This window comes from Protomyctophum parallelum (genome assembly GCF_964188405.1).
Source record: "Protomyctophum parallelum genome assembly, chromosome: 9".
Taxonomy (NCBI): Eukaryota; Metazoa; Chordata; class Actinopteri; order Myctophiformes; family Myctophidae; genus Protomyctophum; species Protomyctophum parallelum.
In genome coordinates this window covers 43,025,820-43,097,667 of record NC_139706.1, presented here as the reverse complement: position 1 = coordinate 43,097,667, position 71,848 = coordinate 43,025,820, and the positions used below count along the sequence as shown (strand labels likewise).

At 44.2% G+C, this 71,848-nt stretch overlaps 3 protein-coding genes across 3 annotated transcripts in view; 1 reads left to right on the top strand and 2 right to left on the bottom strand.

Annotated features, from left to right (window-relative positions):
• LOC310864905 (myosin heavy chain, fast skeletal muscle-like) overlaps nt 1-5,704 on the top strand; it is a 17,709-nt gene extending 12,005 nt beyond the window's left edge. The window contains exons 28-42 of the mRNA XM_083773735.1: nt 11-400; nt 964-1,090; nt 1,249-1,367; nt 1,454-1,650; nt 1,739-1,922; nt 2,150-2,315; nt 2,553-2,677; nt 3,246-3,554; nt 3,734-3,937; nt 4,010-4,135; nt 4,628-4,798; nt 4,879-4,983; nt 5,073-5,168; nt 5,357-5,485; nt 5,595-5,704. Coding sequence (XP_083629861.1) covers nt 11-400; nt 964-1,090; nt 1,249-1,367; nt 1,454-1,650; nt 1,739-1,922; nt 2,150-2,315; nt 2,553-2,677; nt 3,246-3,554; nt 3,734-3,937; nt 4,010-4,135; nt 4,628-4,798; nt 4,879-4,983; nt 5,073-5,168; nt 5,357-5,485; nt 5,595-5,615 — 2,469 coding nt within the window. The 3' untranslated portion in view covers nt 5,616-5,704. The remainder of the gene's footprint in view (nt 1-10; nt 401-963; nt 1,091-1,248; nt 1,368-1,453; nt 1,651-1,738; nt 1,923-2,149; nt 2,316-2,552; nt 2,678-3,245; nt 3,555-3,733; nt 3,938-4,009; nt 4,136-4,627; nt 4,799-4,878; nt 4,984-5,072; nt 5,169-5,356; nt 5,486-5,594) is intronic.
• Nucleotides 5,705-43,136: 37,432 nt separating this feature from the next.
• On the bottom strand, nt 43,137-48,190 carry LOC310864583 (uncharacterized protein; the record flags this gene model as incomplete). The annotated part of the gene is made up of 10 exons (XM_083773271.1): nt 43,137-44,160; nt 44,276-44,342; nt 44,485-44,647; nt 44,744-44,843; nt 45,509-45,682; nt 46,126-46,227; nt 46,886-46,973; nt 47,088-47,170; nt 47,636-47,781; nt 48,172-48,190. The coding sequence occupies 10 exons, from the start codon at nt 48,188-48,190 to the stop codon at nt 44,071-44,073; spliced, it is 1,032 nt and encodes a 343-aa protein (XP_083629397.1). The 3' UTR covers nt 43,137-44,070.
• A 4,722-nt stretch (nt 48,191-52,912) lies between these two features.
• On the bottom strand, nt 52,913-70,395 carry LOC310864719 (myosin heavy chain, fast skeletal muscle-like). Its single transcript, XM_083773434.1, has 42 exons — nt 70,376-70,395; nt 69,487-69,533; nt 68,688-68,906; nt 68,452-68,595; nt 67,825-67,981; nt 67,703-67,730; nt 67,506-67,617; nt 67,278-67,370; nt 67,126-67,189; nt 66,898-66,996; nt 65,166-65,269; nt 64,778-64,916; nt 64,410-64,528; nt 63,260-63,409; nt 62,996-63,166; nt 62,552-62,739; nt 62,326-62,441; nt 62,023-62,087; nt 61,620-61,707; nt 61,066-61,183; nt 60,857-60,980; nt 60,624-60,760; nt 60,041-60,296; nt 58,853-59,095; nt 58,502-58,678; nt 57,865-58,010; nt 57,687-57,777; nt 57,210-57,599; nt 56,906-57,032; nt 56,578-56,696; nt 56,296-56,492; nt 56,024-56,207; nt 55,765-55,930; nt 55,428-55,552; nt 54,791-55,099; nt 54,330-54,533; nt 54,123-54,248; nt 53,805-53,975; nt 53,617-53,721; nt 53,421-53,516; nt 53,128-53,256; nt 52,913-53,023 (listed from the first exon to the last, which is right to left on the bottom strand). The coding sequence occupies exons 3-42, from the start codon at nt 68,892-68,894 to the stop codon at nt 53,003-53,005; spliced, it is 5,805 nt and encodes a 1,934-aa protein (XP_083629560.1). The 5' UTR covers nt 68,895-68,906; nt 69,487-69,533; nt 70,376-70,395; the 3' UTR covers nt 52,913-53,002.
• Nucleotides 70,396-71,848: the final 1,453 nt, after the last annotated feature.

Here is a 71,848-nt window from a genome sequence, read left to right as displayed (position 1 = left end):
CATTTGAAAGGCTCGTATTGAAGAACTGGAGGAGGAGATCGAGGCAGAGCGTGCCGCTCGTGCCAAAGTGGAGAAGCAGAGAGCCGATCTCTCCAGGGAACTTGAAGAGATCAGTGAGAGGCTGGAGGAGGCTGGAGGCGCCACCGCTTCTCAGGTCGAGATGAACAAGAAGCGCGAGGCTGAGTTCCAGAAGCTGCGTCGTGACCTTGAAGAGTCCACCCTGCAGCATGAGGCCACTGCTTCTGCTCTCCGTAAGAAACAGGCCGACAGCGTGGCTGAACTGGGTGAACAGATCGACAACCTCCAGAGAGTCAAGCAGAAACTGGAGAAGGAGAAAAGTGAATACAAGATGGAGATCGATGACCTGTCCAGCAACATGGAGGCTGTCGCTAAGGCAAAGGTATGATACACCTCGCGTAGCGATACTAATATCACTGCGTGGATATTAGTCTCGTCCCTCTCAGTGTTTTTTTTCTTCTTTTTTTTACCTCATATTTGAATACTGTGCCCTGTTTGGTTATAGCCTGGCTCCAGACTTAATCTGCCTGGGGCAATATGCATTGCAAAGGCAGATGAAGGCTAGCTACGCGAGGCTAAAGCTATAATGGAATGCCTGTGTACAATATCATTCTTGAGATACAGTAACACTGTTTAAAGTGACTGATAGTTCCACATGTGTGGGGCATTGTAGTGAAAGGCAGTCTTTATGCCCAGCTCAGATTTACCAGTGGGAATGTTTAAAACCAAGTAATCTTGTGAACGGAACGCGTATGGTGATTGCAAACTCTAAATGTTAATACGTTGTTAATATGTTTTTCCGATAATGATGACATTTTTTAGGTAAAGTTTAAGTAGGGGCTTTTGGGGGGTAAGGAAACCATACATAAATAAACCGGAGGGCTGAATTTTAGACTGCATCGAGTGGCTTTGCTTTAAATCAAGGCAATGTGAATGAATTTCCAGGGAAATCTTGAGAAGATGTGCCGCACCCTTGAGGACCAACTTAGTGAAATCAAGGCCAAGAGTGATGAGAACGTTCGCCAGATCAATGATATTGGAGCTCAGAGAGCAAGACTGTTGACAGAGAACGGTAAATGTTTCATAAAGTCTACTTTGTCTACATGATCCTGTTGATGGTACTTGAGCAAATTTACCATAATTATTAGAGATAACGCTATGATCAACAGTTAAAACAGGACTCATGATTTGTTTGAAATGTTTGAAACGAATATTCATATTTCTAACTAGGTGAGTTTGGTCGTCAACTGGAGGAGAAAGAAGCTCTGGTCTCTCAGCTCACCAGAGGCAAGCAGGCCTTCACCCAACAGATTGAGGAGTTGAAGAGACACGTTGAAGAGGAAGTTAAGGTGAAGAACAGATTATTTTCCCTTTTAGTTTTATATTTTTTGTAATTTCATTCAGCTGACATTATTTTGTCCATTTTCTTTGACAGGCAAAGAATGCCCTTGCTCATGCTGTGCAATCATCTCGCCATGACTGTGACCTTCTGAGGGAGCAGTTTGAGGAGGAGCAGGAGGCAAAGGCGGAGCTGCAGCGTGGAATGTCCAAGGCCAACGCTGAGGTGTGTCAGTGGAGGAGCAAGTATGAGACTGATGCTGTCCAACGCACTGAGGAGCTGGAGGAGGCCAAGTAAGTCAGCAGTGTTTCAACACTATCAGCTACCACTCACTATGCAAAATATTACTCACAATAATATCCATTCTAAACTAATCAACAGGAAGAAGCTCGCCCAGCGTCTTCAGGAGGCTGAGGAGCAAATCGAGGCAGTGAATTCCAAGTGCGGCTCTCTGGAGAAGACCAAACAGAGACTCCAGGGTGAAGTGGAAGACCTCATGGTTGATGTGGAGAGGGCCAATGGTTTGGCTTCCAACCTCGACAAGAAACAGAGGAACTTCGATAAGGTGATTTGATACACATCATTTTATAATCTTAAAGTGGAGGACACATTACTTTATTTGGACAGGACAGAGTATAATAATGAACATTACATGAAAATGTAGCGTAAATACACCGGATTTAGAAGAGATGCTAATTTCCATCCGTAGACCACATTTCATTACAAATGGTGTGCAGGTAGGCCTACTTAAAGTGGTGGTAAATGACACATTTCATTACGAATGGTCTGCAGGTCTTGGCAGAATGGAAGCAGAAATTTGAAGAGGGACAGGCAGAACTAGAGGGAGCTCTGAAAGAGGCTCGTTCTCTCAGCACTGAGTTGTTTAAGATGAAGAATTCCTTCGAGGAGTCTCTGGACCAACTGGAGACCATGAAGCGTGAGAACAAGAACCTGCAACGTGAGTCTTTCTCTAAATAATTATTTTGACAGTTTTTTTTTTTTTGCGTAAATATTTTTTGCATATTTCTTTGGAGACAAAAGCTGGTGCTGTTAAGTGTTAACGGGTCAAAATGTACATGTTTCTTTTTAAATCATTTAAATGTTCAAGCCAAATTGTGGATTATATGCTAAACCAACTTTGTTGAAATGCAAATACAAAATACTTGACTGATTCATTATTTTCAATGAACTACAGAGGAGATCTCAGACCTGACTGAACAGATCGGTGAGACTGGAAAGAGCATCCATGAGCTGGAGAAGTCCAAGAAGCAGACAGAGACAGAGAAGTCAGAGATTCAGACAGCCTTGGAGGAAGCCGAGGTAACGCTTTTAGCGAACAATGCTGCAATCGTCTATAGTTTAGTTTGGTCAGTAAAATATAGTGTAGCAACCCCACAGAAGTGGCCCGGTCGTAAATTGCTCTCTATAGCTCTTTGTGTTGCCTGTTGCCTGCCGGTGAGACCAGCTAGGGTTCGAACCAACTCAGTTACCGGCGTTACCCTGTATGATACAATATTTTAGATTTATCTCAATAAATTAATTAAATTTTCATAGTGCTTTTCCAAGCACTTTACAATGGTTCATTCAGTGGGAGGTGAAGCAGCGAACATTCAACAACAGCATCCTCACTTCCCAAGTTCCCACACATTCACACACCAATGGTGGCAAGCTAGCACAAACCAACTCATTGGAGGCAATGTACAGTAGGATGCAATGTGTTGCCCAAGGACACTTGTGGACAGAAGGAGCCGGGATTCGAACTGCCGATTCATTGAGCGACCTGCTCTGCTGAGCCACATCCGCCCATTTAACATTCACAGTGTAGCAGTATATTATTGGATGTTACTTAAAAACTCTTACAACCTTTTGATCCTGTGTTACATTTCAGGGTACTCTGGAGCATGAGGAGTCCAAGATTCTTCGTGTCCAGCTGGAGCTCAACCAGATCAAGGGTGAGGTGGACAGGAAGCTGGCAGAGAAGGATGAAGAAATGGAGCAGATCAAGAGGAACACCCAGAGGGTGGTTGACTCAATGCAGAGCACTCTGGACACTGAGGTCAGGAGCAGAAACGATGCCCTTAGAATCAAGAAGAAGATGGAGGGAGACCTGAACGAGATGGAGGTTCAGCTGAGCCATGCCAACCGCCAGGCTTCTGAGGCCCAGAAGCAGCTGAGGAATGTCCAGGGACAGCTTAAGGTTCAAAACATATTAGTTAGACACATGCTACTATGATATAAAACATATTGGTTAGACACATGTTACTATTATTATATAAAACATAGTAGTTAGACACAATCAAATAATGGAACATTCTGATGTTTATCTCATGTGACATGTTTATCTTATGCGACAACCTCAAATGCGATTTATTTCAGGATGCCCAAGTGCACCTCGACGATGCTTGCAGAGGCCAAGAAGATATGAAGGAGCAAGCTGCCATGGTGGAGCGTAGGAACGGCCTCATGGTCGCTGAGATCGAGGAGCTGAGAGTGGCTCTGGAACAGACAGAGAGAGGCCGCAAAGTGGCTGAGCAAGAACTGGTGGATGCCAGTGAGCGTGCTGGACTGTTGCACTCCCAGGTAAGTCAATGGAAAAATGTTTAACATACAAGTCATGTTTACTTGCATTGCTAAACTGAATCTTTATTTTAGAACACAAGCCTTTTGAACTCCAAGAAGAAACTTGAAGCTGACCTGATCCAGGTCCAAGGTGAAGTGGACGACAGTGTTCAAGAAGCAAGGAATGCTGAGGATAAGGCCAAGAAAGCCATCACTGATGTAAGTTAGGAGCTTTAGAATTAGACCCCCCTATGCCATGCTTAATATAAACATACAATACAATACGATCATGTTGGAAACCATTGCTCTATAGGCTACAACAAAGGATGTTTTTTAGAACTAAAATTGTCTTATTTAAACAGCCATGATGAAAAAGCAATGTATTGCAATCCAAGTCAAGTGAGATTTGTGTTTAGTTATTGGACATTTAATTGTATTATGGTTAAAACATTGAGAGCTTCTGCTTCTGCTCTGTGGTAGCTATGGGAAGCCTGATCCTGAGAGGGTTGGACCATGATCTGTATTTCCCCCATATCTCCATACGGTATGGAAATATGGGGGGAAATGTATGCAGATCATGATCTATTTCATGGGTTTGGGGGGCTGGCTCCTCCGTGAGGGCCTGGGGGCCTCAAATATTACTCTAGCCCAGGCGCCTCAACTCCTATAAATCCGGCACTGACAATGAAGTATATTTTATCCTCTTCCCAGGCCGCTATGATGGCAGAGGAGCTGAAGAAGGAGCAGGACACCAGCTCTCACCTGGAGAGGATGAAGAAGAACCTGGAGGTCACAGTCAAGGACCTGCAGCATCGTCTGGATGAGGCTGAGAACCTGGCTATGAAGGGAGGCAAAAAGCAGCTCCAGAAACTGGAGTCTAGGGTAAGATGAGGTTTACTTCAACACAGCTTATAGTCAATTAAATAAGAATACGTTTCATAGTGCATAATTCCATTGTGAAGGTGCGTGAACTGGAGGGAGAGGTCGACGCTGCACAGAGAGGTGGAGTTGAAGCCATTAAAGGTGTCCGCAAGTACGAGAGGAGAGTGAAGGAGCTGACATACCAGGTACAGTATGTTCACTTAATTAACCATCATGCCACTGATTAAATTAATAGATTGCATGAACTAATGTTATAAATTCACTCTCACTTTAGACTGAAGAGGACAAGAAGAATCTTGCCAGGCTTCAGGATCTGGTAGACAAACTGCAGATGAAGGTGAAGGGCTACAAGAGACAGGCTGAGGAAGCGGTAAGACAAATATACATCTTTTTTTGTGGTCGCCATGGGCAGAGTGTTGTGAACTAACAACACTAACATGAACATGATGCCATATCGGCTATTACATTAGCCACAACTGAAATGGTCTTGTTTGGACTATAATTGTACGGTAATCTTTTCAAATATTGAGGCTTTGAACCATCTCTATCATATTGTAGGAGGAAGCAGCCAACACTCACCTGTCCAAGTGCAGAAAGGTTCAGCATGAGCTAGAGGAGGCAGAGGAGCGTGCTGACATCGCTGAATCCCAGGTCAACAAGATGAGAGCTAAAAGTCGTGACTCCAAGGTACAGTAAATACATGCGTAATATGAAGGTTTCATATCTTGACTGTCTTTAACTAAGATTTAAATAAAGATTCATGTTGAAGATCTAATAGCTTATTCCTATTTTACAGGGAAAAGATGCTGCTGAATAGGTTTTCCAATTCATAAAATATGACCTACTGGATTCAAAAAGTCATAAAATATGACCCATTGTATTCAATAAAGGTGGCAACGAAATGCATTTTGTTGTTTCTTGTATTCATTACTTCAATCACTTTGTATAAGTGGGTCTGGATTAAGAGCGTCTGCTAAATGCCTAAATTGTAAATTGTATTGTCAGGTTTGACTCGAGTATTCTCGTTCCAACACTATATATATGCACTGTGTACTGGCCAGTGCTGGGGGAAGGGGGAGATTGGCAGACCGACCGACCCAGGGTAGTACTAGCACCCCACCCCAGTTCACAGCAATCCAAAGCAGAAATAGCAACACACAAGGGGGGGGGTTACCACAACCACTGGGTGGCAGTCATCACCTGGTCCCAATGTGGATCCCCAGCACCAGGCCTACAAGGAGCACAGTACAACATTAGTGAGGACTCATACAACACATTACAACTTAAAACACATTTCGCACGGTGGCACAGTTGGTAGTGCTGTCGCCTCACAGCTAGAAGGTCCTGGGTTCGATTCCCGCTAGGGACGCTGTGGGTGCTGGCGGCGTGTTTCCTCCTCCGCGTCATCAGTGACCATACCCGAAGGCGGGGTTGGCGAAAGGACCTTTCTGTGTGGAGTTTGCATGTTCTCCCCGTGCCCCCTAGGGTAGGTACCCTCACAAAAAACATGCAGTAATCCTGGTCACTAAACTGCCTCCCCCTGGCCAGCCGGGGCGCCTGATGGAGGGGAAAGGAACTGGTTGGAATAACGAGTTCCTTCCACTGGACATTCAGGCATGAAGGAAGCATGAGTCAAGTCCGTTGCTCTCCCCTTGTCCCCTATGGGGACTAGGTTGGTGGAGGGTGTGTAGAGCCCAGGATCACATTAGATGATTGACACAGGGGTGACAAATGGGTTACAAAAAAAAAACACATTTCACATTTTAACAGTGGCTTCACGCAACACAAATAATTATTAAAAGGGTGGTCGTTCAGTGGTGATACTGCATGGTGAAATCCAGGAAAAGCAGCAGGGTGTCACTGACCCTGAAATTGGCCAAGTAGCTTACCATTTAATGCAATACTAAAATACAAAGAGCCAAAAGCAGAGACAAAGGTTACATACCACTTTTGCCAGGGCAGCGCGCATAGTTTGCGGTGCCCTCAGTGGCAGGAACCAGGTAGTTAGGAAAGCGACCCAGAAACAAACACTCCAGAAGGATGTTTGGTGCTAAAAATGACAATAAACTGTCAATCTCATGACCACAATATATAATATACACACACTGTAGCCACTTTCTTTTTTCTAATAAGTTTTATCCCATGATTTTGTAACCCATTTTTCACCCCAGTGTCAATTATCTAATGTGATCCTTGGCTCTACACACCCTCCGCCAACCTGGGGAGAGCAACAGACTTGAACTCATGCTTCCTTCATGCATGTGTCCAAGTTGCTCCTTTGCACCTGACAGGGGGGAGTTTCCCTGGATGGACGTAGCGCGTGGAAGGAACACGTTATTCCAACCAGTTTCTTTCCCCGCCATCGGGCGCCCCGGCAGGCCAGGGGGAGGCAGTTTAGAGACCAGGATTACTGCATGTTTTTTTGTGAGGGTGCCTACCCTGGGGGACATGGGGAGAGTGTGCAGGCTCCACCCGGGGAAGCCGTTTTGCCACCCCTGCCTCGGGTATGGGCACTGATGACACAGGGGAGAGAGCACGCCGCTAGCACCCACAACGTCCCCAGCGGGAATCGAACCCAGGACCTTCTAGCTATGAGGCGACAGCACTACCAACTGTGCCACCGTGCCACCCTCCAGCCACTTTCTAAAGAACAGATCAAGAACGTACCTAGCATGATGCGTAACAACACAAACGAACTGAAGCCCAACAGGCCAACTTGGTCAAGGAAATAACTGGGAGCACACGCCGTGGGAAAGCAAGTGTGGCTTGCTGCAGCCCAACTTCTAGGAGAACATAATGCTAATGCGGCCATTGAGTGTGCTGCTTAAATAGTGCAGGCAATCAGCCCACTGATTAGTGGGAGGAGGGTGGGCTATGGGCAGAGTGGGAGCATGCTACACATACATAACGTGAGTGGCAAATCAAGTGGCACCGTGAGTGGCAAAGTGAGTATAATGTTGTTTAATGCAATCAGATCCGTTGATATATGGGCTGTCAAGGCCATGAAGTAGTTTTTTGACACTCAGTGGGCTTTCCGTGAATGATGATGATGATGATGCCACACGCATACCCTCATACTATTTGTAAACCATATTGCACAGATAAATAAATGCACATAAAGCAGCAATATGTAACTTTCCTCTTCTACCCGGTTTGAACCTGGTTTCCTGTGCAAGTGCTGACATCTTACCATTGATCTAATTCAGGGGTTCTCAACGTTTTTGGCTCGGGCCCCCCAGAAATGCTTTGGCCATGTATCGCGACGTATTTCTTTTTTTCCTGTAGAGTTCCCCATTTTCACACTTTCACTTCTACTCAATGACATCTCAGAGCCAATTATTACAATAATTTGACAACTTTAGTTACTATAGTTACTTTGCAGATTTGGATTATTATTACTTATTATTATTTATTATATTATACAATCAACACTTCATCCCGATCTACAAGTTTGCGACGCGTTGTGAACTTTTAGATCTGCACCAGTCAAATTACTTGACATTACAAAAGTATCTATCTAGCCATAAAACTATTTCAAATCTATGAATAAGCCGCATCAAGTGTAAATGATACTTCCAACATTCACCCCATACTTGGTATGGAGTGAATGAGGACATGGTATGGAGTGAATGAGGACTTGGTATGGAGTGAATGACATGAACTTGCTATGTGGCATCAGTGGCTTGCTATTAAATTTAAACACTGCTGACTGCATACACATAATCTCTGTATAACTGGGAGGGTGGCAGGTTGCTGTGTTTCTTAAAGTGGTGTCAGTATATCTAGTCAAATAAATGATTTGGAATAGGTTAATATTAAAGTGGATAGTACATTAAGTACATTCTGCTGCTAATAGCATGCCTGACATGTCATGGCTGGGACAAAATGTTGGCCTTGGCCCACTAATGTCGTCCCATAAAAATACCCAAAGACGTTTTACATGGGGGGCAAGAAGAAGCAACACAAATAAAACAACTTTATTAGGGAAAAAAACACTAAAAGCTGAGGAATAAAATCATTAAAAACAGTGAAAAGAATTAGTACGCAATATTGAAGTGGGGGGGTCTGTTTGGAAGGTTTGTAGGGTGGGGGCATCTCTGAGTGTTTTGGGGCGTGCATTCCACACGGTTGGGGCAGGACGGTAATTGGTTTTGGGGATGTTAAGGAAGTTTGCATCACCAGACCTGAGGGAGTGGGAGGGGACATGATGTTTGAGGAGATCGCAGAGGTATTGGGGAGCCAGGTTGTTTAGTGCTTTGTAGGTGCTTAGTAGTGTTTTGAAATGGATTCTTTGTTTGATCGGAGCCAGTGAAAGTCACGGAGGACTGGTGTATATGATCTCTGGAACGGGTACTGGTGAGCAGGCGGGCAGCTGAGTTCTGGACATATTGAAGTCTATAGAGGGTATGCATACTATGCAATGTGAATGGCAGATCGAGTGGCAAAACGAGTGGCAAAGTGAGTGACAAAGTGAATTTAATATTGTTTAGAGTCATTTAATGCAATCAAATAGGACTTTTCTGTTTGGATGTTTGGGCTGTCAAGGCCAGAAAGTATTTTTTTTGCCACTCAGTATAGGCGCTCCCGCATAACTTCCGGATATGATGATGATGTCACACACAGGACTTTGGAGGTGGTGCCATAGAGGATACTGTTGCAATAATCGAGGTGGGATGGGATGATCGCATGGATGAGTGTTTCAGCTGCCTTTGTAGGCACCCTGGGCAAGACCGCGACTGAAAAGACTATCAACGGAAGTGCGGGATTTTAGCGGAAGTATCGCCGAAGGAAATTACGTTGATGCTTTACAAATCACTTTACATTCTCCGCGAATGAAAAATGTGTTGTGATTGGTCTGGGAAATATCGTATCCGGGGGAAATACATCTGACGGATATTCCGGAGGATACAACCGCCTCTTCTCAGCCTTAGGTTGTGACCAGGCTTTTCTTTTCGCAGATAAGTAAGCCTGGGACCGAGGCTACTTTGTAGGTGTATAGGTGAAAATGTGACATGTAGACATGTATTGAGTTGACCAAAGCGCACCAATGGATAAAAGGCCTATATTACATAGGCTACCTTGTTGTCCAACAGAGCTGGAAATAAATGAACTGAACTGACATTTTAAATAGCTGACCATAACCTACAGGCTTTTAACAGCCCCAGGGGTATACGTGTTTGTTCATGTTTGTATTATGTTTGGTCTTATTTATTATTCTGTGAATGAATTGGTGCCGGAGAAAAATTTCAATATGTTTGTACATCCCTAGACCAAGAAAACGTATAGGCTATAAAACATAATATACGAATAGTTTTAAAATAATTTGATTAAATCCACAACTGTGTCCTAGTATAGCCTTATCTTGGTCACACCATCTGTTAAATGTTTAGACCACTAGATGGTGATATTACCCGCTGCTGTAATCTCAGCGCTATTGTTCCACAGCATGCACCTTTGGAATTATTGTCTCCACCAGCCGAAGGCATGGGGGAGAGTATGTTTTGCACTCCGTCCGCGTGTCCGTCCGTCCGTGTGTCCGTGTGTCCGTCCGTGAGCAGCTAATCTCGGCCACCGTTAACCTGGTCGATGCCAAATTTTGCACACACACTCCCTGGATGCCAACCATGAACCTCTGCCCCAAACTTTCCAGAACGGCCTGTTATAGCGCCACCAGGAGGCCGCTTTGTGCAAAACAAGTTTTTGCACAGTACACCTACAGATTTTGTCCAAACATCACGCAAATTGGTACACAGTCTCTCTAGAGCCATTCAACCAAACCGGTCTTTCAGATTTCTCAGACTCCATCCTGATTGGTTAAGATTGGCTTCCAAAATTCACAGGAGTGCTCAGTTTCAAACAAAATGCTGCAAATCATGAACACATCGCGTGATTTCCGTGAAATTGTGCACCCACATTCCCACTAGGCCGAGGACGAAATGCCACATGAAAAATTTCAACTCAGCCTCAAGGTGGCGCTATAACTGGCCGAAAAGTGTTTTTACCTCTAACTGCACGGATCTGTGGATAACTTTGTATGCCAACTCCCTAGAGGCAAAGGAAAAACCTTTGCCTGGAATTTTTCACATCTGCTCTTTATAGCGCCACCAGGAGGCCGACATATGTAAAACACATTTTCTATTATTACTCCTTCACATTTTATCCAAATTTCACACAAATCGGTACACATGATCTCCATAGTCATGTGATCAAGACAGGTTTGTTTGATTTCTCATATTCCATCCTGATTGGCCACGATTGCCTCCTACAGTTTTCAGGAGTACCCCGCTTTTTACAAATCGCCACAACTCCTCAACGCAGCGTCCGATTGCGATGAAACTGTGCACGCATATTCCCACTAGGCTGAGGAAGAATCCTGGTGGAGACCTGTGCCGATTGGCACTTTATCTTTGGTTTTCGTTTTGTTGTACAGGTCCATTCATGGAAATGTAAATTTTGCATTTCAACGGTAAAGTAATTTCACAATTTACATTGTAGGCCTACTCAAAAATGTATAACGGTATATAAAGAAGAAAAACACAGAAGCACAAAACTAACATTTTTTTATTATTGTCTCCACCAGGCCAAAGGTCATGGACTTTCGCTTTTCGCTTTTCGAATCCTCCGAAATCAGGAGAAAATGGTGCAACGTACCATGGACAGCCTATTCATCCAAACAGAACAGTCCCATCCAATTGTATTAAATAACGTCAAACTCACCAACATTGCCGCTGTACAGAAAGCTTGAATTATCCTCTATATCTACAATGTATTTGTTTAATAGAAATCCACTGTATAGACATGTTATGAGCTACTCTTTGACAAGAAACTCCTTGCAGATGATTTTTTTCCTAAGTGTTGGAGTTCGGAAGTGCTCGTTGACTAGGTAGCACCTTGCTGGCAAGACGGCAGCCGTGTGCATCTCATCAATTGGTTCTAGTTCTAGTGAACAGAAATAATAAATAAATAGACTTGGTATAACCTAACTGTAGGGAGTACAAACACAGTAAAGAACCTGGGGGTTATCATCTATGAAAAGGCAACACAATGAGCAGAAAATAAAAAAATTAACCATGTAAATACAACACATTGAGCAGAGCACTGCAGGGAGTTGAAACCCGTTCCGGTAAACCAGAAGTACCACAACCAGTGCCTTGGATTTTTTTTTTTTTTACGAGGTCTATTCGTTGAAATGTAAATTTTGCATTTCAACGGTAAAGCAATTTCACAATTTACATTGTAGGCAATAATTAATAACGGTATGGCATCAGGCCAAAGCCATGGGGAGAGAGTATGTTTTGCACTCTGAGTGTGTGTGTGTGTGTGTGTGTGTGTGTGTGTGTGTGTGTGTGTGTGTGTGTGTGTGTGTGTGTGTGTGTGTGTGTGTGTGTGTGTGTGTGTGTGTGTGTGTGTGTGTGTGTGTGTGTGTGTGTGTCCGTCAGTTTGTTAACAGCTAGTCTCCGGCACCATTAACCCGGTCAATGCAAAATTTTGCACACACACTCTCTGGATGCCAACGATGAACCTCTGCCCCAAATGTTCCAGGACGGCCTGTATAGCACCACACATTTTTGTATGCCCTCTGTGACTATGGATTATAGCCTTATGCTTTTCCGCGATTTCACCTTTATTCAAATCCTAAACAATGATGAGGAATCGCGCACTATAGCATGCCACTTAATGACCTTGACCAATATCAATGACCTTGAGCAGTATAAATGACCTTCAATAAGACTAGTAAATGACCTTGACCAGTATAAATGACCTTGACAAGTACAAATGACCTTGACCAGTATAAATGACCTTCACCAGTATAAATGGCCGTGACCAGTATATGACTGTGACCAGTATAAATTACCTTCATGAGACTAGTAAATGACCTTGACCAGTATAAATGACCTTCATAAGACTAGTAAATGATCTTTACCAGTATAAATGACCTTTATAAGACTAGTAAATGACCTTGACCAGTATAAATGACCTTTATAAGACTAGTAAATGATCTTTACCAGTATAAATGACCTTTATAAGACTAGTAAATGATCTTTACCAGTATAAATGACCTTTATAAGACTAGTAAATGACCGTGACCAGTATAAATGACCTTTATAAGACTAGTAAATGAACTTGACCAGTATAAATGACCTTCATAAGACTAGTAAATGATCTTTACCAGTATAAATGACCGTGACCAGTATGCGGTCCGTGACCATGGACTATAGCCTTTCGCTTTTCCTTGATTTTCACCTTTTTTTAAAATCCTCAACAATGATGAAGAATCGCGCACTATAGCGCGCCGCTCAATGACCTCTGAGACCATGGACCAATGAATGAAATACAACACATTGAGCAGGGCACTGCAGGGAGTTGAACCCTGTTCCGGTAAACCAGAAGTCCGACACCAGTGCCTTAGTTTTTGTGTTGTTGTTCATTTACAGGTCCAGGTGTGCATACACATGTGCGCCTGTGCGTGTGTAGGTGCATGTGTGCATGTGTGTGTACACGCTTCAATGACCACTGTTGGACCCCATGGGGATCAAGGACCTCTGGGAGCCACCCATAATTCACAACGGTCACAGCGAACTCTGTTGCATCACAACTGGTGGCCAACAGTCGTAACCAACACCGCCGCCGACCCACAGGAGAATACCATCGCACAGTGGTATCAGACCAACCACAATCAGCCAGCCCTCAAACCAAACCCTTCGAGCTAGAAGAACTCGAAACTGCAATGGGAAAGTTGAAACCCGGAAAAAGCAGCAGGGATTGATGACATACTGGCAGCAATTATACAGCAACTGGAACCTAACGCAAAGACCTGGCTCGTGGGGATGCTGAACACATGCATGGCACAGAAAACCATCCCTTCTGTCTGGAGAAAGGCCAAAGTGGTTGCAATCCCCAAACCTGGCAAAGACCCATCATCCCCAAAGAGCTACCGACCCATTTCCCTCCTCTGCATCACCTACAAGAGAGGCTGCTACTCCAACGCCTCATGCCACTCATAGACACCAAGCTGACTAAAGACCAAGCTGGTTTCCGTCCCGGCCGCTCCTGTGCTGGACAGAGCTCAACCTCACCCAACACATTGAGGATGGGTTTGAGGGAAAACATAACTGGAGCAGCAACTGGAGGGCGAAGCAAGCACGCAGGCAGCTTGTGCCTGCCTGCGTGCCTGCCTGCCTTCCTCATGTGGAAGCTGCGTAGTTGAGTTTGTGTGTCTTTCTTTTTCTGTCTTTCTTTCTTAGGACGAAGATCAAGGTAGACGCCGTTGGAAGGCTCAACACAAGCCGATGCCCCTAGAGATCCATCCCAAAGCTTCCCTCAGGGAGCCCAGCAAGCCAGCTAGCCAGCAAGCCTGCCCAGTCAGCCAACGCAGCCAGCCAGCTCAGCCAGTCAGCCAGTGTAGAAAGTCAGGCTGACAAGCCAGAGCATATCAGCCCTTGCAGTCAGCCATTGCAGCCATACCAGCCTTGCTCAGTCAGCTCAGCCAGGCCTCTCTCGAGGCCTGGCTCTCTGTCTGCCTGGCCCGGTCTGCCCTGCCCTGCAGCAACAGAACCAGCCTTGCTAGCAAGCCAGCCAGCTCAGAATACGAGCTCAGCAAGCCAGCGCAGCTGGCAAGCACGCAGTTAGTCTAAACCAGTTTCAGACAGGCAGGCCAAGGCAGACAGACAGGAAGACAGAGGCGCCTAGGCAGGCAGACAGGCCAGGAAGGCAACAAAGTGCAGGCAGGGGGACTATCCGGCCTAAGGCTGCGCTGCAAGGGTTGGAGCCTGGCTTGCTCCTGCTGGTCTGGGCTGAGTGGCTGTGGCTGCACAGTAAGGCTGCAGTAACCTAGTCTGGGCTTGTTGCTGCACTGGCTTGCTCAGCTCGCATTCTGAGCTGGCTGGCTTGCCAGAAAGGCTGGTTCTGTTGCTGCAAGGCAGGGCTGGGCAGACCGGGCCAGGCAGACAGAGAGCCAGGCAGACAGAGAGGCCTGGCTGAGCTGACTGAGCAAGGCTGGTATGGCTGCAGTGGCTGACTGCAAGGGCTGATATGCTCTGGCTTGGCAGCCTGACTTTCTACACTGGCTGACTGGTGGAGCCGACTGGCTGCGTTCGCTGACTGGGCAGGCTTGCTGGCTAGCTGGCTTGCTGGGCTCCCTGAGAGAAGCTTTGGGATGGATCTCTAGGGGCATCGGCTTGTGTTGAGCCTTCCAACGGCGTCTACCTTGATCTCCGTCCTAAGAAAGAAAGACAGAAAAAGAAAGACACACACAAACCCAACTATGCAGCTTCCACCTGAGGAACCGAGACGCGAAAAAATAACTGAGCGTCACTTGGGATGTTCACAAACTCTCCAACCATACCCACCCCATGTATCTTGGAGTTACACTGGACAGGACACTCTTCTTCAAAAAACACCTGGAGACACCCACAATAACATCCTGTGAAAACTAGTGAACTCCAAGTGGGTCGCAGACCCACAAACAATCCGTGCAACTGCCATGGCCCTGTCTTTCTCTACAGCAGAGTATGCCTGCTCAAGCTGGAGCCGATCACGTCACACCAAATTGGTCGACACAGCCCTAAATGACACCCGTCGCATCATCACGGGATGCGTCAAGACAACACCTGTCCCGTGCCTTTATGCGCTAGCCGGCACCTCACCCCGCACATGAGACGACTGTGTATCGCTCAAGATGAATGGAGAACACAGGAGATAGACCGTGAAGTTGGGGATGAACGAAGTAAAGTCTGGAATGAAATGATAGAGAAAACCTCACACACACATAGTTTCCTTTCGTGGCTGTTTACATTTGAGGGTTGCCGGTCCTCTCGAACGGAACAGTTTAACGTCATGCCCAGGATGAAAAGATATAGAGAACACCAACATGACAAATAACAGCAGGAAGGCATGGGCCACAATCCACCGTCTTGGCAAAGACCATACCACCCATAATTCACGGTCACGGCAAACTCTATTGCATCACAACTGGTGTAGGTATTGGATGGAGCCCGCACACCACCAAATCGTGAAAAACAACATGCCCTCCGTGACCATGGACTTTAGCCTTTCGCTTTTCTGCGATTTAACCTTTTTTCAAATCCTCAACAATGATGAAGAATCGCGCACTATAGCATGCCACTTAATGACCTTGACCAACATCAATGACCTTGAGCAGTATAAATGACCTTCAATGAGACTAGTAAATGACCTTGACCAGTATAAATGACCTTGACAAGTACAAATGACCTTGACCAGTATAAATGACCTTCACCAGTAGAAATGACCGTGACCAGTATATGACTGTGACCAGTATAAATTACCTTCATGAGACTAGTAAATGACCTTGACCAGTATAAATGACCTTCATAAGACTAGTAAATGATCTTGACCAGTATAAATGACCGTGACCAGTATGCGGTCCGTGACCATGGACTATAGCCTTTCGCTTTTCCTTGATGTTCACCTTTAAAAAATAAATCCTCAACAATGATGAAGAATCGCGCACTATAGCGCGCCGCTCAATGACCTGAGACCATGGACCAATGAATGAAATACAACACATTGAGCAGGGCACTGCAGGGAGTTGAACCCCGTTCCGGTAAACCAGAAGTCCGACACCAGTGCCTTAGTTTTTGTGTTGTTGTTCATTTACAGGTCCAGTTGTGCATACACATGTGCGCCTGTGCGTGTGTAGGTGCATGTGTGCATGTGTGTGTGCACGCTTCAATGACCACTGTTGGACCCCATGGGGATCAAGGACCTCTGGGAGCCACCCATAATTCACAACGGTCACAGAGAACTCTGTTGCATCACAACTGGTGGCCAACAGTCGTAACCAACACCGCCGCCGACCCACAGGAGAATACCATCGCACAGTGGTATCAGACCAACCACAATCAGCCAGCCCTCAAACCAAACCCTTCGAGCTAGAAGAACTCGAAACTGCAATGGGAAAGTTGAAACCCGGAAAAAGCAGCAGGGATTGATGACATACTGGCAGAAATTATACAGCACCTGGAACCTAACGCAAAGACCTGGCTCGTGGGGATGCTGAACACATGCATGGCACAGAAAACCATCCCTTCTGTCTGGAGAAAGGCCAAAGTGGTTGCAATCCCCAAACCTGGCAAAGACCCATCATCCCCAAAGAGCTACCGACCCATTTCCCTCCTCTGCATCACCTACAAGAGAGGCTGCTACTCCAACGCCTCATGCCACTCATAGACACCAAGCTGACTAAAGACCAAGCTGGTTTCCGTCCTGGCCTGACAGAGCTCAACCTCACCCAACACATTGAGGATGGGTTTGAGGGAAAACATAACTGGAGTTTGGAGGACGAAGCAAGCACGCAGGCAGCTTGTGCCTGCCTGCGTGCTTGCCTTCCTCATGTGGAAGCTGCGTAGTTGAGTTTGTGTGTGTCTTTCTTTTTCTGTCTTTCTTTCTTAGGACGAAGATCACGGTAGACGCCGTTGGAAGGCTCAACACAAGCCGATGCCCCTAGAGATCCATCCCAAAGCTTCCCTCAGGGAGCCCAGAAAGCCAGCTAGCCAGCAAGCCTGCCCAGTCAGCCAACGCAGCCAGCCACCTCTGCCAGTCAACCAGTGTAGAAAGTCAGGCTGACAAGCCAGAGCATATCAGCCCTTGCAGTCAGCCATTGCAGCCATACCAGCCTTGCTCAGTCAGCTCAGACAGGCCTCTCTCGAGGCCTGGCTCTCTGTCTGCCTGGCCCGGTCTGCCCTGCCTTGCAGCAACAGAACCAGCCTTGCTAGCAAGCCAGCCAGCTCAGAATACGAGCTCAGCAAGCCAGCGCAGCTGGCAAGCACGCAGTTAGTCTTAACCAGTTTCAGACAGGCAGGCCAAGGCAGACAGACAGGAAGACCGAGGCGCCTAGGCAGGCAGACAGGCCAGGAAGGCAACAAAGTGCAGGCAGGGGGACTATCCGGCCTAAGGCTGCGCTGCAAGGGTTGGAGCCTGGCCAGCTCCTGCTGATCTCCGCTGAGTGGCTGTGGCTGCACAGTAAGGCTGCAGTAACCTAGTCTGGGCTTGTTGCTGCACTGGCTTGCTCAGCTCGCATTCTGAGCTGGCTGGCTTGCCAGAAAGGCTGGTTCTGTTGCTGCAAGGCAGGGCGGGGCAGACCGGGCCAGGCAGACAGAGAGCCAGGCCTCGAGAGAGGCCTGGCTGAGCTGACTGAGCAAGGCTGGCATGGCTGCAGTGGCTGACTGCAAGGGCTGATATGCTCTGGCTTGGCAGCCTGACTTTCTACACTGGCTGACTGGCGGAGCTGACTGGCTGCGTTCGCTGACTGGGCAGGCTTGCTGGCTAGCTGGCTTGCTGGGCTCCCTGAGGGAAGCTTTGGGATGGATCTCTAGGGGCATCGGCTTGTGTTGAGCCTTCCAACGGCTTCTACCTTGATCTCCGTCCTAAGAAAGAAAGACAGAAAAAGAAAGACACACACAAACCCAACTATGCAGCTTCCACCTGAGGAACCGAGACGCGAAAAAAGAACTGAGCGTCACTTGGGATGGTCACAAACTCTCCAACCATACCCACCCCATGTATCTTGGAGTTACACTGGACAGGACACTCTTCTTCAAAAAACACCTGGAGAACACAAAAGCCACGGTCAACACCCACAATAACATCCTGTGAAAACTAGTGAACTCCAAGAGGGGCGCAGACCCACAAACAATCTGTGCAACTGCCATGGCCCTGTCTTTCTCTACAGCAGAGTATGCCTGCTCAAGCTGGAGCCGATCACGTCACACCAAATTGGTCGACACAGCCCTAAATGACACCTGTCGCATCAACACGGGATGCGTCAAGACAACACCTGTCCCGTGCCTTTATGCGCTAGCCGGCACCTCCCCCCGCACATCAGACGACTGTGTATCGCTCAAGATGAATGGAGAACACAGGAGATAGACAGTGAAGTTGGGAATGAACGAAGGAAAGTCTGGAATGAAATGATAGAGAACACCTCACACACACATAGTTTCCTTTTGTGGCTGTTTACATTCGAGGGTCGCCGGTCCTCTCGAACAGAACAGTTTAACGTCATGCCCAGGACGAAAAGATATAGAGAACACCAACATGACAAATAACAGCAGGAAGGCATGGGCCACAATCCACCGTCTTGGCAAAGACCACACCACCCATAATTCACAACGGTCACAGCAAACTCTATTGCATCACAACTGGTGTAGTTATTGGATGGAGGCCGCACACCACCAAAAAATGAAAAACAACATACTATAGTATGCCCTCCGTGACCATGGACTTTAGCCTTTCGCTTTTCTGCGATTTAACCTTTTTTCAAATCCTCAACAATGATGAAGAATCGCGCACTATAGCGTGCCACTTAATGACCTTGACCAATATCAATGACCTTGAGCAGTATAAATTACCTTCAATAAGGCTAGTAAATGACCTTGACCAGTATAAATGACCTTGACAAGTACAAATGACCTTGACCAGTATAAATGACCTTCACCAGTAGAAATGACCGTGACCAGTATATGACTGTGACCAGTATAAATTACCTTCATGAGACTAGTAAATGACCTTGACCAGTGTAAATGACCTTTATAAGACTAGTAAATGATCTTCCCCAGTATAAATGACCTTGACCAGTATGCGGTCCGTGACCATGGACTATAGCCTTTTGCTTTTCCTTGATTTTCACCTTTAAAAAATCCTCAACAATGATGAAGAATCGCGCACAATAGCGCGCCGCTCAATGACCTGAGACCATGGACCAATGAATGAAATACAACACATTTGAGCAGGGCACTGCAGGGAGTTGAACCCCGTTCCGGTAAACCAGAAGTCAGACACCAGTGCCTTAGTTTTTGTGTTGTTGTTCATTTAAAGGTCCAGGTGTGCATACGCATGTGCGCCTGTGCGTGTGTAGGTGCATGTGTGCATGTGTGTGTGCACGCTTCACCACTGTTGGACCCCATGGGGATCAAGGACCTCAGGGAGCCACCCATAATTCACAACGGTCACAGCGAACTCTGTTGCATCACAACTGGTGGCCAACAGTCGTAACCAACACCGCCGCCGACCCACAGGAGAATACCATCGCACAGTGGTATCAGACCAACCACAATCAGCCAGCTCTCAAACCAAACCCTTCGACCTAGAAGAACTCGAAACTGCAATGGGAAAGTTGAAACCCGGAAAAGCAGCAGGGATTGATGACATACTGGCAGAAATGATACAGCACCTGGAACCTAACGCAAAGACCTGGCTCGTGGGGATGCTGAACACATGCATGGCACAGAAAACCATCCCTTCTGTCTGGAGAAAGGCCAAAGTGGTTGCAATCCCCAAACCTGGCAAAGACCCATCATCCTCAAAGAGCTACCGACCCATTTCCCTCCTCTGCATCACCTACAAGAGAGGCTGCTACTCCAACGCCTCATACCACTCATAGACACCAAGCTGACTAAAGACCAAGGTGGTTTCCGTCCCGTCCTGTGCTGGACAGAGCTCAACCTCACCCAACACATTGAGGATGGGTTTGAGGGAAAACAAATAACTGGAGCAGCAACTGGAGGGCGAAGCAAGCACGCAGGCAGCTTGTGCCTGCGTGCCTGCCTTCCTGCCTGCCTTCCTCATGTGGAAGCTGCATAGTTGACTTTGTGTGTGTCTTTCTTTTTCTGTCTGTCTTTCTTAGGATGAAGATCAAGGTAGACGCCGTTGGAAGGCTCAACACAAGCCGATGCCCCTAGAGATCCATCCCAAAGCTTCCCTCAGGGAGTCCAGCAAGCCAGCTAGCCAGCAAGCCCGCCCAGTCAGCCAACGCAGCCAGCCAGCTCCGCCAGTCAGCCAGTGTAGAAAGTCAGGCTGACAAGCCAGAGCATATCAGCCCTTGCAGTCCGCCATTGCAGCCATACCAGCCTTGCTCAGTCAGCTCAGCCAGGCCTCTCTCGAGGCCTGGCTCTCTGTCTGCCTGGCCCGGTCTGCCCTGCCCTGCCTTGCAGCAACAGAACCAGCCTTGCTAGCAAGCCAGCCAGCTCAGAATACGAGCTCAGCAAGCCAGCGCAGCTGGCAAGCACGCAGTTAGTCTTAACCAGTTTCAGACAGGCAGGCCAAGGCAGACAGACAGGAAGACCGAGGCGCCTAGGCAGGCAGACAGGCCAGGAAGGCAACAAAGTGCAGGCAGGGGGACTATCCGGCCTAAGGCTGCGCTGCAAGGGTTGGAGCCTGGCCAGCTCCTGCTGATCTCCGCTGAGTGGCTGTGGCTGCACAGTAAGGCTGCAGTAACCTAGTCTGGGCTTGTTGCTGCACTGGCTTGCTCAGCTCGCATTCTGAGCTGGCTGGCTTGCCAGAAAGGCTGGTTCTGTTGCTGCAAGGCAGGGCGGGGCAGACCGGGCCAGGCAGACAGAGAGCCAGGCCTCGAGAGAGGCCTGGCTGAGCTGACTGAGCAAGGCTGGCATGGCTGCAGTGGCTGACTGCAAGGGCTGATATGCTCTGGCTTGGCAGCCTGACTTTCTACACTGGCTGACTGGCGGAGCTGACTGGCTGCGTTCGCTGACTGGGCAGGCTTGCTGGCTAGCTGGCTTGCTGGGCTCCCTGAGGGAAGCTTTGGGATGGATCTCTAGGGGCATCGGCTTGTGTTGAGCCTTCCAACGGCGTCTACCTTGATCTCCGTCCTAAGAAAGAAAGACAGAAAAAGAAAGACACACACAAACACAACTATGCAGCTTCCACCTGAGGAACCGAGACGCGAAAAAAGAACTGAGCGTCACTTGGGATGGTCACAAACTCTCCAACCATACCCACCCCATGTATCTTGGAGTTACACTGGACAGGACACTCTTCTTCAAAAAACACCTGGAGAACACAAAAGCCACGGTCAACACCCACAATAACATCCTGTGAAAACTAGTGAACTCCAAGAGGGGCGCAGACCCACAAACAATCTGTGCAACTGCCATGGCCCTGTCTTTCTCTACAGCAGAGTATGCCTGCTCAAGCTGGAGCCGATCACGTCACACCAAATTGGTCGACACAGCCCTAAATGACACCTGTCGCATCAACACGGGATGCGTCAAGACAACACCTGTCCCGTGCCTTTATGCGCTAGCCGGCACCTCCCCCCGCACATCAGACGACTGTGTATCGCTCAAGATGAATGGAGAACACAGGAGATAGACAGTGAAGTTGGGAATGAACGAAGGAAAGTCTGGAATGAAATGATAGAGAACACCTCACACACACATAGTTTCCTTTTGTGGCTGTTTACATTCGAGGGTCGCCGGTCCTCTCGAACGGAACAGTTTAACGTCATGCCCAGGACGAAAAGATATAGAGAACACCAACATGACAAATAACAGCAGGAAGGCATGGGCCACAATCCACCGTCTTGGCAAAGACCACACCACCCATAATTCACAACGGTCACAGCAAACTCTATTGCATCACAACTGGTGTAGTTATTGGATGGAGCCCGCACACCACCAAAAAATGAAAAACAACATACTATAGTATGCCCTCCGTGACCATGGACTTTAGCCTTTCGCTTTTCTGCGATTTAACCTTTTTTCAAATCCTCAACAATGATGAAAAATCGCGCACTATAGCGTGCCACTTAATGACCTTGACCAATATCAATGACCTTGAGCAGTATAAATTACCTTCAATAAGGCTAGTAAATGACCTTGACTAGTATAAATGACCTTGACAAGTACAAATGACCTTGACCAGTATAAATGACCTTCACCAGTAGAAATGACCGTGACCAGTATATGACTGTGACCAGTATAAATTACCTTCATGAGACTAGTAAATGACCTTGACCAGTATAAATGACCTTTATAAGACTAGTAAATTATCTTCCCCAGTATAAATGACCTTGACCAGTATGCGGTCCGTGACCATGGACTATAGCCTTTTGCTTTTCCTTGATTTTCACCTTTAAAAAATCCTCAACAATGATGAAGAATCGCGCACAATAGCGCGCCGCTCAATGACCTGAGACCATGGACCAATGAAAGAAATACAACACATTGAGCAGGGCACTGCAGGGAGTTGAACCCCGTTCCGGTAAACCAGAAGTTCGACACCAGTGCCTTAGTTTTTGTGTTGTTGTTCATTTACAGGTCCAGGTGTGCATACGCATGTGCGCCTGTGCGTGTGTAGGTGCATGTGTGCATGTGTGTGTGCACGCTTCACCACTGTTGGACCCCATGGGGATCAAGGACCTCAGGGAGCCACCCATAATTCACAACGGTCACAGTGAACTCTGTTGCATCACAACTGGTGGCCAACAGTCGTAACCAACACCGCCGCCGACCCAAAGGAGAATACAATCGCACAGTGGTATCAGACCAACCACAATCAGCCAGCTCTCAAACCAAACCCTTCGACCTAGAAGAACTCGAAACTGCAATGGGAAAGTTGAAACCCGGAAAAGCAGCAGGGATTGATGACATACTGGCAGAAATGATACAGCACCTGGAACCTAACGCAAAGACCTGGCTCGTGGGGATGCTGAACACATGCATGGCACAGAAAACCATCCCTTCTGTCTGGAGAAAGGCCAAAGTGGTTGCAATCCCCAAACCTGGCAAAGACCCATCATCCTCAAAGAGCTACCGACCCATTTCCCTCCTCTGCATCACCTACAAGAGAGGCTGCTACTCCAACGCCTCATACCACTCATAGACACCAAGCTGACTAAAGACCAAGGTGGTTTCCGTCCCGTCCTGTGCTGGACAGAGCTCAACCTCACCCAACACATTGAGGATGGGTTTGAGGGAAAACAAATAACTGGAGCAGCAACTGGAGGCCGAAGCAAGCACGCAGGCAGCTTGTGCCTGCCTGTGTGCCTGCCTGCCTTCCTGCCTGCCTTCCTCATGTGGAAGCTGCATAGTTGACTTTGTGTGTGTCTTTCTTTTTCTGTCTGTCTTTCTTAGGATGAAGATCAAGGTAGACGCCGTTGGAAGGCTCAACACAAGCCGATGCCCCTAGAGATCCATCCCAAAGCTTCCCTCAGGGAGTCCAGCAAGCCAGCTAGCCAGCAAGCCCGCCCAGTCAGCCAACGCAGCCAGCCAGCTCCGCCAGTCAGCCAGTGTAGAAAGTCAGGCTGACAAGCCAGAGCATATCAGCCCTTGCAGTCCGCCATTGCAGCCATACCAGCCTTGCTCAGTCAGCTCAGCCAGGCCTCTCTCGAGGCCTGGCTCTCTGTCTGCCTGGCCCGGTCTGCCCTGCCCTGCCTTGCAGCAACAGAACCAGCCTTGCTAGCAAGCCAGCCAGCTCAGAATACGAGCTCAGCAAGCCAGCGCAGCTGGCAAGCACGCAGTTAGTCTTAACCAGTTTCAGACAGGCAGGCCAAGGCAGACAGACAGGAAGACCGAGGCGCCTAGGCAGGCAGACAGGCCAGGAAGGCAACAAAGTGCAGGCAGGGGGACTATCCGGCCTAAGGCTGCGCTGCAAGGGTTGGAGCCTGGCCAGCTCCTGCTGATCTCCGCTGAGTGGCTGTGGCTGCACAGTAAGGCTGCAGTAACCTAGTCTGGGCTTGTTGCTGCACTGGCTTGCTCAGCTCGCATTCTGAGCTGGCTGGCTTGCCAGAAAGGCTGGTTCTGTTGCTGCAAGGCAGGGCGGGGCAGACCGGGCCAGGCAGACAGAGAGCCAGGCCTCGAGAGAGGCCTGGCTGAGCTGACTGAGCAAGGCTGGCATGGCTGCAGTGGCTGACTGCAAGGGCTGATATGCTCTGGCTTGGCAGCCTGACTTTCTACACTGGCTGACTGGCGGAGCTGACTGGCTGCGTTCGCTGACTGGGCAGGCTTGCTGGCTAGCTGGCTTGCTGGGCTCCCTGAGGGAAGCTTTGGGATGGATCTCTAGGGGCATCGGCTTGTGTTGAGCCTTCCAACGGCGTCTACCTTGATCTCCGTCCTAAGAAAGAAAGACAGAAAAAGAAAGACACACACAAACACAACTATGCAGCTTCCACCTGAGGAACCGAGACGCGAAAAAAGAACTGAGCGTCACTTGGGATGGTCACAAACTCTCCAACCATACCCACCCCATGTATCTTGGAGTTACACTGGACAGGACACTCTTCTTCAAAAAACACCTGGAGAACACAAAAGCCACGGTCAACACCCACAATAACATCCTGTGAAAACTAGTGAACTCCAAGAGGGGCGCAGACCCACAAACAATCTGTGCAACTGCCATGGCCCTGTCTTTCTCTACAGCAGAGTATGCCTGCTCAAGCTGGAGCCGATCACGTCACACCAAATTGGTCGACACAGCCCTAAATGACACCTGTCGCATCAACACGGGATGCGTCAAGACAACACCTGTCCCGTGCCTTTATGCGCTAGCCGGCACCTCCCCCCGCACATCAGACGACTGTGTATCGCTCAAGATGAATGGAGAACACAGGAGATAGACAGTGAAGTTGGGAATGAACGAAGGAAAGTCTGGAATGAAATGATAGAGAACACCTCACACACACATAGTTTCCTTTTGTGGCTGTTTACATTCGAGGGTCGCCGGTCCTCTCGAACGGAACAGTTTAACGTCATGCCCAGGACGAAAAGATATAGAGAACACCAACATGACAAATAACAGCAGGAAGGCATGGGCCACAATCCACCGTCTTGGCAAAGACCACACCACCCATAATTCACAACGGTCACAGCAAACTCTATTGCGTCACAACTGGTGTAGTTATTGGATGGAGATGAAGAATCGCGCACTATAGCGCGCCGCTCAATGACCTGAGACCATGGACCAATGAATGAAATACAACACATTGAGCAGGGCACTGCAGGGAGTTGAACCCCGTTCCGGTAAACCAGAAGTCCGACACCAGCGCCTTAGTTTTTGTGTTGTTGTTCATTTAAAGGTCCATGTGTGCATGTGTGTGTGCACGCTTCAATGGCCACTGTTGGACCCCATGGGGATCAAGGACCTCAGGGAGCCACCCATAATTCACAACGGTCACAGCGAACTCTGTTGCATCACAACTGGTGGCCAACAGTCGTAACCAACACCGCCGCCGACACACAGGAGATTACCATTGCACAGTGGCATCAGACCAACCACAATCAGCCAGCCCTCAAACCAAACCCTTCGACCTAGAAGAACTCGAAACCGCAAGGGGAAAGTTGAAACCCGGAAAAGCAGCAGGGATTGATGACATACTGGCAGAAATTATACAGCACCTGGAACCTAACGCAAACACCTGGCTCGTAGGGATGCTGAATACATGCATGGCACAGAAAACCATCCCTTCTGTCTGGAGAAAGGCCAAAGTGGTTGCAATCCCCAAACCTGGCAAAGACCCATCATCCCCAAAGAGCTACCGACCCATTTCCCTCCTCTGCATCACCTACAAGAGAGGCTGCTACTCCTGTTTACATTCGAGGGTCGCCGGTCCTCTCGAACGGAACAGTTTAACGTCATGCCCAGGACGAAAAGATATAGAGAACACCAACATGACAAATAACAGCAGGAAGGCATGAGCCACAATCCACCGTCTTGGCAAAGACCACACCACCCATAATTCACAACAGTCACAGCAAACTATGTTGCAACACAACTGGTGTAGGTATTGGATGGAGCCCGCACATCACAGGTATAAAAAAAACTTTCTGTATTGAAATACTGACAACGTTTCGATCTATTTGATCTTCATCAGGTCATGTGTACACAAAACATACACTTTTATACTAAGGGAGTGCCCCCATCAACCAATCAAAACACCACATTTTGGTGCCCCTCCCATCACTGCAGGTGTGACACGTCAACCCTGAGTGAGTAGGTGGGGACCCAGACATATTGATGTAAATATAGTCTGTTCAGAAATGTTAGTGCCTCTCATAGAGCTTGTAGGTGATGCAGGAGGGAAATGGGTCGGTAGCTCTTCGGGGTGATGGGTCTTTGCCAGGTTTAGGGATTGCAACCACTTCGGCCTTTTTCCAAACAGAAGGGATGGTTTTCTGTGCTATGCATGTGTTCAGCATCCCCACAAGCCAGGTCCTTGCGTTAGGTCCCAGGTGCTGTATCATTTCTGCCAGTATGCCATCAATCCCTGCTGCTTTTCCGGGTTTCAACTTTCCCATTGCAGTTTCACGTTCTTCTAAGTCGAAGGGTTTGGTTTGAGGGCTGGCTGATTGTGGTTGGTCTGATACCACTGTGCGATGGTATTCTATGTGAGTCGGTGGCGGTGTTGGTTACAACTGTTGGCCACCAGTTGTGACCAAGACCGCCACCGACCCACAGGAGAATACCATTGCACAGTGGTATCAGACCAAGCACAATCAGCCAGCCCTCAAACCAAACCCTTCGACCTAGAAGAACTTGAAACTGCAATGGGAAAGTTGAAACCCGGAAAAGCAGCAGAGATTGATGACCTACTGGCAGAAATGTTACAGCACCTGGGACCCAACACAAAGACCTGGCTTGTGGGGATGCTGAACACATGCATAGCACAGAAAACCATCCCTTCTGTCTGGGAAAAGGCCAAAGTGGTTGCAATCCTTAAACCTGGCAAAGACCCATTATCCACAAAGAGCTACCGACCCATTTCCCTCTGCATCACCTACAAGGCTATATGAGAAGCTGCTACTCCAACGCCTCGTTGCCACTCATAGATACCAAGCTGACTAAAGACCAAGCTGGTTTCCGTCCCAGCCGCTCCTGTGCTGGACAGAGCTCAACCTCACCCAACACATTGAGGATGGGTTTGAGGGGAAACAAATAACTGGAGCAGCATTCAGAGATCTCTCTGCTGCCTAAGACACTGTCCAACACCGCACAATGGTCAGGAAAAGCCTCCTCAACAACAGGCGCTTCTATGTCCAGTTAAATGACCAGAGGAGTAAATGGAAAGCCCAAAAGAACGGCCTCCCACAAGGTAGCGTGCTCGCCCCCCTCCTTTTCAATATCTACACAAACGACCAGCCACTACCCAATGCCTAATGCCAGCATTTCATCTACGCCGACAACCTCTGCATTACGACCCAACAAGCAGACTTCCAGAAGATTGAGTCTGTCCTTGAAAGTGCCCTCCAAGAAATGTCAAGCTACTACAATACAACCACCTGAAACCCAACCCATAGAGAACACCTCACACACACATAATTTCCTTTCGTGGCTGTTTACATTCGAGGGTCGCTGGTACTCTCGAACGGAACAGTTTAACGTCATGCCCAGGACGAAAAGATATAGAGAACACCAACATGACAAATAACAGCAGGAAGGCATGAGCCACAATCCACCGTCTTGGCAAAAACCACACCACCCATAATTCACAACGGTCACAGCAAACTCTGTTGCATCACAACTGGTGTAGGTATTGGATGGAGCCCGCACTTCACAGGTATAAAAAAAACGTTCTGTATTGAAATACTGACAACGTTTCGATCTATTTGATCTTCATCAGGTCATGTGTACACAAAACATACACTTTTATACTAAGGGAGTGCCCCCATCAACCAATCAAAACACCACATTTTGGTGCCCCTCCCATCACTGCAGGTGTGACACGTCAACCCTGAGTGAGTAGGTGGGGACCCAGACATATTGATGTAAATATAGTCTGTTCAGAAATGTTAGTGCCTCTCATAGAGCTTGTAGGTGATGCAGGAGGGAAATGGGTCGGTAGCTCTTCGGGGATAATGGGTCTTTGCCAGGTTTAGGGATTGCAACCACTTCGGCCTTTTTCCAAACAGAAGGGATGGTTTTCTGTGCTATGCATGTGTTCAGCATCCCCACAAGCCAGGTCCTTGCGTTAGGTCCCAGGTGCTGTATCATTTCTGCCAGTATGCCATCAATCCCTGCTGCTTTTCCGGGTTTCAACTTTCCCATTGCAGTTTCACGTTCTTCTAAGTCGAAGGGTTTGGTTTGAGGGCTGGCTGATTGTGGTTGGTCTGATACCACTGTGCGATGGTATTCTATGTGAGTCGGTGGCGGTGTTGGTTACAACTGTTGGCCACCAGTTGTGACCAAGACCGCCACCGACCCACAGGAGAATACCATTGCACAGTGGTATCAGACCAAGCACAATCAGCCAGCCCTCAAACCAAACCCTTCGACCTAGAAGAACTTGAAACTGCAATGGGAAAGTTGAAACCCGGAAAAGCAGCAGAGATTGATGACCTACTGGCAGAAATGTTACAGTACCTGGGACCCAACACAAAGACCTGGCTTGTGGGGATGCTGAACACATGCATAGCACAGAAAACCATCCCTTCTGTCTGGGAAAAGGCCAAAGTGGTTGCAATCCTTAAACCTGGCAAAGACCCATTATCCACAAAGAGCTACCGACCCATTTCCCTCTGCATCACCTACAAGGCTATATGAGAAGCTGCTACTCCAACGCCTCGTTGCCACTCATAGATACCAAGCTGACTAAAGACCAAGCTGGTTTCCGTCCCAGCCGCTCCTGTGCTGGACAGAGCTCAACCTCACCCAACACATTGAGGATGGGTTTGAGGGGAAACAAATAACTGGAGCAGCATTCAGAGATCTCTCTGCTGCCTACGACACTGTCCAACACCGCACAATGGTCAGGAAAAGCCTCCTCAACAACAGGCGCTTCTATGTCCAGTTAAATGACCAGAGGAGTAAATGGAAAGCCCAAAAGAACGGCCTCCCACAAGGTAGCGTGCTCGCCCCCCTCCTTTTCAATATCTACACAAACGACCAGCCACTACCCAATGCCAGCATTTCATCTACGCCGACAACCTCTGCATTACGACCCAACAAGCAGACTTCCAGAAGATTGAGTCTGTCCTTGAAAGTGCCCTCCAAGAAATGTCAAGCTACTACAATACAACCACCTGAAACCCAACCCATAGAGAACACCTCACACACACATAATTTCCTTTCGTGGCTGTTTACATTCGAGGGTCGCTGGTACTCTCGAACGGAACAGTTTAACGTCATGCCCAGGACGAAAAGATATAGAGAACACCAACATGACAAATAACAGCAGGAAGGCATGAGCCACAATCCACCGTCTTGGCAAAAACCACACCACCCATAATTCACAACGGTCACAGCAAACTCTGTTGCATCACAACTGGTGTAGGTATTGGATGGAGCCCGCACTTCACAGGTATAAAAAAAAACGTTCTGTATTGAAATACTGACAACGTTTCGATCTATTTGAACTTCATCAGGTCATGTGTACACAAAACATACACTTTTATACTAAGGGAGTGCCCCCATCAACCAATCAAAACACCACATTTTGGTGCCCCTCCCATCACTGCAGGTGTGACACGTCAACCCTGAGTGAGTAGGTGGGGACCCAGACATATTGATGTAAATATAGTCTGTTCAGAAATGTTAGTGCCTCTCATAGAGCTTGTAGGTGATGCAGGAGGGAAATGGGTCGGTAGCTCTTCGGGGATAATGGGTCTTTGCCAGGTTTAGGGATTGCAACCACTTCGGCCTTTTTCCAAACAGAAGGGATGGTTTTCTGTGCTATGCATGTGTTCAGCATCCCCACAAGCCAGGTCCTTGCGTTAGGTCCCAGGTGCTGTATCATTTCTGCCAGTATGCCATCAATCCCTGCTGCTTTTCCGGGTTTCAACTTTCCCATTGCAGTTTCACGTTCTTCTAAGTCGAAGGGTTTGGTTTGAGGGCTGGCTGATTGTGGTTGGTCTGATACCACTGTGCGATGGTATTCTATGTGAGTCGGTGGCGGTGTTGGTTACAACTGTTGGCCACCAGTTGTGACCAAGACCGCCACCGACCCACAGGAGAATACCATTGCACAGTGGTATCAGACCAAGCACAATCAGCCAGCCCTCAAACCAAACCCTTCGACCTAGAAGAACTTGAAACTGCAATGGGAAAGTTGAAACCCGGAAAAGCAGCAGAGATTGATGACCTACTGGCAGAAATGTTACAGTACCTGGGACCCAACACAAAGACCTGGCTTGTGGGGATGCTGAACACATGCATAGCACAGAAAACCATCCCTTCTGTCTGGGAAAAGGCCAAAGTGGTTGCAATCCTTAAACCTGGCAAAGACCCATTATCCACAAAGAGCTACCGACCCATTTCCCTCTGCATCACCTACAAGGCTATATGAGAAGCTGCTACTCCAACGCCTCGTTGCCACTCATAGATACCAAGCTGACTAAAGACCAAGCTGGTTTCCGTCCCAGCCGCTCCTGTGCTGGACAGAGCTCAACCTCACCCAACACATTGAGGATGGGTTTGAGGGGAAACAAATAACTGGAGCAGCATTCAGAGATCTCTCTGCTGCCTACGACACTGTCCAACACCGCACAATGGTCAGGAAAAGCCTCCTCAACAACAGGCGCTTCTATGTCCAGTTAAATGACCAGAGGAGTAAATGGAAAGCCCAAAAGAACGGCCTCCCACAAGGTAGCGTGCTCGCCCCCCTCCTTTTCAATATCTACACAAACGACCAGCCACTACCCAATGCCAGCATTTCATCTACGCCGACAACCTCTGCATTACGACCCAACAAGCAGACTTCCAGAAGATTGAGTCTGTCCTTGAAAGTGCCCTCCAAGAAATGTCAAGCTACTACAATACAACCACCTGAAACCCAACCCATAGAGAACACCTCACACACACATAATTTCCTTTCGTGGCTGTTTACATTCGAGGGTCGCTGGTACTCTCGAACGGAACAGTTTAACGTCATGCCCAGGACGAAAAGATATAGAGAACACCAACATGACAAATAACAGCAGGAAGGCATGAGCCACAATCCACCGTCTTGGCAAAAACCACACCACCCATAATTCACAACGGTCACAGCAAACTCTGTTGCATCACAACTGGTGTAGGTATTGGATGGAGCCCGCACTTCACAGGTATAAAAAAAACGTTCTGTATTGAAATACTGACAACGTTTCGATCTATTTGAACTTCATCAGGTCATGTGTACACAAAACATACACTTTTATACTAAGGGAGTGCCCCCATCAACCAATCAAAACACCACATTTTGGTGCCCCTCCCATCACTGCAGGTGTGACACGTCAACCCTGAGTGAGTAGGTGGGGACCCAGACATATTGATGTAAATATAGTCTGTTCAGAAATGTTAGTGCCTCTCATAGAGCTTGTAGGTGATGCAGGAGGGAAATGGGTCGGTAGCTCTTCGGGGATAATGGATCTTTGCCAGGTTTAGGGATTGCAACCACTTCGGCCTTTTTCCAAACAGAAGGGATGGTTTTCTGTGCTATGCATGTGTTCAGCATCCCCACAAGCCAGGTCCTTGCGTTAGGTCCCAGGTGCTGTATCATTTCTGCCAGTATGCCATCAATCCCTGCTGCTTTTCCGGGTTTCAACTTTCCCATTGCAGTTTCACGTTCTTCTAAGTCGAAGGGTTTGGTTTGAGGGCTGGCTGATTGTGGTTGGTCTGATACCACTGTGCGATGGTATTCTATGTGAGTCGGTGGCGGTGTTGGTTACAACTGTTGGCCACCAGTTGTGACCAAGACCGCCACCGACCCACAGGAGAATACCATTGCACAGTGGTATCAGACCAAGCACAATCAGCCAGCCCTCAAACCAAACCCTTCGACCTAGAAGAACTTGAAACTGCAATGGGAAAGTTGAAACCCGGAAAAGCAGCAGAGATTGATGACCTACTGGCAGAAATGTTACAGCACCTGGGACCCAACACAAAGACCTGGCTTGTGGGGATGCTGAACACATGCATAGCACAGAAAACCATCCCTTCTGTCTGGGAAAAGGCCAAAGTGGTTGCAATCCTTAAACCTGGCAAAGACCCATTATCCACAAAGAGCTACCGACCCATTTCCCTCTGCATCACCTACAAGGCTATATGAGAAGCTGCTACTCCAACGCCTCGTTGCCACTCATAGATACCAAGCTGACTAAAGACCAAGCTGGTTTCCGTCCCAGCCGCTCCTGTGCTGGACAGAGCTCAACCTCACCCAACACATTGAGGATGGGTTTGAGGGGAAACAAATAACTGGAGCAGCATTCAGAGATCTCTCTGCTGCCTACGACACTGTCCAACACCGCACAATGGTCAGGAAAAGCCTCCTCAACAACAGGCGCTTCTATGTCCAGTTAAATGACCAGAGGAGTAAATGGAAAGCCCAAAAGAACGGCCTCCCACAAGGTAGCGTGCTCGCCCCCCTCCTTTTCAATATCTACACAAACGACCAGCCACTACCCAATGCCAGCATTTCATCTACGCCGACAACCTCTGCATTACGACCCAACAAGCAGACTTCCAGAAGATTGAGTCTGTCCTTGAAAGTGCCCTCCAAGAAATGTCAAGCTACTACAATACAACCACCTGAAACCCAACCCATAGAGAACACCTCACACACACATAATTTCCTTTCGTGGCTGTTTACATTCGAGGGTCGCTGGTACTCTCGAACGGAACAGTTTAACGTCATGCCCAGGACGAAAAGATATAGAGAACACCAACATGACAAATAACAGCAGGAAGGCATGAGCCACAATCCACCGTCTTGGCAAAAACCACACCACCCATAATTCACAACGGTCACAGCAAACTCTGTTGCATCACAACTGGTGTAGGTATTGGATGGAGCCCGCACTTCACAGGTATAAAAAAAACGTTCTGTATTGAAATACTGACAACGTTTCGATCTATTTGAACTTCATCAGGTCATGTGTACACAAAACATACACTTTTATACTAAGGGAGTGCCCCCATCAACCAATCAAAACACCACATTTTGGTGCCCCTCCCATCACTGCAGGTGTGACACGTCAACCCTGAGTGAGTAGGTGGGGACCCAGACATATTGATGTAAATATAGTCTGTTCAGAAATGTTAGTGCCTCTCATAGAGCTTGTAGGTGATGCAGGAGGGAAATGGGTCGGTAGCTCTTCGGGGATAATGGATCTTTGCCAGGTTTAGGGATTGCAACCACTTCGGCCTTTTTCCAAACAGAAGGGATGGTTTTCTGTGCTATGCATGTGTTCAGCATCCCCACAAGCCAGGTCCTTGCGTTAGGTCCCAGGTGCTGTATCATTTCTGCCAGTATGCCATCAATCCCTGCTGCTTTTCCGGGTTTCAACTTTCCCATTGCAGTTTCACGTTCTTCTAAGTCGAAGGGTTTGGTTTGAGGGCTGGCTGATTGTGGTTGGTCTGATACCACTGTGCGATGGTATTCTATGTGAGTCGGTGGCGGTGTTGGTTACAACTGTTGGCCACCAGTTGTGACCAAGACCGCCACCGACCCACAGGAGAATACCATTGCACAGTGGTATCAGACCAAGCACAATCAGCCAGCCCTCAAACCAAACCCTTCGACCTAGAAGAACTTGAAACTGCAATGGGAAAGTTGAAACCCGGAAAAGCAGCAGAGATTGATGACCTACTGGCAGAAATGTTACAGCACCTGGGACCCAACACAAAGACCTGGCTTGTGGGGATGCTGAACACATGCATAGCACAGAAAACCATCCCTTCTGTCTGGGAAAAGGCCAAAGTGGTTGCAATCCTTAAACCTGGCAAAGACCCATTATCCACAAAGAGCTACCGACCCATTTCCCTCTGCATCACCTACAAGGCTATATGAGAAGCTGCTACTCCAACGCCTCGTTGCCACTCATAGATACCAAGCTGACTAAAGACCAAGCTGGTTTCCGTCCCAGCCGCTCCTGTGCTGGACAGAGCTCAACCTCACCCAACACATTGAGGATGGGTTTGAGGGGAAACAAATAACTGGAGCAGCATTCAGAGATCTCTCTGCTGCCTACGACACTGTCCAACACCGCACAATGGTCAGGAAAAGCCTCCTCAACAACAGGCGCTTCTATGTCCAGTTAAATGACCAGAGGAGTAAATGGAAAGCCCAAAAGAACGGCCTCCCACAAGGTAGCGTGCTCGCCCCCCTCCTTTTCAATATCTACACAAACGACCAGCCACTACCCAATGCCTAATGCCAGCATTTCATCTACGCCGACAACCTCTGCATTACGACCCAACAAGCAGACTTCCAGAAGATTGAGTCTGTCCTTGAAAGTGCCCTCCAAGAAATGTCAAGCTACTACAATACAACCACCTGAAACCCAACCCATAGAGAACACCTCACACACACATAATTTCCTTTCGTGGCTGTTTACATTCGAGGGTCGCTGGTACTCTCGAACGGAACAGTTTAACGTCATGCCCAGGACGAAAAGATATAGAGAACACCAACATGACAAATAACAGCAGGAAGGCATGAGCCACAATCCACCGTCTTGGCAAAAACCACACCACCCATAATTCACAACGGTCACAGCAAACTCTGTTGCATCACAACTGGTGTAGGTATTGGATGGAGCCCGCACTTCACAGGTATAAAAAAAACGTTCTGTATTGAAATACTGACAACGTTTCGATCTATTTGATCTTCATCAGGTCATGTGTACACAAAACATACACTTTTATACTAAGGGAGTGCCCCCATCAACCAATCAAAACACCACATTTTGGTACCCCTCCCATCACTGCAGGTGTGACACGTCAACCCTGAGTGAGTAGGTGGGGACCCAGACATATTGATGTAAATATAGTCTGTTCAGAAATGTTAGTGCCTCTCATAGAGCTTGTAGGTGATGCAGGAGGGAAATGGGTCGGTAGCTCTTCGGGGATAATGGGTCTTTGCCAGGTTTAGGGATTGCAACCACTTCGGCCTTTTTCCAAACAGAAGGGATGGTTTTCTGTGCTATGCATGTGTTCAGCATCCCCACAAGCCAGGTCCTTGCGTTAGGTCCCAGGTGCTGTATCATTTCTGCCAGTATGCCATCAATCCCTGCTGCTTTTCCGGGTTTCAACTTTCCCATTGCAGTTTCACGTTCTTCTAAGTCGAAGGGTTTGGTTTGAGGGCTGGCTGATTGTGGTTGGTCTGATACCACTGTGCGATGGTATTCTATGTGAGTCGGTGGCGGTGTTGGTTACAACTGTTGGCCACCAGTTGTGACCAAGACCGCTACTGACCCACAGGAGAATACCATTGCGCAGTGGTATCAGACCAAGCACAATCAGCCAGCCCTCAAACCAAACCCTTCGACCTAGAAGAACTTGAAACTGCAATGGGAAAGTTGAAACCCGGAAAAGCAGCAGGGATTGATGACCTACTGGCAGAAATGTTACAGCACCTGGGACCCAACGCAAAGACCTGGCTTGTGGGGATGCTGAACACATGCATAGCACAGAAAACCATCCCTTCTGTCTGGGAAAAGGCCAAAGTGGTTGCAATCCTTAAACCTGGCAAAGACCCATTATCCACAAAGAGCTACCGACCCATTTCCCTCCTCTGCATCACCTAGAAGAGAGGCTGCTACTCCAACGCCTCATGCCACTCATAGACACCAAGCTGACTAAAGACCAAGGTGGTTTCCGTCCTGGCCACTCCTGTGCTGGACAGAGCTCAACCTCAACCAACACATTGAGGATGGGTTTGAGGGAAAACAAATAACTGGAGCAGCATTCAGAGATCTCTCTGCTGCCTACGACACTGTCCAACACCGCACAATGGTCAGGAAAAGCCTCCTCAACAACAGGCGCTTCTATGTCCAGTTAAATGACCAGAGGAGTAAATGGAAAGCCCAAAAGAACGGCCTACCACAAGGTAGCCTGCTCGCCCCCTCCTTTTCAATATCTACACAAACGTCCAGCCACTACCCAAAGTAGTAGTACTGGAATGAAATGATAGAGAACACCTCACACACACATAGTTTCCTTTCGTGGCTGTTTACATTCGAGGGTCGCCGGTCCTCTCGAACGGAACAGTTTAACGTCATGCCCAGGACGAAAGGATATAGAGAACACCAACATGACAAATAACAGCAGGAAGGCATGGGCCACAATCCACCGTCTTGGGGAAAAAATAGCTGATCAATAAGCCCCAAACGCGTTGCACTGCGACGCGTTTTGAGCTTGTACATCGGCTATTTTTGCTACAACAGTAATATGCAACGTGGCCCTCTGGAGTGAGAGTGGAAATATAGTGGACTGTGGAAATATAGTCTCTATCGTCAAAGTTGCCCACCCCCATTCTAAACACTACAACATGCAGAGGAGAAGTCATAACAGAACCATCTAAACACTACAACATGCAGAGGAGAAGTCATAACAGAACCATCTAAACACTACAACATGCAGAGGAGAAGTCATAACAGAACCATCTAAACACTACAGCATGCAGAGGAGAAGTCATAACAGAACCATCTAAACACTACAGCATGCAGAGGAGAAGTCATAACAGAACCATCTAAACACTACAACATGCAGAGGAGAAGTCATAGCAGAACCATCTAAACACTACAGCATGCAGAGGAGAAGTCATAACAGAACCATCTAAACACTACAGCATGCAGAGGAGAAGTCATAACAGAACCATCTAAATACTACAACATGCAGAGAAGTCATAACAGAACCATCTAAATACTACAGCATGCAGAGGAGAAGTCATAACAGAACCATCTAAACACTACAGCATGCAGAGGGGAAGTCATAACAGAACCATCTAAATACTACAGCATGCAGAGGAGAAGTCATAACAGAACCATCTAAATACTACAGCATGCAGAGGAGAAGTCATAACAGAACCATCTAAACACTACAACATGCAGAGGGGAAGTCATAACAGAACCATCTAAATACTACGACATGCAGTCATAACAGAACCATCTAAATACTACAACATGCAGAGGGGAAGTCATAACAGAACCATCTAAATAGTAATACTACGACATGCAGTCATAACAGAACCATCTAAACACTACAGCATGCAGAGGAGAAGTCATAACAGAACCATCTAAACACTACAACATGCAGAGGGGAAGTCATAACAGAACCATCTAAATACTACAACATTCAGTCATAACAGAACCATCTAAACACTACAGCATGCAGTCATAACAGAACCATCTAAACACTACTCTGTTCACCTCTAGTCGATTATTTATTCAGCCACGGACCACCATTGTGAGCATAGAGTATATTATGAATAGAGAAGGCACCCAGAGGAAACCCTGAGGCGAAATGGACATAGTGGCCGAATGAAGGTATTGCAGCCTGGCCCCAAACACATGAACGCGCTGGTCCGTTGACTATCATTGTGCACGTTCACGACGGCAGCACGCTAGCTAGCTAACGAACTAGCGTGCATCCCAGAATGCTCTGTTCCTACTGTGTTGTGTTCATATATGTTACTACTACTACTTTATAAAACCATGATCCAGTAGCCCAATGGTTAAGCCGATGGTATGTGAACATCCGGGCCCGGGTTCACTTCCCAGTCGATGACCGAGTTTATTTTCTTCTTAACAAACACAACACTGTTTGTTTGCATCAAGTCGAGGTCCTTTATTCATTCCGTATCTGAGCCACGGGACCACCATTTTTAGGCTCAAATACTGAATGAATAATGGACCTCGACGAGAAAAGCTAAAACAATTGTGCTAGTTTGGTAAGAATGAAGCTAACTCTCAGTCCTCGATGGGGACTCGAACCCGGGCCCTGTTGTCTACTAGGCGCCGAGAGTAACCATTAGGCTACTGGAACACGGCTTTACAGAGTGGCACGAACATAATATATAAACATCACAACAAGTTAACAAAGTGATCACAGATGTTTGAACAACAACAACGTTAAGTATTAAATAACATTGAACGTACCTGCTTGCTGCGGACACGACGACGACCGACATGGTGACGTGGCAAAACAACACTGAGCAAAACCCCCTCCACGCGTCTCTTCCGTATTTGAGGGGGGGGCGGCACTTCCTTCCGGGTATGACGTGAGGCCACGCCCGCGAGGACGTGGAGCTTTCTTGATTTGAGGGGGGGCGGCACTTCCTTCCGGGTATGACGTGAGGCCACGCCCGCGAGGACGTGGAGCTTTGTTGATTTGAGGGGGGGCGGCACTTCCTTCCGGGTATGACGTGAGGCCACGCCCGCGAGGACGTGGAGCTTTCTTGAGTAAGACCCGGAAGCGGGTTACGTCACGGCTTATAAATAGTCAATACAGACATGAGTCCCCTTCCTGGCAGCGTCCTCAGTGGTCTAGCGGTTTAGACACCCGACTTTGAATTAAACTTTATATAACTTCACGGGTTCAAACCCCTCTGATGTTTTTCTCAATCATTGATTCACAATACCAGAATGCACGTTTAATCATAGTACATAAAGCAGACAGCCCTGTGATTAAACCTTCAGCATTACACTGCAACCCCACTGTGGCTATACCTTTTTATTCACAATGCAAAGTTATTGTAGCCTACTCCTAATAATATATCATGGTGTAGTCTAGCTCTGGTTTGATTGATTGAAATATGTATTAACAGTTTGTAGAATTACAGTACATTTCAAGCACAAACTCAATACAAAGACTTAACTGTGAGTGGACGACCCAATTAAGCATTACACTTGTTTACAACCGGGTCCACATTGTTCAATTCATCAAAACATTTAGAGACATACAAATAGACACTTCTATGTAGTTTAAAGAACAGAACAGGAATTCATCATATAGGAAGCAAAAAGGGAAAAGATACATATACAGTGAGGGGAAAGGGGAGGGGGGGGGGGCGGTGGTCCATAGCTCTAATGGGCATTAGAACTATATATGGACCTGCTGTAGCAGTCAGCACAGTAGATTCATATTTCAATCGATCTGGGATGTTAAAATTGTGCCAAACTGTGTTCAATTAATTGCCTCTTCTGCTACAATAAACAGCAGTTATACTTATTATTGAGACTCAGAGAGCATGTTGACATGAATAGCTTAGCATATCTGTGTTATAATGAATGGGTTTGATTGATTGATTAAATTAATATTTTATAAAAAAATGTAGAAGTAGGCCTACCGTCAAAACAAAATAATTCACATGCAAGTAAAGGCATGGTGTTGCAGAGGCAAAAAAAAAGCACTGGTAGGTACTTACTGCATGTTGTACCATATTATACACTGGTAGGTACTTACTGCATGTTGTACCATATTATACACTGGTAGGTACTTACTGCATGCTGTACCATATTATACACTGGTAGGTACTTACTGCATGTTGTACCATATTATACACTGGTAGGTACTTACTGCATGTTGTACCATATTATACACTGGTAGGTACTTACTGCATGCTGTACCATATTATACACTGGTAGGTACTTACTGCATGTTGTACCATATTATACACTGGTAGGTACTTACTGCATGCTCAGGGTGGAAGACAGAGCGTGGGCTTGTTGTTTCATTCTCATACTGCTGACAGAGAGGTAATAAACATATCGTACGGCATACTATAGCACGCCGTTTTTCATCATTTTTGAGGATTTGAAAAAAAAAATCAAAAATGCACTATATTCACACTATATTTCTAAAACTATTAAACATTTCAAAGATTCCTTTTCAGGCAAACATGTCCACCGTGATGAACCTAAGTAGGCTAGAATGGGGTTGGTAGGTTTACATACTTACACCTAGAAACCCCATTCCAACCTATATACATGTTTGCCTGATAAGGAATCTTTGAAATGTTTCATAGTTTTAGAAATATAAGGCTTATATTTATTAATGTCTCAAATTTGAAAGCCTTATATTTCTGAAACTATGAAACATTTCAAAGATTCCTTTTCAGGCAAACATCATTGTTTATCTAGGCTACAGTACCAAGTCCGCCATACCACCCATGACCGAAATGATCATTTTTAAACAAAATGACACTAGGGAGGTTTAATAACAAAATGATAGATAATAGGCCTATGGTAGAATATGACATCAAAGCATTGAAGTAATATGTTGCTAACACCGTCCCATCCCACTTGTCCCACACAAGTGATACTTCTGTCCCTCAAATGGACAGTTTTTGATCTGGTCACCCTACACAAATACCTCTGTAAGATATAGTGGTTGCATCACTCAAAAAGGATAATAGAAATGACAACCATGAAAAACGACATACAAACAACATAGTATGTTATCGAAAACCATTTATCTCGTAGTTTATCGTCTACTCTAAAACCATGAAAAACAATGTTGTTTTTCATCATTTATTTTTATGGTCGAAAGCCATGAAAAACAACATACTATATGGCAGTGTTTCCCAACTTTTTTGTCCCAGGGCACACTTTTTTAAACCATGAAAGACAACATACCATATAGTATATGGTATGTATGTATGGTATTTTTTGCTTTTATCGCCTTTCTAAATGCAATGGGATATACACATTTTTATATTTGAATTTTGACTTGTGGTTTTGAATAAATATAATGAGTTAATTGAAGGGACATAAAAAGGCCAGCACAGAAAATATGCTATACACTGAATCTGACATTTGTCAATACAATAAAACAAAGACACAAAGTAACATACTTTATTTTCCATATCAGCTTCCAGGTTTCCAGATACAAAATACAAAAAAGATTGATGCACTCTCAAAAGAGATACATACATCAGGTATAAAGTGTACAGCATGAACTCCTTTCTCAGTTTGTAACATTTCTTCTAGCAGATTCAGCTAGGCTGGTAACAGATTCATTTTACATTGATTAGTGCCGTTGTGAAAGTGCAGCCATCACAAACATTCTACTAAAGTAAATGTACAATCAGATTCAGTAGTTATTAATAACAGACAGGATTATTGATCAGCTAGCAGGGTTACTGCTAGTGGGAGGACTTTCAAGGGGCTACAAACCAGATGGGGCCTTCAGAGACAAGTTCATTCTTGGCTATGATGAGAGCTGTTCTCTTTATAGGAAAAGATCATTATGTCAAAATTCATACTAAAATCTGTCAGTTTAACCGTATGAAATCTGGTATAATATTCTGGGATAAACATTGTGCTATTTTCGGTGAAGAGATTTGGGGTAGATTTCTTGCATATTGTACCGTAGTGGGGCTTTCTGTAGTTGCGTTTGCACTGCAGTTTCTAGTTATGGTACGGTGGGGGGGGAGTGGGGAAGAGGAGACAGTCTCTAGTTATGGTACGGTGGGGGGGAGTGGGGAAGAGGAGACAGTCTCTAGTTATGGTACGGTGGGGGGGGGGAGTGGGGAAGAGGAGACAGTCTCTAGTTATGGTACGGTGGGGGGGAGTGGGGAAGAGGAGACAGTCTCTAGTTATGGTACGGTGGGGGGGAGTGGGGAAGAGGAGACAGTCTCTAGTTATGGTACGGTGGGGGGGGAGTGGGGAAGAGGAGACAGTCTCTAGTTATGGTACGGTGGGGGGGAGTGGGGAAGAGGAGACAGTCTCTAGTTATGGTACGGTGGGGGGGGAGTGGGGAAGAGGAGACAGTCTCTAGTTATGGTACGGTGGGGGGGGGGAGTGGGGAAGAGGAGAGCCCAGCAGAAGGGTGAAATTAGCCATCTATCCCATTGGTCGTATAGGGCTAGTCTCCCATTGGCTTATAGGCTAGCCAATCATGAAAATCTCGCTACTACATGGCTACTAGAGCTTTTTATCAGCTCTGCAAGCTGATAAAAAAAGGAGAATTAGAGCCCCCAAGTCAACCTATTTTTATGTATTTTTAAAAATTAAAAAATACATTGAAAGAATCATTTTGGTCTACTTTTAAATTCAGATTACATTATGGGTCACGGCCACCAATTCTTCTCCTGTCCTCATCAAAAGACTGTGGTGGTAACCACTAACCACGATTAAAAAAATATATTTATTTAAAATAAAATCTTATCAGTTGATCAAATTAACAACAACCTTTCTATAAATGGCTACAGTGGCGGTTACAGTCAAAATGTTCATATGCATATACAGCTTTTCTTTTTTTTTTAACCCAGAAGTATTTGGTCACCTAGGTCCTGTTTTAAAGTGAAATTAATTGTTCACTCAGTCACACAACACTTTGAAGTATCAAGATAGCTTATAAAATGATTGCATTGTTACATACTGTATAATAAAACCGCACAGTATAATATATTTAACTAAATGTACCATTATTGTACCATATTCCATTTGTTTTGACAGCTCAAGATTGACATGGTAAATTCTGAATAAGTAAAAGGTGTTATTGTCCTGAAAACAATACACTCATAATTTAAATACAGCAGTAAACATTTCTAGTAATTATTATACCTTTATACTTTGTTGTCTCATTCCAAATTATTGTTATCTCTCAGAGGATATTGCAGGACGTAAAACGTGTTTAACATTAGCTAGTAAAGAATGAGCTACAAATGGAATGTGCAAAATTGTGGAAAATATATTTCGACATTCTTAAAATTAGCATGAAAAGTACACATATACAGTATACACTTTAAGATCAATATTCCTGCTGTAACACTGTATAGAATTATTCCAAGTGTATTCAGTGTTTCAATGTACACACCAATAGAGTAATACGGTATATGTCAACTGTTACCTGAGAAAGGTCTACCTCAAAATATATCTTTGCTGTTGAGAGTGAATACGGTTAGAAAAGTTGCTTTCACAATTATGATCTACTTGCATCAAGTAATAATTAATGTGTTGGATTACATTAACAAACTATCCTCAGCACGGTACTTAAAGTGTGTTTTGAATTACGGTTTTGTATAAAATATGAAGTGAAATGAATGATATAGTCCAGTTTAAAATCTGATTTGATCACTATTACTGTATCTAATATCTAGTCAGTATTTTAACTCAGGCCCGCCATTAGCGTGAATTTGCGTCATTGGCGTTAGTCTGGCCCAACGCCATTGGCGTAGATTCACGGCGCAATGGTCTTTTTTAGTGCTTTTGATCGAGATGCTACTCACATTAGCATTGGGTTGCTAGCTGATGATGTCAACAACAATGGAGTGCACCATCTTGAATTTCGGATCCGTTTCTTTCAAACGCCTTTATCTCCAATTCCTTGTCCCAGATGGCATTTCTGGTCAAAACAAGGTTTATTCCACAGCCCATAGCTGGCACGAGGTTAATTAACGAATTAGTCAATCCTGTAATCTATGAAACGTATGAAATGGAAACATTTCTCCTCAGAGAGGAAACCATTTCAAATTGTGAATCAGCAGTGCTTAGTTTTGTCAGGACTCAATTTGAGAATAACGTACTTTATACCAATATAGATGGACGAAATCTATACAGTGCCTTAAAAACAAAAACAAAAGTGTCAATATTCTTAGAAAAGAAACGGACGGCATTGTCGTTCAATACCCCTTTTCTGAGTAATTAAGCATTCACCTGCTTTTTGCATTGTCTAATCTGATCACTAGAGGGTCAGATTACAGTACTCGCATAACTTGAAATCACCATCCTTTGCAAAGAATGACAGCAATTTGTGTGTGTGTGTGTGTGTGTGTGTGTGTGTGTGTGTGTGTGTGTACGCCATCACTAGCTGTTCCCACCAAATGATCCTCGTCTAGCCTGCAGGCTCAAGGAGCTGTTACAGCTCTCGGAGTAGCTGATGCCTATTTTTGTATGCTGAAAAACAATACAAAACAAAACAACTGTCATGATCACGCCAAGACATATTTACGTTATACGCTTATGACTGGATGGATGGCAGGACAAATAATGGATAGATAATTTTGCTCACCTGTGCACATTCCTGACTTTCTCTGGGTCCAACATTCAACACATTCAGAGAGTTGGCCCTCTTCATTCTGGAAAGCAAATATATATTTTATCAGAAGGAGGGACTATTACTATTTAGTACAGTAAATGTTAACAAAGCATGAAGCAAGGCAACAGACGGTGGTCATACATAAACCTATTTGACCTTATATCTTTACTTATTTTTTTTACCCAGTATTCATGGAGCTGGTTTCCTGTGTCCCAACTCCTTTGAGCTTGCGGACCAGCTTCTCGCTGCTGCGTCGTATGGATTCCCTGAGCTTAGTGAATGAGCCGCTGCGCTTCAGGGTGCCCAGCCCGTCCTCCGAACTGGACCACGTAGGACGACCGTCACCTACAGGACAAATACATGGACAAAGTGAACGATAGACAGGCGCGCACACGCACACGCACACGCACACACGCACACACAGATTGAAAGAATTTTTACCTTCAACAGATCCAAACTCTTTTTCGTGTGCTCTTGTCAGAATTTCTTTGTAGAGAGATTCAGCCTGCCTATACTTCCCTTGCTTCAGGTAGCATGATGCCTTGATGGAGAAAGATATAATTATTTTTTTATCCTTTGAGAGACACACACACACAGGTATTTGTGTGAGTGGCCGAGTCTGCCGTTGTCTTGTAGGTGCAAACAACACAGGTATCAGGATCAATATTGAACATTATTTATAATTCATTACAATGACCTGTGCATTCATTGTCCCATAGTGGTGACTAAGTGAGCAGCTTACAATGACCATTTGCTTGGTTGTCAACATTTACACAAATGTCTGCTCTGATCTTGTCGTTCTGGCTAAGAGCATCTACTAAATACCAAAATTGAACATTTACAATTACATTGTATTAATGATTTTCTTGTTCCTACTATGCATTTTCTGTTTCCACTTTTCCTGTTAAATAATGGTTCATAATGGCCCAGGCCGTGGCGTAACCGTCTGGGCACCCGACTGGTAATCCAGTCGCAGTGTGCCGCGGGTTCGACTCCCGGACCCGACACGGCCTTTACTGCATGTCATCCCCCCCATCTCTCTCCCGTTTCCTGTCAGCCTACTGTCTGTCCCTTCAAAAATCAATAAAAGGCGTAAGCCGCAAAAAAATATCTTAATTTTTTTTAATAATAATGGTTCATAATTCTGTGTACACGGTAAATTGTCCCTTTCAGTTGGGTTGGTTCAGTCCATTCTGTTGCACCCACCAGGTTGTTCTTGGTCTTGGCTACATTGGCGTCATCTGGTCCCAGGCGGCTCTGGTAGATGTGTAGGGCCCGTTCATAGTACTGCTCCACCTCCTGGTACTTTCCTTGGTTCTGACACAGTAGGGCCAGGTTGTTTAGTTGCTTTGCAACATCTGGGTGGTCAGTGCCAAGGACCTATAGGTACATTTCAGATAGAACAAGTTAGTTGCACTAATAAACCATATTGTTGCTGTCGGGCAGAAACCTCATGTTAGCTTTCTGTGTTTTTCTGTAAATTAATGTCCTACTTGATCATACTAAGTCACATCACACGCAAGCATCAAAAGTAGTAGATCTACAAGCTCAAAACTCTGGGGGAAGCACTGCGTTTTGAAATATTTTACAATTGTATTTTACAATTTTAATCCAATTAACCCATTTTGGGCCGGAACCCCTTTTGGTGTTAGCATTATGTTATGCTTTAGCTATTGAAAAATAGCAGATCTACAAGCTCATAGCGTGCCACCGAGTGGCACGCTACGAGCTTGTACGTCTGCTATTTTTGAAAAATCAAAGAACCACTGACATAGAAACATAGCTTTTTCAGAAAACAGCTCTCTTACAGAGTGTTTTATTACCTTCTCTCGGATCTCCAGAGCTCTCTTACAGAGTGGTTCGGCTTCCATATATTTCCCTCTCTTCCCATAAAGCACCGCTAGGTTGTTCAGTGTTGCTGCCACCTGTAGACAGACACAAATAAATGGATGCACAAAATGAATGCACACCAGATTTAGACCAGGGGTACTCTAAATATAATTCTGAAGGGTCCACCAGGAACATTTTCAATAAGACAAAGGTCCATAAGACCAGTCATATAAGGCCCATTACATCCATCTAAAAATATAATTGTCATGTTGGTTTCATGTAATTTTAAAAGACATTTGGACCATGTTTACAATGAAAATTACAGAATGTGCCTGAAAATATCAACGTGGATGTCAAGTGGAGACGGCTTGTTGCATAACAATAGCATCTCTTAGATAATACAAATAATATATTAGGAAAATGTAATAATTTGCTATAATCGATTTGAGGATCACTGATGTAAACGATTCTCAGAAACCTTTACAGTTCATATACTACGTCTTTCTGAGCATTATGGACTACAGTATTTACAGATCTTCAAATCTTTCCTGATAGATGGTAGTAGGTGTGATTGATTGACTGAAAATATTATAAACATATTGCAGAATGGGACCAGTCCAAGGAAGGTACAGGTCAATACAAAATCTGCAAAGAGGATGAAACCAGAAAAAAGACTAAGACTAAGACTTGTTTACATCAGGGTCCTCCATTTTCAATTCATCAAAGGTGTGAGTGTTGGGGTGGATAACCTACAGCTGGATGGTCCATTCCTAGTGTTTTCTCTCTGATCGCCAGAGCATCGTTCAGGAGGTTTGCTGCCTCTTTGTACTTGTTCTGGTCCCTGCAGGAAACAGACACAAACATGGCACGTGAACACATAGACATCAAAGGGGGCTTGAGACCCTGCCCTTTTACCCGTCTGCCCTCTCCAGACTATGAATGAATGCAGCCTCACCTGTAAACCAGTGCTAGTATGTTTAGCATGGTGGCTACATCTGGGTGGCTGTGTCCTGAGGACTTCTCCAGGTCTTCCAGGGCCTGTTGAAATGTTATTCTTTTTAAATGTAGGATATATTTTGACATGTATATCATATGTCCGAAACCGTTACTTTTCAGGATTCAAATTCTGAAGAAAGGAGTCCTTATGCACACTTACGGGGGACAGGTGTGTCGGATAAATGAATTGGAAGAGCAGGAAAAAACTGGAATCCCCGCACACTGTCTTCACTTACAGAATTTTATTTAAGCAATATTTCGGTCAGTCAGACCTTCATCGGGCATGGATTCAAATTCAAAAATAGCAAAAGTAGCTTCTACTTTTGATGCCTTCGTGAATATGGAGATAAGAGGCTTCTGCCAAAATTAAAATGTATACATTATGTATACATGTATACATAATGTATAAATGTATACATTATGTATACATGTATACATAATGTATAAATGTATACATTATTGAACTCAACTGACTTGAATGTGAACATATAAAAACCTCGGACACACCTGTTTGCAAAGTGGCACCGCCACCTCGTAGCGTCCCTGAGAAGCGTACTGAATGACCAGGTTGTGTAGGGTTCTGAGACGGGCCGGGATCTCATACCCTCCCTGCTGCGCTGCTGCCACGGCACTGCTTTGGTGGGGCTGTGACACTGAACCAGGACAGAAGATGGAAGGGGATGAACACGGCACTGTACAAAAAAACACCCGCACAAACATGCAGGTATTTCCTACGAAACGGTTATCAAGCCAGGTGACCACTGCCTAGTCAGTCAGGAGGCCTGCACATGCCCAGTGCCAGAAGGTAGGCTCACTGTGTGCGTGCGTGCCTCCATGTCTGTCTAACAAGTATAGACCAGGCAGGGATACACATTAGCACAGGCCTATTCTAAAAGAAACATTTAAGATCAACTGAAAAGTAGGGCCTGCATAATGTGCAGTTTCACCCACTTAGTAGATTATTCCTCACCACATGTAACAGCAATGCTCAAAATGTGACATCACTACAGTAATTGTCCCTAGGTCTTGTGAAGAGCTGTTGCCTCCAATATTCCTTTCCATCATGAGAGCATTCATAAAGTATTGAGAGACTAAACTCCACTGTGTGAGCAGTGGCTCTCAAAGTTGGGTTCAGGGACCCGCAGGAGATCTTGAATGTGTTCCAGGTGGTCCCCAACAATACGAGTTAGTTCATCCACTTTAACCCTATATACATCGGATATGTGAAAGCTTATCCATCGTCAAGCTCAATTTGTATTTGTTTTCTGATCAGGCAAAAACACAGTATAATAATTTCAAAGTATACAAAATTGAACTCAAAACACTCACACACACAAAACCCCCTCCCCCCATCCTATTCACAGAATAATCAACCCACAACACATCCATTACATCACCGGGTCAGTAAGTCTCTCAGGTCTGATATTAGGTCTGTCCAAATTGAAATTGTGCCCTCTTGGCACTGATTAATCGAGGAATCCTTGCCGATGACAGTTCCAGATAAGCAATGTCCAGAAAGCTTCGCAGCCAATGTGTTTTTGAAACATCATGTGGGGGATTCCAGCGTTGGGCTATGATCTTTTTGGCTGCGTAGATCTGCCATTTTTAAATATACTGTATGATGTAAAAATGTTGTAGCATTTCAAAAACACTATTCTTGTATGTATGTATCTTGTATGTACAGTATGTATTTTGTATGTATAGCACAACATATTGTCAGATGGTCCGTGGCCAATTGAATATGTAAAAAAAAAAAAAGACTGATCTTCAAGCTATAAGAAAGGAAGCCATTGAGGGTTAAAATGGGTGTTAATGCTTCCAACTCGAGTAGAATTATTAATTATTGATGCAACTGTAAAGTGGCCACGTCACCACGACAAAGAAAATGTATGACGTGGAAGCTTTCCTTGAGTAAGACGACCCGGAAGCGGGTTACGTCACGTCTAAAATAGTCAATACAGACACTGGTCCCCATTCTAGCAGCGTCCTCAGTGGTGTACTGGACTAGGCATAGTACTTTTTTATCTGGACTCTATAATTCCGTTAGTTCAAACCCCACTGATGCTTTTTCCAACAACCACGGATTATTTAGCCTGGCTTCCAGCCCAAAGATCCCGAAGAAAGCTACAGTCTGATAATCAGTTATCAGGCTATGGATGGATTACTTGTTTTTGTGAGGTTACGGTTAGGGGGCTAGTTTGACATGAATTGGTCCACGGACCCCCCATACCATTGAATGGAATTTCTATCTCTGGGACCCCCAATTCATATTGTAAATTTAACTCTGAGGGTGTAGCCTACAAATGGAACATTCTGGCGGATTCTTTAGCTCAACGGCCCTATAGTGCTGATGAACCACTTCGAGGTAATGACATTCTCAACGCGCTGTGGCGCTGTTGAGATTTTCACTGCCAATAACTGACTTTTGTGTTTTCCCTCTGCTGTTCTTCTTCTTCATCACCTTGTAGTTCCTTTATCACAGCGAACAATCAACCCATAATATGCCAATGAGTTGACTAGCTGACTATCTCGCGTTTTTGGACGACATTACCTGGATTATATTTATGCCGTCAGTGTTTACTTTTTACTCCACATACATTGAATGAAGACCAGAGCAGCAGCAGCAGCACTGACAGGTAAAACATCCTTTCTTCACCACAGAAACGCCACTACTAAAGACTCAAACATAAACATAGCTCGGATTCCATAGTGTGTATAAATTGGCGGATTTTCTTTTATTTCTTTTGCACGTTATATAGATCACTTTCTGACATTCCAAGGGAAACGTTTAATGCTTCGCTGTCTTGGTGATTTGGTGAATATAGTGGATTTGTTTTTAGATCATTCAGGGATTTGTTAATACTGTACTGGGCTGACTGTTACTGTACATGGGGATGAACGCTGCATAGCATCAACCAACAGACGACTAATAATGACTCATAGGACTATGTAGCCCTAGAACGGCTCTTGTTGTACTTGTTACATACAGTAAGTATAATTAAATGATCACAGGCATTCTAGGTCTAAGGACTATGTATCAGTGATCAGTGTTTACTATAGATAGACCCTACCAATGTTTTATTTCATATGATTTTGAAATGTATTTGACAGAGTTTAAATGTCTGATTTGTTGAAAATAGCTGATCAACCATTGCTCCCAGATCGGCTAGTATCAGATAGCCGATGTATAATAGGGTTTATAGTAGATATAGCACGTCTGGATGGCCCAGCGGTCTAAGGCAGGTCGCAGTCTCCCCTGGAGGCGTGGGTTCGAATCCCACTTCAGACAAGACCACTTTTGTATTGTATATATGACGATATAGCTGATGTTGATGCTATAGGCCTATTAAAAAAACACAACACAAAATCTGGGGGTCCCCGGACCCCAGTCTGAGACTCACTGTGCTATTATTGTTATTATAGGTCAGTCAGTAAACACTGAAGTTGGTGCTTTCATGAAAGTAAGGATAGCACTCATCCATTGATTCACAATACCAGAATGCACCTTTAATCATAATACATGAAGCAGACAGCCCTGTGATTAAACCTTTAGCATTACACTGCAACCACACAGTGGCTACCTTTTTATTCACAATGCTATTGTAGGCCTACTCCTAATATATCATGGTGTAGTCTATAGCTCTGGTCCATAGCTCTAATGGGCATTAGAGCTATTAGAGCTTAGTTTTAGTCGACTAAATGTCATACGATTTTAGTCGACTAAATCTACAGTTGATTTAGTCGACTAAAATGTGTTTTGACAGGCCTTGATGTCGTTGTAATGACATATTTTACACTTTGGTTGCATGCTGAAAATAGCAGATCTACAATCTCACAACGCGTCGCAGCGCGACGCGTTGTGAGATTGTAGATCTGCTATATAACTGGATCTCTTGTCCACTAGTCCCTTCCTAACATTTTAGTCTAGTTTTTATTTGTTGACGAAATTGTCAGTATATTTAGTCTTAGTTTTAGTCATCATAGATTCGTTTTTATTTTGTTTTATTCAGTGAAAAAAGGTAGTCGACGAACATTTTTCGTCCTAATTTTAGTCGACGAAAACAACACTGATTTGAGCCACAGCCCACAGACCACCATTTGATGCTATTTGGCCCCTAAGATCCAAAAAATCTAACACATAATGTAGTTGTCGTTGGACAAGATTTAGTCCACAATTCCATTCTGTATTGATGTTGGTACTATTCCATTCCTTATTGATGTTGGTACTATTAGTGGAGCAAACGTTGGATTGTGTAGACAATGCCAGATGTGTAACAATAATTTAACTCTAAAATTAAACCAAATGGACCCCATACGGGTCCACAACCTGACCTGGCCTGGTGGAGACCTGTGCCCGAGGGGCACTTTTTAAAATCTGAAACACTTAAATAACAACTGATCTAAAACAACTAGGCCTATTGGTAGCAGATATCAGGCCAATAACATGCTTCAATGATCCATTCCATGCTAATGCTATACTTTTCTCCCTAAAATGTATAATTAACAGTGGAAAAACTGGAAATGTAATTGTTGGGGCTAATACATCCTTTGTGTAACCCTTCCTATGAAATGGAGGACTATTATGTATGAAATACTCAAATATTAATTGGTATTGATGTCAACAGGAAGCAACACTGCTCTTGACAGCAGCACCTTGTTCATGTAGCCTACTCTTTTTCATAAATATATTAGTTATTCATAATGTGTTACAGTTATGTTGGCCTACATATCAACAACTGCATGGCTGATACTCGATCATTCCATGCAGCCACGGTCCTACTTTACCAAAAGTCTCGCAGCACCCCAGCTTCACTGTATAATATACTTTTTGGGCATAAAATATTTAGAGCTCCCTCTACAGGTCTGGTCAAAGGGTAATTATGTGGGGGCCATTTTATTATTATTATTTTTTTCATCTGGGAATCTGGCCGACGAATCTGGCCGACGTGGCAATCTGCCGCGCATGGAATCCTAGCCATGTAAGCACACCTAAGATTCCATGCGCGGACAAAAGAAGCTGTCTGTCAGGGTCTCTTCTGGGTTTTTAGACAGCAGGTGGATGGAAATGAAGCTCCACCCACGCCGCGTCGGCCAGATTCCCGGAAAAGCTTGCCCCAGAGGCATTCTGCCACGTGGGTGGAGCTTCATTTCCATCCATCAGCTATCTAAAAATGAATGAACAAAGTCAGTCGGGATCGGGATGTATTATTGAGAATTATTATTATTATTATTATCTTCAAAGTCGGCGCACGTAGACTTGTAAAGGCAGTGACGTCCTTAAAAGCGACAGGTTCTGCTCCGTTAACATTATGGGTAACTCATTGTGGTAAATGAAATGTGAAATACTATACTCTATTGAGAAAACAACAATAGATGTTGACAAAGACACTTCATACATTTGGAAACAAAATATAGTCTTCAGTTAATTTTGTATTCTTTTAAAAGTAGGCTAATTACAGTAGAATTTCAATGGACTTCTATGGGCTGGCCTGCAATACACCGTTCTAAGGGACCAAAAGTGGGGCCGCTGTCTCATTTGACATTTGTAGTCCCTGTGTGTCTCAAGTGAATCAAGTAACTTAAAAACTGTCTAGGGTGTTCATATAAGCCTGAGTAGATGATAAAATGACCAAAAACCTTTTTGAAAGTTAAATATCCCTTTTATCTTTGCAATGGGTTTTAAAAAGTAGGCCCATGTGGACATGTTAGTTGGAACCAGAATACTCTGACAAACCTGACAATAAAAAGTGATTGATGAAGTAATGAATACAAGACACATCAAAATGATTTTGTCGCCACCTTTATTGAATACAATGGGTCATATTGTATGACTTTTTGAATGTATTTACTGTACGGTGAGTTGAATTGGTGAACTTATTCACCAGCCTCTTTTCCCTGTAAAATAGGAATATGCTATTAGATCTCCAACATGAATCTGTAGTTAAATCTTAGTTAAAGACAGTCAACATATTAAACCTTCATATTGCACATGTATTTACCTTGGAGTCACGACTTTTAGTTCTCATCTTGTTGACCTGGGATTCAGCGATGTCAGCACGCTCCTCTGCCTCCTCTAGCTCATGCTGAACCTTTCTGCACTTGGACAGGTGAGTGTTGGCTGCTTCCTCCTACAATATGATAGAGTGCACCTTATAATTGTAGTCCAAACAAGACATTTTCAGTTGTGGTTGTGGCCAATGCAGTAGCCTATGTGGCATCATGTTCATGTTAGTGTTGTTAGGTCACAACACTGCCCATGGTGACCACAAAAAAAGATGTATATTTGTCTTACCGCTTCCTCAGCCTGTCTCTTGTAGCCCTTCACCTTCAACTGCAGTTTGTCTACCAGATCCTGAAGCCTGGCAAGATTCTTCTTGTCCTCTTCAGTCTGAAGTGAGAGTGAATTCATAAATCAGTTGTATGTTCATGCAATCTATTCATTTTATCAGTGGCATGATGGTTATTTAAGTGAACATGGTATACAGTACCTGGTATGTCAGCTCCTTCACTTTCCTCTCGTACTTGCGGACACCTTTAATGGCGTCTGCTCCACCTCTCTGTGCAGCGTCGACCTCTCCCTCCAGTTCACGCACCTTCACAGTTGAATTATACAATATTAAATGATTTATTCTTATTTAATTGACTATGAGCTGTGTTGAAGTAAACTACATCTTACCCTAGACTCCAGTTTCTGGAGCTGCTTCTTGCCTCCCTTCATAGCCAGGTTCTCAGCCTCATCCAGACGGTGCTGCAGGTCCTTGACTGTGACCTCCAGGTTCTTCTTCATCCTCTCCAGGTGAGAGCTGGTGTCCTGCTCTTTCTTCAGCTCCTCGGCCATCATAGCAGCCTGTAAAGTAATTGTTGTATTGTATTGTATAATATGAAGCATGACATGAGGATATTTAATAGATAAGACGTTGAATTGTATCTTAATATTAAACATAACATGAGGATATCTATATCTAATAGATACAGGTAGGGCATCCTAACTTACATCAGTGATGGCTTTCTTGGCCTTATCCTCAGCATTCCTTGCTTCTTGAACACTGTCGTCCACTTCACCTTGGACCTGGATCAGGTCAGCTTCAAGTTTCTTCTTGGAGTTCAAAAGGCTTGTGTTCTAAAATTAAGATTCAGTTTAGCAATGCAAGTAAACATGACTTGTATGTTAAACATGTTGAGAGTTTTTTCATTGACTTACCTGGGAGTGCAACAGTCCAGCACGCTCACTGGCATCCACCAGTTCTTGCTCAGCCACTTTGCGGCCTCTCTCGGTCTGTTCCAGAGCCACTCTCAGCTCATCGATCTCAGCGACCATGAGGCCGTTCCTACGCTCCACCATGGCAGCTTGCTCCTTCATATCTTCTTGGCCTCTGCAAGCATCGTCAAGGTGCACTTGGGCATCCTAAAATACATTTTAGGTGGTCACATTATGAGAAACATCAGAATGTGACTTGTTCAGAACAGTTCCATTATTTGAACATGTGTCTAAATACTGTTTTATATAATAATAATAATAATAATAATGTGTAACTAATATGTTTTATATATATGATAATATGTGTCTAACTACTATGTTTTATATAATAAATAATATCAATTTATGGCTAACTAATATGTTTTATGTAATAATAATATGTGTCTAAATAGTATGTTTTGAACCTTAAGCTGTCCCTGGACATTCCTCAGCTGCTTCTGGGCCTCAGCAGCCTGGCGGTTTGCGTGGCTCAGCTGAACCTCCATCTCGTTCAGGTCTCCCTCCATCTTCTTCTTGATTCTAAGGGCATCGTTTCTGCTCCTGACCTCAGAGTCCAGGGTGCTCTGCATGGAGTCAAGCACCCTCTGGCTGTTCCTCTTGATCTGCTCCATCTCTTCATCCTTCTCTGCCAGCTTCCTGTCCACCTCACCCTTGATCTGGTTGAGCTCCAGCTGGACACGAAGAATCTTGGACTCCTCATGCTCCAGAGTACCCTGAAATGTAACACAGGATCAAAAGGTTGTAAGAGCTTTTCATTTAACATCCATAAATATACTTCTACACTGTTTGAATGTAAGACTTAAAATAAATCTAAAATATTGTGGCGAACAGCGCAACGCCCTGATTTGGATCGAAGCCTGTTGTGTGCCGGACTGGTTGCGCTGTTCGCCACAAAGAGAGCATGCTCGCTCAGCTTGCTCAGAGGAGCAAGTTACGGCAGGACCACTTCTGTGGGGTTGCTACACTATACTTTAATGACCAAAATAAGCTAAACTAAACTATAGACAATGTCATTGTTCATCTAGAAGCTAAAAGCTTTACCTCGGCTTCCTCCAGGGCCGTCTGAATCTCTGACTTTTCTGTCTCCGCCTGCTTCTTGGACTTCTCCAGCTCATGGATGCTCTTTCCAGTCTCACCGATCTGTTCAGTCAGGTCTGAGATCTCCTCTGTAGTTGATTGAAAGTAATCAATCAGTCAGCAAATATTTTGTATTTGCATTTGACTAAAGTTGGTGTAGCCTATATAATCTACAATTGATCTTGAACTGTTGTTAACGCCATGCCCGAGATAACAAGATTCGCCTTGCACCTTCTACCTAAGCATCTACTGCCCCCTGGTGTCCAAGGAGTTTAAAAGAATGATGTAGAGAAAGACTCACGTTGCAGGTTCTTGTTCTCACGCTTCATGGTCTCCAGTTGGTCCAGAGACTCCTCGAAGGAATTCTTCATCTTAAACAACTCAGTGCTGAGAGAACGCGCCTCTTTCTGAGCTCCCTCCAGTTCTGCCTGTCCCTCTTCAAATTTCTGCTTCCATTCTGCCAAGACCTGCAGACCATTTGTTATGAAATATGTCATTTACCTGCACTTTAAGGGGCCGAGAATGATTTTTTTGTTTTAAAATGATTTATGTCAAATCACCTTATCAAAGTTCCTCTGTTTCTTGTCTAGGTTGGAAGCCAAACCATTGGCCCTCTCCACATCAACCATGAGGTCTTCCACTTCACCCTGGAGTCTCTGTTTGGTCTTCTCCAGAGAGCCACACTTGGAATTCACTGCCTCGATTTGCTCCTCAGCCTCCTGAAGACGCTGGGCGAGCTTCTTCCTGTTGATTAGTTTAGAATGGATATTATTGTGAGTAATATTTTGCATAGTGAGTGGTAGCTGACAGTGTTGAAACACTGCTGACTTACTTGGCCTCCTCCAGCTCCTCAGTGCGTTGGACAGCATCAGTCTCATACTTGCTCCTCCACTGACACACCTCAGCGTTGGCCTTGGACATTCCACGCTGCAGCTCCGCCTTTGCCTCCTGCTCCTCCTCAAACTGCTCCCTCAGAAGGTCGCAGTCATGGCGAGCTGATTGCACAGCATGAGCAAGGGCATTCTTTGCCTGTCAAGAAAATGGACAAAATAATGTCAGATGACTGAAATTACAAAAAATATTAAGCTAACAGGGAAAATAATCTGTTCTTCACCTTAACTTCCTCTTCAACGTGTCTCTTCAACTCCTCAATCTGTTGGGTGAAGGCCTGCTTGCCTCTGGTGAGCTGAGAGACCAGAGCTTCTTTCTCCTCCAGTTGACGACCAAACTCACCTAGTTAGAAATATGAATATTCGTTTCAAACATTTCAAACAAATCATGAGTCCCTGGGATAACTGTTGATCAAAGCATTAATGTCTAATATGCTTAATTTGCTCAAGTACTGTTGATAAAAGCATTCATGTCTAATATGCTCAATTTGCTCAAGTACCATCGACAGACCATGTAGACAAAGTAGACTTTATGAGGAAATTAATATTTACCGTTCTCTGTCAACAGTCTTGCTCTCTGAACTCCAATATCATTGATCGAGCGAACGTTCTCATCACTCTTGGCCTTGATTTCACTAAGTTGGTCCTCAAGGGTGCGGCACATCTTCTCAAGATTTCCCTGAATATGAACATTGGAAATGTTAATTCATTGTTTTGTTGTTTTTTTGCTTTGATTTAAAGCAAAGCCAAAAATCTGTTTTCAAATTGGAGAATTTAATTTCACTCATTTTCACTCATTCAGTCATTTAAACAGTTTGGCCCAAGAGTGATATTATACACAGGCATTGCATCATACCTTTGCCTTAGCAACAGCCTCCATGTTGCTGGAGAGGTCATCAATCTCCATCTTGTATTCACTCTTCTCCTTCTCCAGTTTCTGCTTGACTCTCTGGAGGTTGTCGATCTGTTCACCCAGTTCAGCCACGCTGTCGGCCTGTTTCTTACGGAGAGCAGAAGCAGTGGCCTCATGCTGCAGGGTGGACTCTTCAAGGTCACGACGCAGCTTCTGGAACTCAGCCTCGCGCTTCTTGTTCATCTCGATCTGAGAGGCGGTGGCGCCTCCAGCCTCCTCCAGCCTCTCACTGATCTCTTCAAGTTCCCTGGAGAGATCGGCTCTCTGCTTCTCCACTTTGGCCCGAGCGGCACGCTCTGCCTCGATCTCCTCCTCCAGTTCTTCAATACGAGCCTTTGAAATGAATTATGTTAGAGTAACATCTGAAAATAACCATTCACTCTTATTTATTATTAATGATTTTACAGAAAATCTGAATACCTGGAGTTCTTTGATCTTCTTCTGCAGCTGGGCCCCCAAAGATTGTTCATCCTCAATCTTACTCAGAAGCTGGCTTACTTCAAAGTCCTTCCTGTTGAATACAGTCAATAGTCATATTTTAGGGTCATTCTGCAGGTGGTTTCTCTCCATGACATTTCATATTGTTGGTTCACATTACTTCTTTATCTTCTCGTCAGATTGCTGCTTATCATTTTCCAGGTCCATGACGGATTCCTGGGACAGTTTCAGATCACCCTCAAGCTTTCTCTTGGCTCTCTCCAGGTCCATGCGGAGCTTCTTCTCTTGCTCCAGAGAACCCTCCAACTGCACAACAATATATTGTTCTTATTAATCAGTACAACAATATATAATATTAAAGATGGAGTGCTGTGATATTTATCTTTTCCAGTTTTTCATGTGTTTATGAGGTGACCGTGACAGTACTTCATTAGACCCCTTGGTGTGATTATTATGTGCAAGGTTCAAGGTTCAAGGTTGCAATGATGACTTCCGTTTGTATTTAGGGTTTCTTCCTGGAGGCTGAAACCTTGACAGTCAAACATGCCAATGAAAAAAACAGTGATATAGTGACATCACAAAATCTTCCCCTTGGTTATCATCCAATAACAGCTGTGATGTGGCTTCAGTTCGGTGGATCACCAGTCACCCATCACCACCCATCAGGCAAACCAGGCATACTTAATCAACTGGTGGGCGTGTCCATATAAAAACAACATTTTAACAAGAAGGGTGGAAAAAAATCACGGCACTCCATCTTTAAGTTCAAAACACCTGATTCCCTTTGGTAAACTCACATCGTCAACTTGCTGCTCCAGCTTGGTCTTGGCCTTGGTCAGAGTGTTGACTTTGTCCTCCTCTGCCTGCAGGTCATCCAGGGTTTGCTGATGGGCCTCTTGGAGGGCTTTTTTCTCCTTGCTCAGCTTAGCGCCACTCTCATCCTGAGACGCCATCTCCTCAGTCAGGTTCTTCACCTGATTAGCAGAACATAATGTGTTGTCATGGAATGGATCAATCAGGCCTTCTCAAAGGGGATTCCAGGACTCTCAGGGTTCCTTTAGGGCAGGGGGGGGCTAAAATGACCTGTAACTCTGACACTATACTAGATTGACCCTTACAAGTATGTCACTAGAGTGTATAATCTATACCTTGTTTTCAGTGGCGTGTTTCTCCTTCTCCACTTTAGCCAAGGTGAGCTCCAGGTCATCAATGTCCTTCTTGAGCTCAGAACATTCATCCTCCAGCTTCCTCTTCTTGGCGGTCAGTTCAGCATTGACCTCCTCCTCGTCCTCCAGTCTCTCGGTCGTCTCTTTGAGCTTTGCCTCCAACTGGATCTTACTTTTAATAAGACCTTCACATCTCTCCTCAGCATCATTCAGAGCGTCATCTCCCTGGTTGTCAATGAAAAGGAATATGTCAGAATTTGTTCAGGGTGAGGTGAGGACAAGGAAGAAGTTGGAGGGGTGCAGTACTAAGTTCCGACACTTGTTTTGGTCCGACGGTCATTAGACTGACAATCTACCTCTATCCCTAACCTAACCACAACCACAGGCACGTGAGCACCACACGTTCGAGCGGTAGTCCGACCGTTGTTCCCACATGTCAGACTAATGCTCAAACTAATCAAACTCTCCAGAAGGATATAATGTAGTAGTGTATCAACTATCAACCTCCTCCAAAAGGATATACTATAGTAGTGCGTGGGTGAGTAGCAGTTGCACATTCAAATTCACCCTCCCCACAGAAGAATGACAAATTGGGTCAGGCCCTTGTGCTGAACAGCCGTTCGACCACCAGGCATTCTCTGCCATGGTCTGCAATGAGTTCTGGTGGTCGACTACTTATACATTCGACTTTAGATAAAAGATTTAAAGGGCAATATCACTTTGGTAGAGGTTTGGGTTGTGTTACCTTGCCATGATGTTCTCCAAATGTAGACAAGAAATCTAAAATAATTGCTCTAGTACCTAATTAGAAATTGATAATTCAAAATATGATCCTCATTGACTTACATTGTACACTGAAACAGCTCTCAAAGTCACTCTTTTAGTACGTAAACAAACAAACAAAGTTATTCATTCAAGACAATATAGAGCATCACCAATCCCAGTTCAGTTTTTTGTATAATAAAATTCCTGTTGATTTTGCCATTTTTATAGGAAGAAAACCCGGACTGGATCCGTGGATCCAGATACATATCTTCAAATAGTAAATTCAACAGGAAGTTTACATCATGGCAAGGTAACTATACAACTCAAACCTAAAAAAAGTGGTCTTGCCCTTTAAGATGATAAACAATATGAAATATTAGCAACATTTTGTGTACAGGTACTTACTGATGCCGATGATGCTGCAAGGTTATTCTTCTCCTGCACCACAGCCACCAATTTCTCTTCCAGTGTCTTCTTCGCTGCCTGGGCAGTAGCCAAGTCAGTCTTCATCTTTTCATAGTTCTCCTTCATGTTCTGCAGCTCCTTCTCAGTCTCAGCACTCTGCAGGAGAGGCTTGACCTTGTAGTACAGCTTCATCCATGGCCAGTGTTTCACATTGACAAATGATCGCACGTTGAACTGGATGTTGTAAATGGCCTCTCTGTGGACAACAGTGGATCATGATTGAAATGCAGATAAAGTGTTTCCATGTAATAGTTATTACATAATTGTGTCATTATAGTTGTTACTATTGTTGTCGTTATTATTGCTGTTGGTATTATTGTTGTTAACCGCCGCAATGTAAATGCAGGATGACCCCCCCCCCCATCCTATAGCCTGATTCTGCTCGAGGTTTCTTCTGCTGTTTATTAACAGGAGATTTTTCCTTACCACCGTCATCAAAAGCTTGCTCTGCAATTTTTGCTATTTTATTATAGTGATTTGACACTTTATTTGTTTTATTGAATAGATTGAATTTTCAAAGTACCTCCTAGCCATCATCTTGACAAACTCCTTCCTCATGACGTAACCTCGTGCCAGTGCCTGAGTCATGGTGACCAGAGTAGCCAGCTTTTCATCTCGCATCTCTTCAAGGACACCCAGCAGACCAGCTTTGAAGAACACCTGAATACAATGTTACAAACACTGTAACTAAACAACCATAAAATCTACGTTTATTCCTCCGTCCATAATGTTAAACCAGATTTGGAGTGTGTTTACCTTGGTGTGTCCAAACTTGTACTCATCAACAGGTACATCAATGGACCCCATCAGCTTCTCAGAAGCCTTCTTGTTGTCCATGAACGCACCTTCGGGACATGCGCTGGCGTTCAGTACTTTGTATCTGTTTTGCAGAAGTTCATGGTCATTTTGCATGCCTCCCGTGAATACGTTTGGAACTAAAAGCTACTGGAAAAAGGAAGTGATACCTCTGCTTGAAGTCAGCATAGGGGATTCTGCTTGGGAAGCCCTTTCTACAAATTCTGATGCCCTCCAGCACACCATTACACCTCAGCTGGTGGATGACCAGGAAGTTCTCCATCAGTCCTGTAAATATGTTGCTTCATTATTATTATTAACAAAATAGTTACCCACTGGCCAAAGTTGCATTTAATGAGTCAAAACGAGTCAACCAAAATCCACGTGATTGTGGTTACATACAAAATAATGTAATCTGCATACAGGGAGGATATTTTAAGTGTATTCTGTGTTGTACGCATATATGTCAGCATTGCTATAATTGTCTGGGCAAAGGGCCCTAGAGCTAAAGCAAATTGTGAGGACAGTGTCTGGTTAGTCAGTCTCCTAGCTGCAGTGGGGTTGCTGTACAATAATCCATGTAATGAACCTATCTCCAATGTAAAAGTACGAATAATCCACCTGGTCGAAGGCCTTTTCCGCATCCTGGCTTAGTACTACAAGGTCTTCCTTAGGGCCTCTAGGAGATAATTGATAAGCCGTCAAATGTTTATTTTCTGTTTACCTGGAGTCTTGGACTCGTTGGGAATCAGGCAACGCACAAAGTGAGGATGTGTGCTCCTCAAGTTGGTCATCAGCACCTGCAAGTTTGCCTATTGAGATATAAAAGGCTGATAATTAGTCAAAAGTGATAGAATGTTGTACTTTTTCTTCCACTATAATTATTTGAACTCTTTAGATACTACTTACTTTGCAGATTTAGATTGTTTCTAAAACATACTTTAACGACATAAACCCTATTTTAAACTTCAGCCATTCAAAGATATCTGATCTACATCAACATGTGACACAGAAATGGTTTAATTCCAACATTTAAAGACTATTTCTTACATGGATATAATGTTGATAATAATAATTATTCATTCTTACAGGAATATATGTTGATAACAATGAAAAGATATTCTTACCCTGAAAGCACTAGACACAGTCTGCATGGAACCACCCTTCTTCTTGCCTCCCTTCTTGGTATTATCTGTTCATATGTTAGAATCATGAGTTATCATTAGTTATATAGAATGAAAATGCCTCTCTTCTTGTCAGAGTGTTTTATAGTATTGATATAACAATACCTTCAGGCTCAGGTGGGGGATAGAACACATTATATTATATTATTATCCTATATTAATTTTCTGATGTCCCGCCCCCTCTGTACAGTTATAACTCCAGTTCCCAATATGCTAAATGCTCCAAACCAATTGTAGTAAACATACCTTCAGGCTCAGGTGGGGGATATAACATACAGAGCAGCTTCACTGAAGCCTTCTGGTACAGCTGGACCACAGAGTCGTTGAGAGGATCCTTGTTCTTCTCTAGCCATCCTGTGATGCTGTTGATTGATTGATGGATTGATTGATTGAATACTTTATTAACAGTTTTTTAACAAAAGCCTATCGCTTGTTTCCATATATTATAGGCATAGTATAGGGTTCTGTTCACCTGTAGTCCACAGTTCCAGCATAGTGGACCAGGGAGAAGTGAGCCTCACCCTTGCCTTTACCAGGCTTGGGTTTCTCAAAGGCCTTGTTCTTCCCCAGATGCAGGTCAATCAACTTCTCTGCAAAACTTTTGTCTGTAGCCTTTGGGAACATGCACTGCTCTTCAAGGCTGGAGAAGATGCCCAAGGGCTTTGGAAAGGAGACAAATCAGACAAATCAACAAAAACTTAGTGCCAATGACAAAAAATATATACATATATGTGTGTGTGTGCATATACATTATGTCCATTAAAGCACAAACGTATTGTATACCTTCAATAAACGCAGCAATACATAATAATATAATAATAATAATAATAATTCTATACCTTCTCAATAAGCTCAATGCAACAGTGTATTCCATTCTCAATCAGCTCAATGCAGACAGCCAAGTCCATGTACCTACCTTCTCAATGAGCTCAATGCAGATAGCCAAGTCCATGCCAAAGTCAACGAGATCCCAGGGAATTCCCTCTTTCATGTATTCTTCTTGTTCCAGAACAAACATGGTGTGGTTGAAAAACTGTTGCAGTTTCTCATTGGTGAAGTTGATGCACAGCTGCTCCAGGGTGTTGAACTGTGAGTGGAAATATATCATTAGCCCAATCTCTTGTAAATGTGTAACTTACAAAAATATTTAGTCTCCAATTTAAAACAAGTCTATGCTTACATCAAAGATTTCAAAACCAGCGATGTCCAGCACACCAATGTAGTAATTTCTCGGCTGCTTGGTGTCCAGCATCTCGTTGATCCTAATGACCATCCACAAGAACAGCTTCTCATAGATGGACTTGGCCAAGGCAGAGACTGTGTTCATTACCTGGAAATAGGAACATTATAGTGAATTACACAATTTAAGCATTTTGCAGACGCTCCTAATTACATTCTTAGCCTTTGCATAAGCCTGCAAGGTTTTCAAGGCTAGGCCAAGTGCTACGGGCTATATGGAGTCTGCAGAGGTGAATCTTCAGATTACGGTGGAACATTCTGAGTTTGTCTGCAGTTCTAACTGCAATGGAAAGTTTATTCCACAAGTTTGGGAGCCAGAAGGGAGAAGAGTCTCCCCCGAGTGCTTTAGGGAAGGTTGACAGCTTCATGTCTTAGCTGATCTGAGTGAGCGGGATGGGTTTTAGGGTTGGATACACAATAGAGGGTAAGCAGATGCATAAAGTGATTGGAAAATCGAGTGGCAAAGTGAGTGACAAAGTCAGTTTAATGTTGTTTAACGTCGTTTAATGCAATCAAATACAACTTCTCCATGTATGGGCTGTCAAGGCCAGAATGTCCCTGCATAACTTCCGGGTTTGATGATGATGTCACGCCCATACCCTCTATGCACAAGGTGTAGTCTATGTACTGTATATGTGTGTGTGTGTGTGTGTGTGTGTGTGTGTGTGTGTGTGTGTGTGTGTGTGTGTGTGTGTGTGTGTGTGTGTGTGTGTGTGTGTGTGTGTGTGTGTGTGTGTGTGTGTGTGTGTGTGTGTGTGTGTGTGTGTGTGTGTGTGTGTGTGTGTTTTTTAATGATTAGTTTTTTGCCTTTTTTGATAGATATAAGTGAAGGTGGACAGGAAAGAAGGAGAGAGAGATGGGGAAAGAAATGCACCAAAGATCGTCGGTGCCTGAGATTAGCTGCTCACAGACACTCACAAACAGGCACACAGACCGACGGACATGGTGCAAAACATACTCTGCCTCCCCTTCAGCGGCTGAGACAATAATGTTGGAGGATCATTTTAATTATGATTTGAAACAGTCTGGAGTCTGGACACAACTTTGGTGTGTATGAAATCAGAACATGGAAATAATGTAACTTTACTCACCTGTGGCACAGTTTGTCCTTTAGTGACGAATTCATTTCCCACTTTAACTCTGGGGTAGCAGTATGCCTTAAGCATATCCGCTGAGTTCAGACCCAACAGGTAGCAGATCTTGTCAGCCACTGAAATGATCATACAATTTGCAATTTACGATTCAGGCATTTAGTAGACGCTTAATCCTGAGTGCGATTTAAGCAAAGTAAACACATCAAATGGATACAGCTAGTAATCTAGGACCATAGGTAAACCAAATAACCTTCAGTATAAATAAATAATGACAATATATTGAAAATATATTTAGCTTAGTTCATCTGAAATATAAATACATACAAGACTATCAATTTTTTTGTTGAAGATACAACTGAACTCACCCTCCGTGCCGTCTGGCTCCGCCTGTTCCTCACGCTGCTTCTGTTTGAAGCTCAACACCCCATGATGCATCACTGCACCGGTGAACTTGTAGATGCACACTTTCTCCTCAGCGTTGAAGCCCAGGATGTCTATAGCGTCCTGATGTCAATATGCAGAGATTGAGATTGAGATTAAGCATCATAATTAGCAATCCAGTTTAAATAGGATTATTTTGGGAGGTCATGGCCTGAAAACCACTACTTTAGAAAATGTATTTCGCAAAGCAACTGACTGCAGTGCACAGTGAGTATTAACAGAGCAACTGACTGCAGTGCACAGTGAGTATTAACAGAGCAACTGACTGCAGTGCACAGTGAGTATTAGAAATTTAAAATATTGTCCATTTACATCTGTAGCGTCCAACTCGACTTTGTCATCAATGCTGGCCACAGTGATCTGACCCATGCTGATCAACGGGAAGTCATATGGGTTGTTGGTGATGAGACAACTTTCTGAGAAGGGATGAAAAAAGTGTGAACATGTGTTTATTAATTCTATTCTATTAACCAGACTAGTAATTGTAACACTCCATATGGCTTCATCGGGAATCGTGTGCTTGTATTTTGCTAAGAGATCCGTCGTATAGTTTAATTGATATTAATTAATTAGTTCTGCATAGACTTATAATGGGAAGATCGAAGACTAATTAAGGGTCCAATTTAAGTATTTTTCCCTCAGAGACCGTAAGCGCCATATGTACAAGATTTGGGGGGGAGGTTCATAATAATTATGAAAATTAATTGAAAAGGAATTACATCAGTCAGCCTCTTGGTGGTGCTATAACAGCCCACTACGCTTATAACTCTTGAACTGTAGGTCGTAAAACCAAAATTCCCCTGGATTCCTTGGGTCATGACGCATTTCCCCATATACCGCGCGGCCGCGCCCATTGCCACAAATCACGAACGGAAGGTCCAATCCACCCCAAATTTGAATCACATGATGACATCAACACTGAGCCAAAAGCAATTCAATTCATTTTCATCCATAGGAGGCACCACAAATCCCCTCCGAATGACTTACACATGAGCACAGGGGTGACTTGACATTATAATTGGCTAGCAAAATTAGTGGGAGGGGCCTATGAAAGCGATTGCGGCAACAACACTTTTCAAGTTAATTTATGTTCTCACTGCATCATCAGTATAATTCCATCACACAGCACACACCATATGTATATTCACCAAGATACTGAATACATTACTCGTACTGACTTGCAGCATGATGGAATTGAAACTGTGTGGGTTGAATTAATTTTCAAAAATGCTAAATCAGTATTAGTGGGCACCGTCTATAGACCGCCCGGCGCCCGACCAGCATGGGTTCTATCATAGAACCCATCAAACGTAATCAAAAAAGTCAATCAAAGAACAAGACCACAGCACCTCAAAGGCCCTTAAAACAAGGCTCCAGATCTCCCAAAACAAACTGGTCAGGCTCCTACTTGGCCTCACCCCCCGAACCCACCGAACCCCTGCCCACTTTGACCAGCTGGAATGGCTTAGGGTCGACGATAGAGTACAGCATCTTGCAATGGGTCTGGTCCACAAGATTCGATACACCACCAAGATACCCATGTACCTGTCTAAATACTTCCTTAATGTTAACAAAGTCCACACCCACAACACCAGAGGGAGTGCAACAAACCATGTACAACCCAGATTCGGCACAAACAAGGGACTAAATTATTACCAAAATGTGGAACGCCCTAACAGTCATTAAGACATGTGAATCCCTTGACTCCTTCAAAACCGCTCTCAAAGGGCACCTACGGACGGCTGCAATTCGAAACTGGCCCCCCCCACCCCTTTGTTTTCCCCCTCACTGTATATGTTTATTTTCCCTTTTTACCTCCTTTATGATGAATTCCTGTTCTGTTCTGTTTTTTGGCTATAGAAGTGTCTATTTGTACCTCTCTAAATGTTTTGATGAATTGAACAAGGTGGATCCTCTTGTAAACAAGTTTAATGCTTTTTGGGTCGTCCACTCACAGTTAACAGTCTTTGTATTGACTTGTGCTTGAAATGTACTGTAATTCTGCAAACTGTTAATAAATATTTCAATCAATCAATCCACTTACCAATAATCTCAGGTTTGTGGTTGGTCATCATCTGGAAGAAGATATGGTAACCTCTCTCTAGAGGAAGCTGGTAGGTCACTCTAGACTTCTCCAGCAGATCTATATGGGTTGTACAACATAATTAATAATAATAATAACAATAATAATAATAATAATAATTAATAAGTCAAAATGTAATCCTCAAATTAACAACAAATATAATTTCTCATCTCTGAACTTCATACTTACATGTCTCAATATCAGCACTGGCCAATTTACCCGCATTGTTGAAATGGATTCTGATGAATTTACCCTGTTTGATATAACACAATTAGTTGCATCCGTCTACATTGTGGAATTATTGCAGGTTTACTCATAAAATGTCATTGTTTTACACTTACAAAGCGAGATGAGTTGTCATTCCTCACAGTCTTGGCATTACCATAGGCCTCCAGCAAGGGATTGGCTGCAATAATCTGATCCTCCAGTGACCCCTAGAATGTTTTAGACATCACCCAATTAAAAATGTGGTCAGAATTATTTTAAATTGAATTGCTATATTTCATATAAATGCTTTATGTTCCAAAACATGTATTTGTTAAAGTTAAAAGCATATACATATACAGTACCTTTATTTTGCCACTATCGGCCGCCGATTTCTCTCCACTAGCAGTTGCTGCTGTTGCAAAGTACTGGATGACACGCTTGGTGTTCACAGTCTTCCCAGCACCGGATTCTCCACTGGTTATAAAGACATACATTCAGAGAAATGCACTTAGTGAATTTGTGTACAATGTTCTTTTTTGTAATGCCTATGGAAACTTACGTGATCAGGACAGACTGGTTCTCTTTATCTGTAAAATGTAAAGCACATTTTTTTGTCATGGATATACAGCACAAACCCATTATAGTTATTTGTTTACATTGTCCTGACTAGTACGTACGTACCCATCAGCATGAACTGAAAGGCGTTGTCAGAGACAGAGAAGATGTGGGGTGGAGCCTCAATACGCTTCTTGCCTCTGTAGGCATTTACAACCTCCTGGTCGTACACTGGGAGCCACTTGTAGGGGTTCACAGTTGCACAGAACAAGCCAGAGTAGGTCTGAAGGGGAGAAGAGAGACATTAACATATAACAGCACTGAGCATGCCACATATCTGGGACAACGGATCAGCAGGGATTATTTGATTTGATTTGATTTGATTTGATTTGATTTGATTTGATTATTTAGCACAGTATAAAACAATCCAAAGAAATATAGGAAATACGTAGAAAAAAAGAATAAAGGAAAGTGCTAGGAGGAGGCAAGAAGGGCTTATATGAGGCATCAACCAGAATAATTTAAGTGGTCTGATTAATCAGAAGATACTTCAGTTTGTTCTTAAATAGCCAATAGTCATTCACGACTCGCAAGTGGCATCAACTAATGATCAAGTTAACTTCAGAACCATGAATTTGTTTGCATTTGTTTTTCTATGGTTTTCAGTTGATGATATAACTTGTACTCTGTTTTTCTTTCTTTGCCATCGACAGGTACAATAGTGTACTGCTCTCAGCATGTAGAAAAGCTTACATAGATCATCCATGCTGCATAACGCTCTTTGAGGTTATACAGGACAGTGGCTTCAGTGAGGTGGGTCATCATGGCCATGTCCTCAATCTTGTCATACTTGGGAGGGTTCATAGGGGTCACATCCGCCTCAGGGACAGTTCTGGTCTAAAAATAAAAGAATAAAATAAAAGCACAACATCAGAATGTAATGTGATTACAGTTGTACTGTGCCACTATTTGATTTTAGATACACCTACGTCTTTCTTGTCCAGCGTTTCCACGGTGACTTTGGCACCATCCTTGCTTATAATCTTACACTTGAGGTACAGCTCGGCCTTATCAGCCACATAGGCTGCAGTTTTGGCATCAAAGGTTGCACTTTGAGCTTCCATTCTCTCCCTCTCTGGCTTACGGAGATAAATGGCAGCCCCTCCGTACTGCTTCATCTCTTCGTCCGTACTCATGGTGGCGGCTTTCTGTAGACATTTAAAGAAAGCAGAAGCAAGCACTCAGTTGAGTAGTTCACAGTATAAGAATATCGGGTGCACGGTTCTGGTTTATTATTATTATTATTAATACCAGCACTCACTTGGGGGTAAACCTTTAACCCATTCTGACCTGAGATCAGATTCATACCAGGTTTCCGCCGGACACACGCTGGTCTGATGAACCCATTCTGACCTGAGATCAGATTCTAAAAATGTCAGTCGCTCTTCGATTTTTAAAAAAAAGTAGATCTGCTATTGAAAAATAGCAGATCTACAAGCTCATATCGCGCCACCGAGTGGCGCGATACGAGCTTGTAGGTCTGCTATTTTTCAATAGCTAAAGCATAACATGATGCCAACACCAAAATGGGTGCCCGATCAGAATGGGTTAATAAACAAAAATAAATATATAAAAAGTGAGTGCTGGTATTCCTTTCTATAGGCTTTCTGTAAACAGACAAATAGATGGTGTTGATAACTTTGCTGACTTGAGATCTTAGCAGATCATTGTAGGACTATACTCTTTTTAGCTTAGTGTAGGTTTAATAGAAAAATTCTAAACACTCACCTTTCCCCTCTACCAGTAGCAGTGAAACCTTGAGTGCAGTGCAACTCCTAAGTGTGGAAAAAAATTCATTTTGTATAGAAATGAACATGAGTTGAATGATTTAATACAATTTATATTAATCATTAATACAATTCTATTCTATGAGTCCTAATGTTCATTATTGCCACACAGCACTTCATGAGAGACATTTTTTAATTCTCATTAGTTCCACATCTGAAAAGAGTGATCAATTTCAATATTATTACATGTAATGAAATGAAATGATGCTTGCCCATTTAGTTCTTTTCATTTGTTTGTTATACATGCTTATTCCTATTTCACCAAGTTGTTTTTGTCATTACAGCCATGTTTCTTTCTTTCTTTCTTTCTTTCTTTCTTTTCTTTTCTTTTCTTTTCTTTTCAATTATTTTCTCTTCTTTTGTATATCGAGCAATGCTCAATATTTTGTTCCCTTTCTATTACACTTCATTTACATTGTATGAATTAAGGTTACATTCAGAAGTGGTTCGTTAGACTAGCCAAACTGTACTCAAGTAAAAAAGAAAGAAAGACAAAAAAAAATATTTAAAATATTAATAATAACTAGTAGATAAAAGTAAATGCAATGCAAATAATTATTTATCTAATTGTAACATCATTGAAATGTTTAAAAAATAAATGAATGAACAAAAGTAAATTACAATCTGGCCTAAACCATATCATTATAAATAAAATAATACACACTAATTTCAATTAAAAGTCATGTTTGTAGCTACGTGGCACTATGCACGGAGTCATGTTAAACATGAATAGCTAACATGTCTAATAGATTTATATGATTTTAACTATTCATAACTTAGATGTCTAACACATAAATAGGACTATGAAGGACGGATGAAGTCTCACTCACCAAATGAAACTCCTCTGTAGTGCAGCCATGTCAACCGCCTCAGCAGGCTTATATGAGTTGTTAATTGCATGCTATGCAGAAAGTTAAAGTAGGAATATGGCCTTTAAAGGGTCAAGAAGTATCTTGCCAAACCATTCACATGATACTTGATAGTGCATCTTGGAAATGTGGTTTACTGTATGTCCATATCAGTGGCTAAAAATAGCGTAATTAGCAGAGTGCTGACTCTGCTATACTTTTGGACTGTTCTCAGACTGTGGGCCGGGAGCCCGAGGGGGTCCCCCCAGATGATTTGCTTACTGTGCAACATTGTTTTCCACTTCAACAGCAGTCAAGTGTATAGGGTATTTGCAGTGGCAATTTAAGGTCTTTTAAGACCATATCTGTGGAACTGAGTGCATTGGTGTAAACTAAAGTAACTAAGTACATTTAATCTATTATTAGTTGTTTTTAGTATTTCCAATTTGTGAGCTTGTAGATCTGCTGTTTTCCAATGATTTTAATTAGGGGTGGGATGATATGGGTACGTACCTAACGATACAATATCTGTGGCGATATTAGGCCCTCGATAATGATAATATCACAATATTGATATATTGCAATATTGTGATATTCAATATATTGCAAGAGATTTCATCAACGACATATGAAAATATATAACTGAAAATGACAAAACAAATAACACAGACTTTGCAACTTGTCCACAACTTGTCTCTCCACAACAATGGGTAGTCTACTACTACTGTACTTGTAAGTTGTAACAGACTATTTCTACAATAGGATATTGATATAGTTTTACTTAAGTAAAACAAGTAATTCTTCACTGATAAAATTATTGATTCCATCTAGATCTGAGTCACTGAGCAACTCGACAACTCGACATGAAACATTATGAAGTATCATTCAGTCTCATTCATGTCTCTAAATGTTTGTATGTCTCTAAATGTTTTGATGAATTGAACAATGTGGACCCTGTTGTAAACAAGTGTAATGCTTAATTGGGTCGTCCACTCACAGTTAACAGTCTTTGTATTGAGTTTGTGCTTAAAATGTACTGTAAATTCTACAAACTGTTAATAAATATTTCAATCAATCAATCAATCAGAAGTGTACTGCATGCTTAAGGAACATTTTGATGTTGTTTTTTTTCTGTAACTTTTGTTACTAGTTACTTTACTTGGATTATTATTACTTATTATTATCAATATGTATTATACAATCAACACTTCATCCCTATACTTCAGCTATTTGAAAAGAGATCTACAAGTTCATGACACGTTGTGAACTTGTAGATCTGCACCAGTCATCAGAACCAAGGTTGAGTTTATAATGGCACTGACGTTTCATTGGGTTGTTATACAGTGGGAAGAGACGTGTCAGTCGTTTCTGATATCATTATTATCAAATATCTAATCATTAGATTATATTATTTATTACAGAGTGTGAGACTGTCATTGTGAAATTACTTGTCAT

Excerpts from the sequence above, each read along its gene's own strand:
- LOC310864719 (XM_083773434.1), bottom strand. The coding sequence starts at position 68,894 with ATGAGTACGGACGAAGAGATGAAGCAGTACGGAGGGGCTGCCATTTAT. Across the intron at positions 64,917-65,165 it reads TCGAGTTGGACGCTACAGAT|GACGCTATAGACATCCTGGG; the intron begins GTAAATGGACAA and ends TATTGACATCAG. Across the intron at positions 58,679-58,852 it reads AACACGCCACTGAAAACAAG|GTGAAGAACCTGACTGAGGA; the intron begins GTATAGATTATA and ends TCTGCTAATCAG.